This window comes from Bufo gargarizans, chromosome 2 (assembly GCF_014858855.1).
Source record: "Bufo gargarizans isolate SCDJY-AF-19 chromosome 2, ASM1485885v1, whole genome shotgun sequence".
Taxonomy (NCBI): domain Eukaryota; kingdom Metazoa; phylum Chordata; class Amphibia; order Anura; family Bufonidae; genus Bufo; species Bufo gargarizans.
Window position 1 is genome coordinate 460,546,178 of NC_058081.1, and position 72,089 is coordinate 460,618,266.

Genomic DNA, 72,089 nt, shown 5'->3' on the forward strand with positions numbered 1-72,089 from the left:
AAATGACGAAGCTGAGGTTAAAGGTTAAGGAATTGGAAACCACAGTTAACTCTGTTACTGTAGAGAATGGGGTATTAAAGAACAGACTAGAAGAGGTAGATGAAGACCGTGCTTGGTTAAGAAGGAAAGTGGTAGAGCTAGAGGATAGGTCTCGTAGATATAATCTGAGATTAGTAGGATTCCCAGAAGGGGTAGAACAGGATAACCCGCCGAATTTTGTTCAGAAGTGGTTGGTAGAAAGTTTGGGTTCAGACTATGACGTATCCTCCTTTTGTGTAGAAAGGGCCCATAGAATTCCTTTTAAACCCCCCCCCCCCAGGTGCCCCCGCTAGAGCAATTTTAGCAAAATTTGTATGTTCTAAGGATCGTGATTGGGTTCTTAGACGCAAAAGAGAAATTTCAGAAATATATTTTGACAGTAATCTGATATCAATATTTCCGGATTTCTCCCGAGAGACCCAAAACAAAAGAAGAACCTTTTTTGAAGTTAAAAAAAGATTGATTTCAGCTAAGATTAAGTACTCAATGCTATATCCTGCTAAATTAAGAGTGGTACACAATGATTCTGTTCACTTTTTTATTACACAGGCGGAGGCGGCGCAATGGTTGGATTCTAGGGGTCTATGAAATAGTATGAAGAGGGGGGGAGGAGGGGGGGTAGTGAGGGGAGGTGGCGGGGGGGGAGGTTTGGTGGTAGGTGAGAGGTTGATGGGTATTGTAAAATGCCTTGTCAACCATGCAGGGGGCTGTTTGGGGGTGGGTTTTAGGGAGGGATTGGCTGCTGTTCTCGGTCATGTGGTTTTGCGTGCCTCTCCGCTGAGATTAGCGATACCTCTACTCATATGATATGCCGTGTAATATCTTATGTTGGAATGTGAGAGGGCTGGGAGACAGAGTGAAGAGGACGGTGGTCTTTGACCGTGTGGTCCGCCATCTGCCCTGCAATTGTGGCACTAATAGAGACCCATGCAACAGTTGATAGGATTTATACATTGAAAAGGAAATGGGCCTCTTTGGAGTACCACGCTTGTTATTCCTCTTATGCAAGAGGTGTTAGTGTGTATATTCATCGAGGGATGGAGTTCCAGCCGCTAGATAGTTCCATTGATAAAGAAGGGCGATATGTATTTTTACATGGGTATTGGAAAGGACAGGTGGTGATATTGGCGTTTATTTACATCCCCCCTCCATTTAAAGCAACGGTCCTTTCCCATTTAGGTCAATATATATCTACCAAAAATCAATGTTCTTTATTGGTGGTGGGGGATTTTAATGCAGTCCCGGACCCTGAGTTGGATCGGTTTTCTACACTCTCTGGGCACGGTCGCAGTGGGTCCCCGTTAACTGCTGTGTGCCAGGAGCTGGCGCTGGTAGATATCTGGCGCTACCTATATGGCAATAAGAAAATTTTCTCATGTTTTAGCCAGTCATACGGGTCTATGTCCCGTATTGATTTGGCTTTTGCAAGTTGGGACCTGTGCGGTCGGATCCAGAGGATGAGGTATGAACCCCATGGAATCTCGGATCATTCCCCAGTTCTGATTGTGTTTGTGGAGGCTCCATCCGTAGGAAGAACTTTTAAATTGAATTCGCATTGGCTTGAGGTGATTGGGGAGCAATCCCGAATAGACCAGGATATTCAGGAATTTTGGGGCTTCAACGTAGGCTCAACTCATATTCATCATGTATGGGACGCGTTGAAGGCCCATATTAGAGGTTTGTATTTCAACAAAATTCATAGGTTTAGAAAGGAAACACGACAGAGGGAAAATCAATTGACAGATTCAATAAGGAGTTTACGGGGCGCACTGATTGACAGTCATAATGAACATTTCATCACTCAATTAAAGGAGGCTAACTCTCAGCTTAAGACACTTTTATATAAAAAAGCACACCACAAGCTGTTATTTCAGGGCCAGAATCGTTTTTGCGAGTCTGGTAAAACGGGTAGGTTTTTGGCTCGTTTGGTGGCCAACCAGAGAGAGGATACTAGTATAAAAGAAATTAGGAACCTACAGGGAGTTGGAGTGAGATCCGCAGAAGAGATTAGAGAAGAATTTGTGAAATATTACTCTACCCTCTATGAATCTGAGTCTATGTTTAGTCGTACCGATATGGATCAATATCTTCAACAACTGGCGCTTCCCCAATTAACTATTCAGGATAGAGAAATACTGGACTCCCCCATCCTTCTGGAGGAACTCCAAGCGGTTCTTCCGACTTTAAAGTATAGTTCTTCTCCTGGACTAGATGGATTACCTTTCGAAATCTATAGGTACCATGCCAGGTCTCTCCTTCCAATCCTTCTTCGGGTCTTCAATGAATCCTGCGTACTTGGCTCTCTACCGCCATCATTCAGAGAGGCAGTGATGGTTTTGGTCCTAAAGAAGGATAAGGATCCATGCGATGTGGGGTCATATAGACCTATATCGCTTTTAAATACGGACTACAAGATTTTTGCCAAAATTCTTGCTTGTCGATTGAAGAGGGTTATAGCTGATCTGGTCCATCCTGACCAGACGGGCTTTATCCCGGGCCGCCATATCCAGTCCAGTATATATAGGGTGTTTTTGAATTTGTCTGTGGGGGGTAGTGTGGACCACTCCATCCTGTCATTAGACGCCGCAAAGGCGTTTGACAGGATGGAGTGGTCTTTTCTGTGGGCTACAATGTCTCATTTTGGTCTTGGGAACTCATTCTTGGGAATGACTCAAATGTTATATGAACAGCCGGCTGCATATATTAATATCAATGGTATTACTACTTCTCCTGTCATGATGCGGAGAGGGATGAGACAGGGTTGTCCCCTGTCTCCCCTCCTCTTCGCCCTCTTTATAGAACCGTTGGCTTGTCAGATCCGCTTAGAGAGGGGTATAGACGGCTTTGGGGTGGCGGGAGTCAGCGATAAAATAAGCCTATATGCAGATGACGTGATCCTGTTTTTAGATCAGGGTTGGAAAATCCTTCCGTATGTCATAGAGGTAATAGAATACTATGGTAAATTATCAGGTTATATGATTAACTGGGCAAAGTCATCGCTCCTCCCGCTGAATCGGAAAGCTGTAGATGTAGGGAGCCGAGTTTCGTGTTTTGGCTCCTAATGATACCTTAGATTATTTGGGGATTAAGATAGGGGTTCCTATAAGTAGATATTGTGAGCTCAATCTGGCCCCAGCGCTGGATAAGGTGAGGACTAAGGTTGGTGCCTGGCGGAAATTGATACTGGCACAGATAGATCGAATCGCACTGATCAGGATGGTTATTTTGCCTATGGTTTTGTTTCCGATGTGTGCTTCTCCCATTTGGATAGAGGATATTTTCTTTTATAGATTGGAGACTTTGATTAATGATCTAATTTGGGGCAGGAAGAGGGTGCGTATAAAGCAGAGATATCTATGGTTGTCGGAGGCAGATGGTGGGCTGTCACTTCCTTTTTTTCAAGGTTATTATTTTTGTACACAGATTCAGCGGTGTTGTAACTGGAAAGAGAGTTTACTTTTACGGTATTTGAATAAAGTCATGGACAAACCAATAGAAAATATTTTTTCATGTTTAGAAACTGGGTCTATGGGAATGAGAAAAACCTTGTTGATCCCTTTCTCAATACAGAGGGTGTGGAATAGGCTGAAGGAGCTTCTCAAAGTTTCCGGCCCATTTGTTTTCACCCCTCTGTGGGGGAATGGGGAGCTGGAGGAATTTTTTAAAATTACAGAGTTTGGTTATTGGACACGTAATGGCATCAATAGGGTGTCTCACCTATTTTATTTAGGTCGATTTAAATCACCTTTCGGAATTTGGGTTAATTGATACTTCACCATTAGATTTATTCATGTATGCACGTTTGAAACATGTATTTGAAGCCTCTAGGAATAGGGGCCGTATATTTCCACAAGAGAATATTTTTTTCGATTATTGTGACGCTCAGAAGGACCAGAAGGTGAAACTATCCCGATTATATGCTAAACTCCGAATGGCACTGGCTACTGTAACACCTTTTAAGGCCCCAGGTAAATGGGAGCAAGAGTTGAATTGCCCCCCTTTACAGTGGCCTACTATTTACAGGAATGTGAGAAAGGCGTCAGTTTCCAGTGCTCATAGATTGATCCAATTTAAGATCCTTCATAGACTGTATTATACGCCCAAAACCCAAGGAAAGTTCCCCCAAAATAGGGATCGGGACTGTTGTTGCCCTAAATGTGGATACGTGAACGCTGATTTTGTACATATGCTTTGGAGTTGTAGTAAAATAAGAAAATATTGGGAAGAGGTTTTCTTTGCTTTACAAAAGGAATCCTCTATGAACTATAATCCGGGGATCCCGATAGTGATCTTTGGAGACTATACTTCGGAAACGGAAGTTCCCCCTCAGGTTAGGCGGATTTGGATGAGGGGATTGATGGTAGCGAAAGCTATAGTGGTCAGGTATTGGGGCTCTGCTTCCCAGCCCTCGTCAAGGGAGTGGGGTTCATACCTTCAACAAATTAAAATTTACGAGGATAGTGAAAGGAATCGGAGAGTTGCACGCAGAGCCACATAGAAATATCTAATGTATGTGTTGTATGCTGTATTTTACTGAATTGAGGGGAACAGCAGCCAATGGGGGGGGGGGGGGGAGGATATTTATGATTCGTATATTATATACATAGATGCGATGGATATGATGTTTATTGTTACAACTTATATACTAGTGTGATTGATATTGGTCTATGTATTAACTCTGTTTTTGTAAAACAAAATAAAGATTAATTAAAAAAAAAAAAGAACGGCAAATAATATATATTTTTTTGCCACTAATACATGCCAAAAAGGGCTTTAGAACATATACCTGCACCGCTGAACGGCAAATAGGCCCTTATTTTTTTCCACTTATACACGCCACAAAAGGCTTTAGAATAGAGATGAGCGAACTTCTGTTTTAAGTTCGGCGTCTAAAGTTCGGGGGCGGGTTAGCGGAGAATCCCGATCTGGAACCGGATATGGATTCCGACTTCCGTTGTGGTCCGTGGTAGCGGAATCAATAATCGGCCATTATTGATTCCGCTACCACGGACCACAACGGAAGTCGGAATCCATATCCGGTTCCAGATCGGGATTCTCCGCTAACCCGCCCCCGAACTTTAGACGCCGAACTTAAAACAGAAGTTCGCTCATCTCTACTTTAGAACATATAACTGCACCGCTCAACGCCAAATAATATATTTTTTTTTGCCACTAACACACGCTAAAAAGGGGTGTAATTTTCTCACTTCACCACACAACGGCTAATAAGCCCTTCTTTTCCCCCACTAATACAAGCCAAAAAATGCTTTAGAACCTATAACTGCACCACACAAGGGCAAATAAGATGTATAAATATTTCCTTGTAATAAACCCTGTTAATGCCTGTATCAAACAGCACTTGCACCCTAATAACAAGAACAGTTCGCTGGAATTACAGAGCTTTATAATGGCAATTTGGATCCGCAGTCAGTGCAGCAAGGTGTAATAGGATTGTTCCTTTTACCCAGGCTGTAAACTCCCCTACTGAGCCCTGTTCTGCTTCAATACTGTGGAATGATTCCTCCTCTATCCTTTTCCTGAACTTCTAAATAGTTTTTTCAGCACAATAAAGTATTTTATAGCACTGTCCCTAGCGCCTGCTGACGTCTCTCCCTGCACTGAAAAATGGCTGAATCCAAGATGGCCGAGGCTATTTATAGGGCTGTGACATCACAGGGCTGACTGGCTGCTGATTGGCTGCATGCATGGCATTATGGGTGATCCCTCGTTCCAAGAGTTCCTTGCACCATGTCCTAACACCTGCAGCATCCATTTTAGGGAAAAATGAAATTCGTTACCACGAAGCGCGAGGAAATTCGGATTCGGTGTGAACCGAATAATTCATGAAATTCGGTTCGAATTCCACTTCGTCAACTTCGATTCGCTCATCTCTAGTCATGACATAAGGGGAGCCAGACTGTGTTGTGGCTAGTGATTGGCTGTGGTGATGTTAAACTGGATGTTTACAGGAAGGGAGCCTAGCGGACAATCCCAGGCCTGGAGGAGAAGGAGCAGGTAGTTCTGGTAACCAAAAATAAACCCAAACCATTCTTGCACAGCCCCTTTAAGTCTCTCTTTAACCAACTCAGTAGAAAGATTTTGGGATTTCCAGCTGGCTGCAGTTTTATCCCCTTAAAGTAAAACAGAAGGTGACTTTGGGCAATCTTTCCCAATGATAGAGCTAACCAAATTACAAACATTTGACCAGAATGTGGCAACAACCTGGTATGTCCACCAGATATGAACATGAGTCCCCTGGCAGCCCTGGAACGGTAAGGGAGCCTTCACAAGCCCCATTCAGTTGAATGGAACTGATAGTTAGTCACAAAAATTTCTGCAATAAAATCCAGAGCGTATGAAGGCACCCTAAGGGTGTACTCACATGCCATGGATTTTGTTGCAGAAATTTCTGCAACTGTAAGTCAGTTGTATTCATTTGAATGAGATGGCAAACACATAGCTTTCTGCAACAAAATCCACAGTGTGTGAGTGCACCATAGTGAAGAAGAGTCTAGATAAATCTTAGGAGTTCTCAGTGGCACTAAATAAGACTAGCTTCAGACTAGAGCTAGAAATACGGCAGGGAACAGCCTGCCGGATCTCTCCGTATTCCTCTATTGTCAGAAGCATGAAAGTCTCCTTCAGGCCCCATTAACTATAATGGAGACTATCAAAGATTCAGCCGCAACCTGGCAAATATACCACGAATCGGCTGGAAGAAAACCTCAGCAAGAGAAACTCAGTGACTACCCTTAGAAGCAGAGGAACAACAATGATATAGATATAGAACCTGGCTGAAATGGATATTTCTGGCAAATCACCTCATAGAAGTAAGATGAAGGATCTCAGACCCCCTGGGGGACTAACGAGCAAAGAAGATGGAAGATCTGGGTCAAACGATAATTTTCCATGGGAGTGGGATTGCATTTTTGTGAAACAGTTCCTATGTAATATTTTTATAGAAAATGTAAATGAAAGAATGTGTAGATATTTCTATGTATGTATTTTTATAAGTATAAATAAAGAAAAGTAAAATAAAAAGCATAAAAGAATGTATACTAGCTCTTACTAATGCCCCCCACTGTTGTTCTGATGCTGCTTCTGTCCCTGCTGCTCTCCACTTCCTGTCTCAACACACAGGAAATCCCAGGAAAGGCCACCCCTCTAAACCCACTGCTAGTCATTTATATTATACTGGAAAACCCCTTTAAACTGAAAATTAGGTTTTCACTCCTGCTCTGGTCGCCTATTGCGATAAAAAGCAATCTTATTTTTGATGAAAGCCATTATCATTTTTATAAGTAATGTGCAGTAATTACATTAAGCGGCCTTTCTGCACTCCATTAAGCGGAACATTAATTTATCCAGTAAGCTGCCAGATTAAATGATGCAAGGGTTTTTCCAGCATAGGCTGAATAAAGTGTCTTCACCTAATGGTTTTCAATAAGCTGACATCTAAGTACGGCTGATCCACTCTGCTATATAAGCGTCACATGGAAAACAGCAGCTTCAGCAAAGGACGCAAAAAGGTAAGCATTAACTATTTCATTTCACGAAAGAAGTGTAGTTAGTTATTGGGTTAGGGCAGGAAAGTTTAACCCCTTAAGGACGAATTCCTTACATGTACGGCGGAAGTCCAGTGTTTAAACATGGCACCCACTTAGAAGCAAACCAGACCCAATAGATTACGGTTTTCTGCTGTTTTAAACACACCCTAAGGCAATGTCCATAATCCACAGTTTTGCCGATCACTGATGTTTAACCTTTCAAATGCTGTGGTCAATTGTGACCATGGTATCTGAGAGGTAAAATCAGGGGAACGGTTGCTGTGACAGTCTCGGGCCCTCTGAAGAATGCTCCTATGGCAGGGCTCCATTGGAGCACATCGAATCTCCCATACAGCGCAGTGGTAATACATTGCAATCTATGGGACAAGAGATAACATGTTCAAGTCCCCTTTTTGTATAAAAAATCAAATCACCCCTATCCCCATTTTAAAAATAAATAAAAAACTAAAAATCTTTTGCACTGTCACGTCCTAAAATATAGAGGTAGAGTCACTGCTGAGGCCAGTATTTGGCTAAGCGGGGATCTTCTGCCATTTCATGTGTCAAGATGCAAACAAGTAAAGACCAGTGGGGACCTGTTAAGAGTTGTAATTGGAGCTCTGAGGTGAGTATCGCTTCCTTTATGTTTTTAACCCACCTCAATCCATTTTCCCATTTTTTTCCCCCCTACCAGACAATCCCTTTAATTATTAAGTACCACTTTGAAGTGTGAAATAAAATAGTTAACATTAACACTTTTTTAATGCCTCAAAATTTATTAAGAACCAGTCCACCAAGAAACTAGTGGTGCATGTATTTACAGGTAAAGCATATTTTACAGTGCAGTTCTGTAACCTTCAGGAGGTTCCCAGGATTAGAAAACGTCTGCAAAATCCAAATACGGCACCGCACCAGTCCACAGTTCGCTTCCATAAAACTAAGAGCAGTACCACACACAGGCTTTGGGCAGATGTGGCACTTTTTTTTTGAAGGAGAGCAGACTTGCTTTTCTAATCCTGGACAACCTCTTTAAACATTGATCAGGATGAGCAATTATAGTATACTTCACTACATAATTCCATTATTTCAACATTACCTTACATTTGTTTTGTTTTTTACACCAGGTGGGGTCAACTTGCAGCTCAGGAGATGTTTAGAGGCCACCATCCCCTGGCACAGCCATGTTTGGACTTTCAACTGGAGGCTGCCATTTTGCACTCATTACATATTTATCAGATAACATCCATCTTTTTACTACTAGAATTGAGGCACTTTATGGTAACTAGTTCCTTCACTAGATATCATCGATCTAAAACTTGTCTCTCTATGTAAAACTCACAGGCAGAACTATCATGGTACCAATTGTGTACTGCAGGTGATCGAGAAAAACACCACATGAACCTGACTAGGAGGCATTATTACTATGTGGAAGGACTTAAGGGGTACCTTTACTGTGTTGGTGCTTACTATAAAAGGGTACTATAGAAAGAACGTTAACTGTTTTGGACCTTTTCAAGGGGCTCTATTACTGTATGTAGGGCAATAAAGGGGAATTTTTATTTTTTAGAGGCACTAATGGACACTTTTACTAAGTAGGGTGAGGGCATAGGAGCAGTAAGGGAACATTATTACTGTGAAGTGGCACTAACTGGGCACTACTACTGTGTTGCGGGCACTATCACTGTGTAGAGGCACTATTCCCATCTGGTACCGCTCTTTAGAACTAATATTTTTTCTATTTTCATCAGTTTCTTCCTTCCTTCCTTCCTGATTCTTCCCTCAAATCTCCTTTCTCTAAGGGCCCATGTACACATCCATATCCATTTTGTGGTCCACAAATTGCGGATACCGGACGTGTCCATGTCATGATTTTTTTCCCAAACACCTCTAGAAAAGTCCTATCCCAAGTCCTACCAGATGCAGACCGAACATACGGTCGCATGCATGCAATCCTTCTTCCTCTTCTAAACTACTATCCTGTTCTCTTTTTATCAATGTTAATTTATTGTCTACAAGTTATGATCGTCCAGTGATTATCTGCTTTCCACTTTGGGTACATGCACACGACAGTGAAAAAAAAGTCAGTAAAAAACGCATAAACTGTCCATTTTTAAGGGACATCTTTTTTCACTGATGCCCTTCTGAGAAACAGAAGTTAAAAACCGACCCATATAATTGTATGGGGGCAGTCGGTTAGCGAAAAAAGATAAAATATGTTCTTTTTTTTATGCCTGTTTTTTAACTGAACATCAAAAAAACTGCTGTGTGAATAACGCCATAGACTACCATTGGTCTTAAACGTGTGATGACTGTTAAAAAAACATTCATCACATGTCCATTTTTTCACTGTTGTGTAGCCTTAGACCCCTGTAATAACACCATGTCAAGCGCTTGAGTGAGCCATGCTTTTTCCCCTAATAAAGTAGATGTCCAAATGCCAGAAAAAAAAACACCAAAAGTTTGAACATACTGAGTCTTCTTTTAAAAGGCAGTGACACATAAAACACCATCTAATTAGCAAAAATGTCAGTAACAACAAAAAATGCTTGTGTCCTGCATTTTTTCATAAGCTTTCAGCGAACATTTGAAGCTGGTGTTTTTACTTCAAAAACACACCAAAAACCACAGGTGCAAAAAAACACAACTACCATTAAACCTATGTTTGAATCCACCCTAAACCAGTTTGAAACCAGTACCTAAATTTCAATGACTTTTGGGTGTTTTTTAGGCTGGTCTCAAGTATCAAAATTAGTGGAAAATTGGTTGCACTCAAGGGCAAAAGAGAGTTGCTTGATGAGGGGGGTGGAACCCACTTAACAGAACAAAAGAAAGCATAGCACTCACCAGTATAGGTGCGTGGCTGACGGTCTCAGAACACATTAGCCTATACTCTACATGATAAAGACCTTTTTTTGCAAAGCGCAGTATGGAGAAGTAGCCCGTCAATTAGTACCCCTAGGGTGCTACTACACATTCAGTTTTTTTTAATGCAGTTTTGAAGCCAAAATCAAGAGTGGATCATAAAAGAAGAGAAAGCATTATAGACAGATACTACTTCTCTCATTATTTAGTCCAATCCTGGTTTTGGCTTGAAAAACTGCATAAACAACCTGAACATGTGGCCATACCCTAAGACTGTCTAACATGAATGTGTCCAATATATCCTTGCACTTTTAAATTAATGTTCACTTGTTAATCCCATGTTTTTTCTAGGTCTAACATTTTTATTGCCACTTGGAAACATGTCACAGCTGAAGCCAGCGGTTGGTTGCAGTAGTCATGAGACCAAGGATGAGATGTCATCACTCCTGGTACACCAGATACCAGAAACAGAGGGGACAAGAGTCTGGACACTGATATAGAGTGTTTTATATATTTTTTTATGGTGGTCAGAATTTTGGGAGAGGTCAGACAACTCCACCTGCTACAGAGATGTATTATATAGTTAAACCAATAATCAATGGGATCATAGTAAAGCTATTTGGGTGTCAACGTTAAGGAGAACACATTTTGAGAGAACCTCAAGGATCTTATTGCTTCATTGAAGGATGCTTGGTACTTTATTTTTTATATTGCTCAAAAATTTATTTTCACTTTTTGCCCTTGGTTACTCTACCTAAGACCCACAGTCTGCAGTCTATGCTCATTGATCATTTCTTGTGTACTATAACATTAGTAACATAGCATATAGAATTACAGCACCTGAATTTGCCTGTAGTCAAGTAGATATAATAAACATATGTATTAAATCTGACAGAAAACAACATTCTAAAATATCTAGAAAACAGGCAAGTAGCTAAAAGAGGTGACCTTTCCTACATCACTACCTACTCTAAGGAGTATGCCTGACATGCCTCTGCTTAAATGCTTCAAAGAAAGCCATGACTCCTCTTCTTTTACTTGTTCCCCCGTTCTTCTGAAGAGTGTGACCTGCCGAATTGAATGTAGAGATTGGGGAGTCAACAGATGCAGTCCTCTTAATTCTCAAGAAAGATTTTCCAGGTCCACCTCTTGACTTAATCCTTGATGATGAGGCTACCACACATTTTTGATACTGAACCTATTTAACACAAACGCATGATTAGGAAACATGACCCACCTAGATTTCGCTCCACAACACTGGATACAGCATTAGGCAAATAAATCACATTACTTTTAGCATCATGCACTTACTATGTGTTATAGACCACATAAAAGTTGCATCCTACTATTGGAAACAGTCAGCAATTTTGTTGACACTTTCCTACATTGCAGGAGGACAGTTAATTTTTCAAATTACTGTACAACAGTAACGCCAGTTGTAAAAATGAATAACTGAGAAAACATAACGCAAGGATGACCCCAACAGAGAATACTGGGAGATTTCAGCTCTGAGACCCAACTTCACATGTAGTTGCAGTGGCTGATCAGAAAAGGTAGTGGCACAAAAAAATTAATAAATTACATATTAGATTTCTCACCCATTGAGCATGGCTGCCATTACTAATATGACCTGTATCAACAATGTAGCTTTAGCAGGATAAATATCCTTGAGCAGGATCCTCAGGATAAGTCATTATCCTGGCAGGTTGAAAAGACCACAGTGCTCAGATTAGTATTGCAATCCAGTCCTATTAAATGGAATGGGACTGAGCTGCACAAAGGCCATGTTATCTATGGATGTGACATCACAGGTATTGTATTGGCTCCACTTACCCTTCTTCTTCTGATCCAGTGGCCCAGACCCACCAGCCTTCCTCTGCTTCATCACCTGCCTGTTCTTTCTTGCAGGCTACAGCCTGCTTCCTGGCAGAGCCTCCCCACTTTTCTTGTAGGGCCTGTGTGCATGCCCCCCTCTGGCTCTTAAAGGCTAGGACATGCACCCTAATTCACACCAGCCAATGGCTGGTCATCTTTGGGTACATAAGGCACCTTCCTCAAAGGTGCCTGACCAGTAGGCTAGCTTGCTAGTTCCCTGCAAAGGTGTACTGTATCTTTTTGTCTGCCTCTGTACCAACTTCTGCCCATTTACTGGATATTGTCCTTTCACTGCCTAACCTCTGTATTGACCCTTTACTGACTGCTCTGACCTCGATCTGTTTATCGGATTGCTTGTACTCTTATTCCCTGCTCTTCGGCCTGTTCCTGAATACTGTTATTCCTGATCCCTCAGTGCTCTGCACTGGTGTCACTGATCTCCATGGGTCAGCTTTCAATCATACAGAGACTACTCCAGGAGGCAGCGGCCCATTGGTTCCCCTGCAGCGAAGTCCAGATGCCTGTATAAGCGTTAAAGGTTGAATACCAGGGGGCTGCCAGAATAACTCCATTAGGAATAGCCCAAAGTCAAATCTGTGGTTGACACAGTGTTTCCACACCCACTGCCATAGCAAAAGGCAGAGAAAGAGGTTGAAATGCTTGCCTGATTGCCTCAGCTCCCTCCAACAGGTTATCGACAGGTATGTCTGGAGGCAGACACCCACAAATAAGATATTGATGACCTATCCAAATTTAACACCCCGAAATGTCTTTAAAGACGTTCCGCCATCTAGTAACATAATATCAAATTATGTGACGAGAATAAGCTAGGAAACCGTTACCTTCTATAAGATTTAGCATGGGGCATAGATATGTAGCTGTCCTTGCTTTGTATTAAAGGGAACCTGTCACCAGGATTTTGGGTATAGAGCTGAGGACATGGGTTGCTAGATGGCCGCTAGCACATCCGCAATACCCAGTCCCCATAGCTCTGTGTGCTTTTATTGTGTAAAAAAACGATTTGATACATATGCAAATTAACATAAAGGAGTCATATCTTACTTGTGTGACCAGAGAAGAGTCATATTTTCAAGCTCTGACTCATCTCAGGTTAATTTGCATATGTATCAATCAGCTTTTTTTTACACAATAAAAGCACACAGAGCTATGAGGACTGGGGATTGCGGATGTGCTAGCGGCCATCTAGCAACCCATGTCCTCAGCTCTATACCCAAAATCCCGGTGACAGGTTCCCTTTAAGTCACACTTTTCAAGGTGATTAGTAGTGACAAACTCATGGATGCCACATTGCTTTAGAAACAGATACAACACTCACCATACATGCAGCCTGCACAGCCTCAGATACATGTCCAGCATCTGGTTCACACCAAAACACTGTGCACTGGAAGGACTGTTTGCCTGTATCCACAATTAACGCAAATGTGTGCGGGTCTTTTCCAATCCCCATAAATGTAACATAGCGAACTTGACACTGCCAGAGAAGTTCCTCTTCTGCAGCCTATAAAACAGAGGATAAAAAATAATTATTTTGTGTGTAAGAATGTAACACAGAAGAAGTTTATAAATCATCGCACAGAAGAGATGGAAAGATATGAATTCCATAGTGGATGAAATGAAGCTGCCATGTTAAAAAGGAATCCTAAGAAAAATGCTACTCAGGAGCTGAGCATGTGTTATAGCCGGTGAGTGGCTGCTATGTTATACAGCAGACACCTGCTGGCAGTGTCCATGAACAGAGACAACTCAGATCATGGACAGTGAATAGCATCTTTAGTGCCAGAGTGCTGAATTTAGGATTACCACCAGGATCCTCGCCTGTAAAGTATCAGCGTTAGAAGAATCCCTCTATTGACAACTGTCACTACCTGATAGTAGGATTACCAGGGAACTTATTATTATTATTTGTGCCAATACAAAAAAGGCTTTCCATTGATGAACTGTACCAACTGAAGACTATTAATTTTCAGTAAATATTCAACTGGTTTACAACAACCGACTCCTCATTCTTACTACTACTCTCAACATTTGCACCTTACGGTGCTGGCATCACAAACCAGGGGCCCAGCTGCAAAAGCACCTTACACCCATTACCATCAAGGGCACCTCAACTTCTATATGGCTGGTGTCCCCTGTAACAGAGAGTGCCCCAGAGGATTTCGTGCTGTCTTCCCATCCACTGTACACCAGCCCAGGGAGGCATCTGCTAACCGTGAGTACATGAACTATTGCACCCAGTGTTTTCCCCTGTGGTTTGGTAGCGTTGCATGAATTGGATATAAAATCCTTTGCACCTTATGTTAACTATATAAAGAACAGGATTCATAATCCTTTGTGCCATTGCCTTATGAGAATAAGCCACCACTGTTTGTTGTCAGTGAATGAACTTTTGCACTGAACCTAAAATGGCTGCCGGAGGCCTTCTTTATTAATTTACTGCACCATCTTTGTGTAAATGCCCTGCTAGCAGCAGGAAAAGTTTAAGTACACCCCCTCAAGAACGGGAAAATCTACTGTGCCATCCCTTATGCAAAGTAATTAAAAATGTGCCTCCCACCTTTGTTATATTGTGCCAACGATGCCGGCGCCACCCCTATGCAAAGACAACCCAGTGGGAGGGTCGCTCACCAGAGGATTGTGACGTACGTGTGCACGCTGAACACGCCTAGAGACGCTGAACGGAGAGAGAAAGACAGCATGGCAGAGTGGAGCCCGGATACAGCACCAGAAGAGAGCGTGAACCTCATGCCTGAGGCAGCGCTACGGAGAGCAGAAGGAATGCACCCCTCGTAGTTGTCAGGCCGGTCTCCACTGCGTCCCATGATAAAAAGGAGCTTTAGGCCTGCATCCAGGAGGTGTGGGAGTGCTACTGGAGGGAACGCAGAGTGGATCTTCCACCTAGGCCGCCCACCTATTGCACATGTCAGTCGCCTGCAACGGCGCCTGCTACTAGCAACCAAGCCGAAAGGTCCGGCCTGGACAAAGCTACAGTGAAGTGGCTAGCGACTTCCCATGCCGAGTTGTGGACTAAGCTGTCGACTGAAATAAAAAACGGCGTCTACCACGGACTCACGCCTGTAGAAAGTACAACGAGGGCATCACTCGTAAACTACTGGAGGAGCCAGTGGACAATTTCCCCGTGCCAGTAAGAAGGCTGGGCCGGGTTCTTTAATTTTGCAAGATACGTGGTTTCGGCTTTACTCATGATATAGAGACCGATAGAGATTACTACGTAAATCGCAGTTCAGTTAAAGGCAAATACTTGCCTAGCAATCTGCACAGTCTTTATGCAAATGAAATTGTCGAGTTCACCCCAGCAGAGGGCACCTGCGGTCCGTATGCGACTGCCATAAAACGGCCAAAGCCACCAGCAGAGTCTTGGGAATCTGCGGAGGACTCTGAGTCGGAAGAAGAAGGTTTAGAATCCTTTGTTGCCCCCAAGCGGCCTGACGCTAAATACGTCCCCTTCTACTACCAAGCCAGGACCAATATGCTACTGGTTTTGCTGGCACCAATATTTTGTGGCAACCTGCCATAGTCACCAGAGATCCAGTTACACCTCCTAAGCCTAAACGGGAGCGTCCAAGGGTCAAGCTGGAATCTGCATCTACAAGAGAAGATTGCACACAGCTCATGCAACAACTTACCTTGCAACACTGCCAGGAGATTCCTGTTCAACCCTGTGTACTGAGGCCTTTTACACACCCATACACTAAAGTTGTTCCTGTTGGCAACTAACGACCCACAGTTACAGTCACACCAGCTGCTGCAGAGAAAGCATTTTTGCCTGTTAGGAAACCCGTGGTTGGGCCGGAGCCCAGACTACAGAAATCAGAGGAAAATCCTTCCATCTTTGACGAGGTGAGGTAGCATTTACACCTCCCCATTGCACCCACCAAACGCCTGACTGAAGGTGTTGGGGATAGGTCATCCCCTGACTCTTCGGAATCTGGGAGCCCATTACCCACAGATGTACACAGCTCTCCAGACCCCTATGATTAAATAGGCCTGTTGGCCATTATTAAAAATGGAGCGAGAGACATTGTTGTCAAAGGGAATCTAATGTTTGCAGTTGTGGTGGCAGTTTCTCCAAACCACTATGGAGCCCTTTGCCCTTCTAAACACTCTATCAAGGACTCCATCATTCTGCAATTTCCTAGTTGCTCCAAGTTTGCGCCATTTTATTCCCTTTTTACCCCTTCTGAGGTTATCTGGGACTTTAAACTAAAAAGTTTGCTACAACGTTCAAGAAATGTACCCAGAAAGACATTTTTCTGTGCCCTATCCTATGCAACGCACAGACTCTTAAATAAAAAACTTTGCACTTTAACAATGTCCAATGCATTACAAATTATTTATACCCCAAATCAGGGATGGACTTTGTCTCAGGACTATGTCATGGACTGTATTGCCCCAAATGTGAGATCACAGCCCATTTTGTCCCTGTCAAGTAAAGAAAAACAACACCCATTATCCCTTTTTGCTATCTAATGTGAAATATGCAAAATGTGTATGTGATACATTGCCTAGAATGTATTGTTGGGCATAACCCTTTATTTTAGGAGGTTATCGAAGTGTCATGATAGTACATTGCAATATTTATATCCGTATTTGTATTTTGTGGCAGGTACTTTGTGTATTTCAGGTGACGGCATAGAAATCCACAGCTTCAATCACTGCAAACGTCGAGGGCGACTTACCTTTGAGCAGGAGGGTATGCAGTGTCCCACATATGTGTGTAAATGAGACACGTCAAACATCTTAATGTATATACATGTATGTATTTGCATTTTATGGTATTCTCTGGCTGGCAATTTCATTTACATCCATTCGCACCTAGGTGGTGCTGGTACTACAATATATATATATATATATATATATATATAGTGGGGTGTGTCTAGCTTAGAGCAGAGTAGAGGAGAATGTTAGTTAGTAGTTGGTAAGAGGAGGAGAATTAAGTTCATGGAGGAGAAAAACTGGCTAAATTCATCATGTAGCTGTTTTCCCTTCCTCTGAGCCCTGAGCCTGGAAAAGATAACTACAGAAACAAAGCACCAGACAGTAAGTCTATATACCAAGATGCAGACTAGTGAGGATAACAGCTATAGCTTATCGACCTCATTATATACATTATATAGCACAAGTGACCAGGAGTAGCTTTCCGAGTAGCTGAACACAAATGGACAGTTAATGCGCAGAATTGTCTTTATCACTAACTAAACCTTCCGGGTTGTAGTGAAAACCAAAAACCTTTCTAGAAGAGTTATCTACCAAAGAATGAAGCAGATGTGTTTGCCTGCCGTGAGGGGAACACCCTTAAAGGATAACTCCTAAATAAGTAGTTAATAGCATCTTTAGTGCCAGAGTGCTGTAAAGAGTATACTTAGGATTACCACCAGGATCCAGCATTAGAAGAATCCCTCCATTGACAACTGCCACTACCTGATACTAGGATTACAAGTGAACTTATTATTATTTGTGCAATACAAAAAAGGCTTTCCATTGATGAACTGTACCAACTGTCCAGAGACTATTGATTTTCAGTAAATGTTTACAACAACAGACTCCTCATTCTTACTACTACTTTCAACATTTACACCTTACGGTGCTGGCATCACAAACCAGGGGCCCAGCCGCAAATGCACCTTACACCCATTACTATCAAGGGCACCTCAACTTCAATCTGGCTGGTGTTCCCTGTAACAGAGAGTGCCCCAGAGGATTTTGTGTTGTCTTCCCATCCACTGTACGCCAGCCCAGGGAGGCATCTGCTAACCGTGAGTACATGAACTACTGCACCTATCGGCCCACTGTGAGCCTCACGTGTTTTCCCCTGTGGTTTGGTAGCGTTGCATATGTCCTTAATATAAGGATATACTGGCTGAAGTCAAATTTTTAACATCTAACATCAGTGTGAGGATTTAGTCAGATGTTACTGTTTGCATCCACCACAGTAGTGCACCTCTTCTTGTAACTATTTATTCCATATATCATTCCACATCCACACATTTTACCATCTGGTGTAGGATGTCTCTGTGGCACTTGTGGTAGGATGTCTCTGTGACACTTGTGGTCTGCTGCGGGCATCCTCCACTGTATGCATTTGTATGCTGGGGATCGCTCTTAGCAACAGACCACAAGCGCAGTATCTGCTCCCCCGAGCATAAATGCGCAACTGCATTGGGGTTGAGCATTTCCTGCCTTTTGAGACCACGTATTTTTGTCATTTAAATAGTAAAATGATAAAGTACAACTTGTATAGCAAAAATAAGCCCTCATACGGTAAACAGAAAAGTAAAAAAGGTACTATTGTACTGCAGGGTGTAAAAATGTAAAATTGTTAACGACACAAAGGGGTTAAGAATGTTGCACGTGTATACCACACCTGAAGGCTTTGTTTGGGGCCTTTGTCGCAGATTCTGCCAAAACAGTGGATAAAAAAGTCCTGCATGCATCCGAACAGAGACTGAACAGGCCGGATTATAGTCAGTGGTGGTCTGTTCAGCTCTGTTGGTTTCCGTTAGGCACAGAATCCGGCACTTCCATTATTTTCGTTGTCCTGCTCCTCTAACAGAGCTGAACAGATAATGTGAACGTTGGCCTTATTATAACATGGCCTTATTATAACTATGCTACAACTTCAACTTTCACAAAGTGAAAAAATTACTAGCAACCTTGTATCTAGGGATGAGCTAATCGACTTCAGATGAGACATTAGAATGTATTGGCTCCGATCAGCCGATGTTATTACTTCGTGAAGTCTCACGAGACTTCGGGTAATAACTTCATAAATTAATTTCTACTGTAAAAAAACTTTTAACAAACTTGGGTTCAGTTCCAAGTGGACTTCGCGAAGTAATAACTTCGGCTCATCTGAGCCAATACATTCTGATACTGTACGGAACTCCTGCTCCGTACAGTATTTGAACTAAGTTTTAGGGTCCATTCACACGTCTATAATTTGGGTCCGCATTCGGACCCATTCACTTTAAATGGGGCTGGAACAGATGCAAATCTGCATTTTCGGGATCCGCATCCGCATTTTCGGGATCCACATCCGTTTTTTCAGGATCTGCTTTTTCGGGATCTGCAATTCCGTTCCTGAAAAAAATAGAACATGTCCTATTCTTGTTTGCAATTGTGGATCAGAAAATGCATTTTCTATCATAGTGTCTGTGATGTGCGGTCCACAAATTGCGGATCGCACATTGCAGGTGTCTGTGTTTTGCGGATCCGCAAAACACTTACGGACGTGTGAATGGACCCTTATGCGAATCGACTTCGGATGTTTCATCCGTACTTGTAACCATTGCAAAAATTCCAAAATAGGTGAACTTATTATGGTGGTCGCAAGGCCGCTTGCAGCTTTTATTCATGGGGCACTATTGCAGTAATTTTTACAGTGATTTGTGAGTGGCATTGTGGAGCCCTAACCTGTGCAGACATAGAAATATAGGCACATAATGATAGCAGGAAGCAATCACTTTATATTGTGCATGTACATTTGCCTGCATTCGTAAATGACCTACACTGGACCTAATGTTCATGAATCATTTTATTATTCAGCAGTGCTCTTGCTGCATCACCACCAAGCCTCCGCTGCAATCTTCTAATTTTTCTAATGGCGCTGACTTTGGAAGCAAGATAAGTATATTTGCAATTATATTAGACACTTGTACAGACTGCTGACTCATTTCCATGAACCTAATACTGCACCACTCAAGACGCTTCCCATTCCAGGAACTGCGGCCCAAAAAATAAGGATCTGTCCAGTGCAGCATTATGCAGCTGGTCAATTCCCTCCAAAGCAAAGTCCTTGAGTTGTGCTTTTCTACAGAGTTTTTAATCATTTTAATCATATTTTTCAGCAGTCATGAAAGTTTAGGACGCTACAAGGTTTTTATTATATTAACGCAAGTGGACATATAAATATATGATACTCATTCTAATAGTTCAGGCTACTTTCACACTAGCGTTCGATCGGATCCGTTCTGAACGGATCCGATCATATTAATGCAGACGGAGGCTCCGTTCAGTACAGATCCGTCTGCATTAATAACTTAGAAAAAATTCTAAGTGTGAAAGTAGCCTGAGCGGATCCGTTCAGACTTTCAATGTAAAGTCAATGGGGGACGGATCCGCTTGAAGATTGAGCCATATGGTGACATCTTCAAGCGGATCCGTTCCCATTGACTTACATTGTAAGTCTGAACGGATCCGCTCGCCTCCGCGCGGCCAGGCGGACAGCTGAACGCTGCAAGCAGCGTTCAGCTGTCCGCCTGTCCGTGCGGAGGCGAGCGGAGCGGAGGCTGAACGCCGCCAGACTGATGCAGTCTGAGCGGATCCGCTCCATTCAGACTGCATCAGGGCTGGACGGAGGCGTTCGGGTCCGCTCGTGAGCTCCTTCAAACGGAGCTCACGAACGGACCTATGAACGCTAGTGTGAAAGTAGCCTTAGCGTTTTCAATTCCGCTATTGAGATCCATCATAGGATCTCAATAGCGGAAGAAAACGCTTCAGTTTTGTCCCCATTCATTGCCAATGGGGAAAAAACTGAACTGAACGAAACGGAGTGCACCAAAATGCATCTCGTTCGGTTTGGTTGCGTCCCCATCAAGCAGTGTTTTTCTGTCCGTGTGTGGTGCAGAACAAGACAGATCTGTCCTGACACACAATGCATGTCAATGGGGACGGATCCGCAAAAACCGCTAATGTGAAAGTAGCCTTATAAAGGTAAAAGCAACGTAATTGACAAAAAACAACAGCAGATTGGCTTTGCAGCCATGTATTAAACAATAAAAAAATCACAGATGCAATTTTCTTTCTATACAAAACTTAGACAAACACTAGACCCCTGTAACCGAGATTGGTTCCTGGGAGTTTACCAAGGTAAAAAGATAATCTTGAGCATAATAATCTGAAGTGGAAGGAAAATATACCGTATTTGCTTAATTTTTTTTTCAGGTATAAGCTAGTTCACACTTTGCCCCTTTTAGTGCGGCCAAAATATATGGAAAGGCTCCATGTTCTACTAGAAAGTTGTCATGAGCATGTGGCGCACATTATATTGGGACGGGTTCACATTCGTGTATGGAATTCCGTTACAGGTTCTGTTATAACAGAGTTATAATGTAATATAATGGAATTTTAGGAGGGAATGCATAGCGGACGCCTTAAAGAGGCATTACATTTTGCTCCGCCCTAATACATGTCTGTGGGGACAAATAATGGTTCAGTTTTTTCCGTTCTACGTGACGGAAAACTGTAAACAGGAATATTTTTTCTGTCATCTATAACGAAACCAAACAGAGACGTTATTTGTCCCCACAGACATCTATTAGTACAGAGCAAAACAGACCTATAACGGAATTCCATAACGCAAATGAGAACCTGCCCTTTGATATATATTTATACTGGTCCTGCATTGGGTATTTGGAATTCGGACAAGAATGGGAGTGATTTACCTCTCTGTGGTTTACAGTCAGCACCGTGTCTGTCACATCAATGACAGCTTCCGTCCACTCTTCCCTGAGGGTAGTACTGATCATGTTCTCGATTGTATCATTTAACACTTCCATCCCTGAAGGAATAAGAGGAAAAGAAACACTTGAGTTGTACTATATGCCTACATATTATATAATATCTAAATTATTCATCAGAATTGTATATTGTAAGGGTCAGCACAGTGGCTCTGGAACTTAGATTGTGTTCCCAGTTGGGGACAGCGTGAGGCTGTAAAAATGTCTATAAAGCGAAGAGGAATATGTCGGCGCTATAGAAGTACAATAAATAAGGCTCTTTTACATCATGTTAGAGCACTACGTTTGCTGTGTACACTGGGAAAGCTCCTAGCATACACATCAAACATATATAGAGGACATTTTAGAATTAACTCTCATAACTAGAGAAAGACTACTACCCCAGCCGCTCTAGCCGGGTTCCAGCTAATGAAATGAGGAGCCATTATGGAAAAATAAATGCAAGGGTTTTAGTATTGAAATGCATTACCAGAAAAATGAGAAGGTTTAGCGATATGTTACATGTTGGGTGGGTATAAACGGTCTGTATAAAAACACCAAAAAAAATATATATACTCCATAGCGTTCCATTCACCTGACAGATGCCAACTGGATGCTACGTTGTAGTGTTGTTTTTTTGGGAGCCTACGGGCAAAGTATGTCATGGTATGCCTGGAGGCATACTTTGGGAAATATTACCTAGTGTGGGGATTCGCTCTGGTAATTGGGATAAGCGGGTGCAGTACAGAGGCAAAGTACAAGTTCGTAATTCAAATGTCCGTGTTTATTCACACATAAGGTCAAACAAAAAACACTCCTTGCAAGGTTGGTGTTTGTTCACACCAAGTAGAAAGTTCATGCATAACAAAAAAAGGCACCTTGTCAGCGGTTCTGCCTTCAGCAGTCAAGATGCAGGCTTTAGATGGCCTGCTCTCCCAATACACAGGTCTCAGCTTTTCAGCCCAGCACAGGGCTCAGTTCCCACACCAGCGATTGCCAGAGTTCCTCTGTCAGAGAGAGGTAATCACTCACAGCTGACACTGCTGGCTGGGTTTTTTATAGGCCAGTCAAGACCCGGCCTAGAACGTGGGGAGTAGTCACCCACCCATCACTTTGACTACTCCCAGTAAGAGCCATCCCGGATCAGCTATACAGCCATACTAAAATAGCAAAGTGTCAATCAGCATTAGCTGCTGTTGACACCTGAAAATACCGGCTCTTACTTCACCGAGGCCAGGAACCTCAGTGACACATACCTTCCATCAACGACGGACTCTTGCGCCTTCTTACACTAGGTAAACCGTCGACAGAAGGTTTAAGCAGTGGCCCTTCTTCATTATTTTTATATAGTAGCATACTTTATTACTATACTGTAATGCAATTCGAATCTGCAAGATGTCAGAAAAGATGTCCAGCACCACTGATTTTGCTGTTTCAGTGGATGCTGAGGGAACCCACTGGCTTAACCCTATATGAGCATTTTATAGATACATTGGCAACCCTATTGGCAAGCCCAAAATATGTACTGTATATTGTAAAATAATGTACAGTTTGACAAGACCAAAGCAGCAAATTAGGAAAATATGCCAGGTTGTAGTAGCAGATGTCAAAGGGTTATTTCCATCTCAGCCTTTCATGGATATGATGAGAATAACCTGAGTAATTACTGGCCAGGGGTAGGCAGAGTTATGGAAATGGACGAGCAGGGTCAGTTTATTGGAGCTAGGCAGGTTGTGTAGCATGGTGAGCTCCACTGAGTTATTGGAAATAACATATAGGTGCTTAGTGTGCTATGCTGTTTACTTAGCTCCCATTCACTCGTAACAGAGTTATGGAAGCAGCAAAGCAAAACCAGCTCAGATGTTTCCGTAACTTCAGCCACCCCCAGCCGGCACTTACTAAGGTCATTCTCTTCTTGGCCATAAAAGTCTGAGATGGGAATAACTGTATAGAGGGCTTCCCCTGGTGGGGCTGACCACCATAAAGGAAGGGATACTCACCCTGAACGATCCCCCACCACTTCTGAGCCAGCGCTTACAGGTTCCCTGCTGGTTTTTACTTAATTGTCTGCTCTTGACATGCAATAAATTCCAGGAGATGCTTGCTTAGCTAAGCACTGGCACAGGCAGATCACTGCTGCGACCAGTTATTGGCCAAGCAGGCATCTCCAAACATTTACTGTTTGAGACAGGATCAGCAGGTACAGACTAGCAGAAAGCAAGTAACCCTATTCTTCTCACTCCCATCTGTAGAAATTAGAGATGAGTGAATCTCATATTTTGAAATTCGTTTGCGGTTCGTCTTGTGGTAAAGGTGAATTGAAAAGTGCTGTCAGGGATTACAGAAAATGGATAGCAAACTGAAGAAAACTACAGCCTTGTGCTTGAGCCCTGCTCTTGTGTATGACCATATTTCAGGCAGAAAACAAATGTGGAGTGTTCAGTTGGACTCTATGGGGGATATTTATCATTCCCCTCATGCAAGTTTCCTGGCATAAAAAAGTTACAAACCCCATGTTAGCAATTTTTCAATGCCATTTTCTGGCGTAAAAGAAGACTGAACTCGGGAAGCACCTAATTTATGCTGAGGCCATCATCTAGTCATAAATTAGGCGCATCCCCCTGCAGCGCTGGGGATATCATAGACTGGCGTGAAATGCCGGTCTGTGATAAATTCCCCCCCTAAATCCACGCTGGCTTTCTCCCCTAGAAGCATTGCTCTGGCAGAGCCCTGTGCATGAGCTCCTGCCATTGGTTTCCTAGATTTTGCTATAGCTGTCCAATAATCTAGAATATTTAATAATCTAGCCCCTACCAGGTCCTTGCTAAACACAGTGGTGGGTAAGAAGAAATGTGAAAGAGATATAGCTGTCTCTAGTACATTTGTTGGTTCCTGGGGTATAGAACGCCCTGCAGTAGCTGTGTCAGCACAATCTGTAGAATAACTCACCCATTGGCTTTGAGACGGGCAAGCTGCCAAGGTAAAGCACATCATATTTCTGAATGGACTCTCGCACAGTATCCAGAATATCAACTAGAACAACAGAGCTTGGAAATTGTTATCCATTACATGAACCGCAATACAGAATAAAAAACAGAGCACGACTACAATGGCGCATTACACTGCTATAGTCATTCAACAATTGATTTGTTATTTCACATTTGTGATGTAGATATGCTTCATAGATACTTTATTTTGTCCAGTAAAAGTGTAAAATACAGTATATAGTACAATTATTAAATTATTAATTACTAAATGTAGTACCCACTATGCATTTTTAAAGCAGCCTATCCCATTTTTTTTATTTTTGGCTTCCAATACAGTAAAATGTGCCAACATTGTGTTACAAAATGTGCAGCTAAACCAATGCTCCCTGATTCATTTTGGGCTATTTTCAAGTTCCAGTGAAACATCTCCTGGATAGTGGAACACATCATGGGGAGATCGCACCTCCTGCCAAAATTACATTTTATCCTATATATTCTCCAGAGTTTTATCTTTGAGTCACCTCCTGACTACGCTAGAGGGTAAACCCATGTGTGGAGGTGCCACGCCATAGCCATCCAACACTCCACCATGTCTAAGGGTATGAGGCTGCATATTTTGGGTATATAATATACTTATTATAGGTAGTGTTGATCGCAAATATTCTAATAGTGAATATTTATTGCAAATATCGGCACTTCAAGAATTCGTGCAGATGTAGAATATAGTGCTATATATTTGTAATCGCGAATATTCTAGATTTTTTTTTTTCATCAGTAACCTCCCTTCTTGCTTGTGGGCCAATGAGAAGGCTGCAATGTCTTTGTCAGAGCTTAGCAACATCCCTAGCAACCAATAGTAAAGTTGACTACCCCTTACTATATAAGAATCTCCCCAGTAGCCATTTTCTGTAGTTTTTTGTTTGCAGTTCTGAGAGACTGCAAAACATTAGTTAGTTAGTTAGCTCATATACAGTGGGATGGGAAAGTTTGGGCAACCTTGTTAATCGTCATGATTTTCCTGTATAAAACGTTGGTTGTTACGATAAAAAATGTCAGTTAAATATATCATATAGGAGACACACACAGTGATATTTGAGAAGTGAAATGAAGTTTATTGGATTTACAGAAAGTGTGCTATAATTGTTTAAACTAAATTAGGCAGGTGCATAAATTTGGGCACCACAAAAAAGAAATGAAATCAATATTTAGTAGATCCTCCTTTTGCAGAAATTACAGCCTCTAAACGCTTCCTGTAGGTTCCAATGAGAGTCTGGATTCTGGTTCAAGGTATTTTGGACCATTCCTCTTTACAAAACATCTTTTAGTTCATTCAGGTTTGATGGCTTCCGAGCATGGACAGCTCTCTTTAAGTCACACCACAGATTTTCAATTATATTCAGGTCTGGGGACTGAGATGGCCATTCCAGAACGTTGTACTTGTTCCTCTGCATAAATGCCTTAGTGGATTTTGAGCAGTGTTTAGGGTCGTTGTCTTGATGAAAGATCCAGCCCCGGCGCAGCTTCTGCTTTGTCACTGATTCCTGGACACTGGTCTCCAGAATCTTCTGATACTGAGTGGAATCCATGCGTCCCTCAACTTTGACAAGATTCCCAGTCCCTGCACAGCATGATGGAACCACTACCATATTTTACTGTAGGTAGCAGGTGTTTTTCTTGGAATGCTGTGTTCTTTTTCCTCCATGCATAACGCCCCTTGTTATGGCCAAATAACTCAATTTTAGCTTCATCAGTCCACAGCACCTTATTCCAAAATGAAGCTGGCTTGTCCGAATGTGCTTTAGCCCACCTCAAGCTGCACTTTTTGTGCTGTGGGCGGAGAAAAGGCTTCCTCTGCATCACTCTCACATACAGCATCTCCCTGTGTAAAGTGCGCCGAATGGTTGAACAATGCACAGTGACTCCATCTTCAGCAAGATGATGTTGTAGGTCTTTGGTGCTGGTCTGTGGGTTGACTCTGACTGTTCTCACCATTTGTCGCTTCTGTCTAGCCAAGATTTTTCTTGGTCTGCCACTTCGAGCCTTAACTTGAACTGAGCCTGTGGTCTTCCATTTCCTCAATATGTTCCTAACTGTGGAAACAGACGGCTGAAATCTCTGAGACAGCTTTCTGTATCCTTCCCCTAAACCATGATGGTGAACAATCTTTGTCTTCAGGTCATTTGAGAGTTGTTTTGAGACCCCCATGTTGCTACTCTTCAGAGAAAATTAAAAGAGGAGGGAAACTTACAATTGACCCCCTTAAATACTCTTTCCCATAATTGGATTCACCTGTGTACGTAGGTCAGGGGTCACTGAGCTTATCAAGCCAATTTGAGTTCCAATAATTAGTTCTAAATGTTTTGGAATCAATAAAATGACAACAGTGCCCAAATTTATGCACCTGCCTAATTTTGTTTTAACAATTATAGCACACTTTCTGTAAATCCAATAAACTTAATTTCACTTCTGAAATATCACTGTGTGTGTCTCCTATATGATATATTTAACTGACATTTTTTATCGTAACAACCAACAATTTATATAGGAAAATCATGAAGATTAACAAGGTTGCCCAAACTTTCGCATCCCACTGTATCTACTCAAACCTGATAAAATGCGAAGTTGCATGTATTGCACCAAAAATATGCGCATCATTAGTGCTGATTTACGCATTCGAGAAAATAATGACTGAGGATCACGAATTTTAGAATTCACTAATTTATTGCGTATATTATGCAAAAAATTCACGAAATATTGCAAAAACGAATATTGCCTATGCCGCTAATCACTAATTATATGCTATGACATCTTTTCCACTGTTTATATAGGATTTATGATTATGATTTTGTCTCATTCCCTTTGACAGTTACATCATATATATGTATAATATGGGACCAGATATTTTATAAGTGATATTATCTGGCTTCTTACACTTATCTTTTTATAAGCTGTGTCTGATTATGCTATATAGGTATATAGGGGTGTCTGTGACTGGTCATGTGTCTTTCTGTTTGTGGAGGCTAATTCCACCTTGCCATCATGCTGCTATCTCCTGAAGATTTTATTCTGATCTTGAGTGTATTTTGTGAATATTTAATAAAGCTATGAATTTTATATGATTCTTGGACTTTTTGCCTTCCTTGTTTTTTTGGGGGGGGATGTTATTCATATTTTGAAAGGGTCGTTATGATTCCATACAGTGCCTTGCAAAAGTATTCACCCCCCTTGACTTTTTTTTCGTATTTTGGTGCCTCACAACCTGGAATTAACATGGATTGTTTGAGGATTTGCATCATTTAGTTTACAGAACATGTCCACAACTTTGAAGATGTTGTTTTTTTGTTTGTTTTTTATTGTGAAGCAAACAACAAATAGGACAAAATAACAGAAAAAGTCAATGTGCATAACTGTTCACCCCCCTACAGTCTATAGAGCCACCTTTTGCGGCAATCACAGCTCCAAATCGCTTTGGATAAGTCTCTAAGAGCTTGCCACATCTTACCACTGGGATTTTTGCCCATTCCTCCTTGCAAAACTCCTCCAGCTCCTTCAAGTTGGATGGTTTGCGCTTGTGAACAGCAATCTTCAAGTCTGGCCACAGATTTTCTATTTGATTGAGATCTGGGCTTTGACTAGGCCATTCCAACACATTTACATGTTTCCCCTTAAACCACTCAAGTGTTGCTTTAGCAGTGTGTTCGGGGTCATTGTCCTGCTGGAAGATAAACCTCCATCCTAGCCTCAAATCACGCACAGAGTGGTACAGGTTCTGCTCAAGAATATCCCTGTATTTAGCACCATCCATCTTTCCCTCAACTCTGACCAGTTTCCCAGTCCCAGCTTCTGAAATACATCCCCACAGCATGATGCTGCCACCACCATGTTTCACTATGGGGATGGTGTTCTTTGGGTGATGTGATGTGTTGGGTTTGCTCCAGACATAGCGTTTTCTTTGGCCGAAAAGTTCAATTTTAGTCTCATCAGACCAGAGCACCTTCCTCCATACAGTATGGGAGTCTCCCACATGCCTTTTTCGCAAACTCGCAACATGCCTTTTTGTTTTTTGCGGAAAGTAATGGCTTTCTTCTGACCGCTCTGCCATAAAGTCCAACTCTATGGAGCGTACAGCTTATTGTCGTCCTATGTACAGATACTCCAGTCTCTGCTGTGGAACTCTGCAGCTCATCTAGGGTTACCTTAGGTCTCTGTGCTGCCTCTCTGATTAATGCCCTCCTTGCCCGGTCCGTGAGTTTTGGTCGGCGTCCGTCTCTTAGCAGGTTTGCTGTTGTGCCATGTTCTTTCCATTTGGTTATGATAGATTTGATGGTACTCCTGGGGATCATCAAAGATTTGGATATTTTTTTATAACCTAATCCTGACTTGTACTTCTCAACAACATTGTCCCTTACTTGTTTGGAGAGTTCCTTGGTCTTCATGGCAGTGTTTGGTTAGTGATGCCTCTTGCTTAGGTGTTGCAGCCTCTGGGGCCTTTCAAAAAAGGTGTGTATATGTAATAACAGCTCATGTGACACTTAGATTGCACATAGGTGGATATCATTTCACAAATTATGTGACTTCTGAAGGTAATTGGTTGCACCAGAGCTTTTTATGGGTTTCCTAACAAAGGGGGGTAAATAAATACGCACATGCCAATTTTTTGTTTTCTATTTCTGAACAATAGTTTTATTTAAATATTTTTCTCATTTCTCTTCACCAACTTAGACTATTGTGTTCTGATCCATCACATAAAATTCAGATTAACGAAACATTAAACTTAAGGCTGTAATGTAACAAAATAAGAAAAGTCAGGGGGGGTTAATACTTTTGCAAGGCACTGTAGGGGTCGTTGTCAGAAATATTTATTGTGAGCCTGAAATTACCTGAAAACACTGCAGAATGCCTGTTTGAAAAATGTGGAATGGAGTCCAAAAAAAGAAACCCTTGAAAAAGCCAAAAGACTAAACCAGTTTTATGTAGAAGTTTTAAAAATTATATGATGTTTCAACACATTTTATCTCGTAAGTATACCACTAAAGTAAGATATAGTAAGATCTTTTTTTTCCCCTCTTATCTGACATTTCTCATACAGAAAAATGCTAATTTTCGCTGTATCAGTATTTTAGTTGGAAATAATGACTGTATTCCACCTTAAGAGGATCTGTCACTATGAAAAGTCTGCTGGTGTCATTTGTGTGCTGCACGAAGTTCCATGCATACTGGAACTATAGTGAGTGTATATACTGTATGCTCCCTGCACACCCAATAAGCCTCTTGTTATCTGATTCTGCAATCACGTCCTTCTTTACTTGCTAACCTACAGATAAAAGAATTACGAAGTAGAAGAAGGACCACACACATTGGAACTGTATACACAAAAAGGATATTTTAATCAGGACTGTTTTCTTTGTGATGATACATACCTTGTACAGGTAAGTCTTCTGGGGAGATTGTCTCTAAGGTAACAGAGCGGGTCATGGTATTGTTAGCCACTGCTTTTTCTGCCATAATCTGAAAGGACATAAATTAGAAATGATAGTCCATGTTTTAGATTAAAGGGGTTCTCTGGGCATTAAGAAAATGAAAAAACTTAAATATTACTTTAGTATAAATATATTCCTAAATACATTTCATTATTTATAACGGCTCATTTTGTCTAGGGAGCAATCATTAGGAGAAATAAAATGACTGCCATCCTATTAGTACACACAAAACCTGTCCTAATCACACAGCAGGACAAGTTACTTTACAACACTGAGGTGAAGAGCTGCCTCATCCTCCTCTCTGCTCTGCTTGTCAGGGATTATGATCCTGAATACAGATGATAAGATCTTCAGCTGAATCTCTATGGGAATAGAGTTCATGAGGAGACATGAAGTACAGAGAGGACGGACAGGACAGACTGTGGTGTGGAGCTGTGGTAATGGAGGCTGCATACAAGAGCTGTACTTCATGTCTCCTAATGAACTCCACTCCTACAGAGATTCATCTGAAGATCATATTAAACTGTATTCAAATGAATGTCCCAATTTTGAAGAAAATATTACTTATGTACTTTGGACATAAAATGTCACCAATATCACAACGTATTAAGGCTTCTAAAAAAAAGGGAACAGGGCGACTAATAAGAGTTACTGTATACCTGGGAGCACATGTCATGGAGGGCACTGGCAATGGCCTTGGCTGGCATATCACAACGGAACACGTGACACTTCAGCATGCAGGTGTCTTTGTCATTAGCCACAAATGCAAAGTCCCTAAAACAAGACACATTTTATCATATAATAATACAAATTCTAATATTATTAGATAATATAAGATATACCAGGAGTACATAAAGTTAATGTAGGAGCTTCAGCTCTGAAACAGGTTGATAAAGTTTGTAAAATATCACGGTCTCAGCAACACATACAGCATGACCGTGAAGTCTATGAGGGGAATTTATCATAAGGGGAATATTTGAAGTTAGCTTTGTTTGAGTCTGTGTGGAGTACTTTGTACCACATTTCACATGTTTTTAGAAACATTTGTCTCAACCTTAAACCCAACAGTTTTGTGCTGGGTGTTGGACCCCCCCCCCAATCAGATATTAGTGACCTATCCTAAGCATAGGTCAGAAGTATAAACAGGCTGCACAACCCCTTTAATTCTTCAGGGAGAAGCCTATTAATCACAAGGAGGAGGCAGAGGATACCGGCTGATGCTACATCTCATAGGATACACTGGAGATTCTGTATTGCGAGCTAGAGAAGTTTTATAACTGAAGTACAATAGTTCTATGCCACTGATCTACCACTTGCTGCCCTTAGATATGGCTCAGAGGAGAGTAAGCGCATTGTGAGGAGACTCCTAACCCTCTGTCTCTGAAGAACCAGAAGCATAATGGTAAATGAAGGTTACATTAGGGGAACCACATCAGAGGAGAAAAAGACGCTCGGGAAGGTGGACAAGCTCGAGCCATCAACTAAAACAGGTATATGTACAAGGTATAACGGCACACACAAGCACCTCTACCTCATTCTTAATAATCTTTATTGTCTATGCTGCACCATATAGTCAAATTAAAAAAGTACTATAGTGCTTCTTTCAAGTTCATGGAGTAAAGGCATGCAAATGATTTCTTAACAAGCTTTGCCTCTAATGCCACCAGATGTAAGGCAGCTATCCTATAAGTCAATGTTCAGCTCTTTAACTAAGCCTTGAGACATGACTTGGATATTAAATAAGCCAGCACCTCATCTGCAGACAGCTGTTTCAGGGTGATTGCCCCTCATCAGCGCAGAGCAGAGAGTACTGACTTGACTGGGTGAGAGGCCTGTCAGGGTTAGGGGGGTACTATCTCTCCTTAGGGAGAGAGAGCGCCTAAATCAGCGTGTGGAGACCTATAGGCCATACATGCTCCTCTGAAATCTAAATTTCATGGTATATGAACATCAATACTTCATGAGTACATGACATCCGCTATGTCATATATTTGCACAAAACATACATTTTGACAATTTGCTTTATAAAACTATATAAAGCTTAGTTCATGAATACAGTAAGAGGCTATGATGCAAATAATGTAGAAAGTTGAAAGAGACTTGTAGGGGGAGGGCTCCTAGCATGGCTTCAGTATCTGTGTCACAGCTCATAGCAGCTGCCCTTGGGTATAACTTGTTTGTTGCTTATGTGGCTCCCACTGATGAGTCATAAGATGAAATAGAATGAACTTTCCATATTCACAGAAACCTTGGCATGAGGGCATTCAGTGTATCTGTAAACACTGGCATCAGTGATAAATGCCTTGCTGTGTCACATATAGAGCTAAATGATGTTGTCATGGGTAGCAGGCATAACAGCTGCTGCGGCGCCCCAGTAACTATGGACAATGCATTATTTCTGTGCTGTGACATCACTATACATCACCATGCATACTATCATACTATTGTCATATCACTCTCAGCCTTTACTGTTATGTTGGGACATTATTGTGAATATTATGCTTGTGCTATGACGTCACTGTGTATGTCACCCCACCATTGTGACATCACTGTGTTCATTATCTCTGTGATTTAGGAAAACAACCATAATCATAATGGTGCCCCATCTTTAGTTTTGCTAATAGGCCCCTTAGGTCCTTGTTACGGCATTGTATGTTGTTATTAGAAAATAATAGATGAGAAAATAAATCTTGCAATTACCTGTGTAATGGGAAACACAGAGTAAACTGATAATAAAAAGAGACTTTTGTAATATTAGGCTACTTTCACACTAGCGTTAATATTTTTCGGTATTGAGATCCGTCATAGGAGCTTAATACCGGAAAAAAACGCTTCCATTTTGTCCACATTCATTGTCAATGGGGACAAAACATAACTGAACAGAACGGAATGCTCCAAAATGGATTTTGTTACGTTCTTGTACCGGAGAGCAAACCGCAGCGTGCTGCGGTTTGTTTTCCGTCCTGAGATGCGGAGCAAGGCGGATCCATCATGACCCACAATCCAATGGAGTTCATGACGGATCCATCTTGGGTATGTTAAAGATAATACAACCGGGATCCGTTTAGACGGATGCAGACGGTTGTATTATCAGTAACGGAAACGTTTTTGCTGAACCCTGCCGGATCAAAAATGCTAGTGTGAAAGTAGCCTTAGACAGTAAGCCTGAGTTTATCAACCAGTGCCAGTAGCTGCTGCTAAAGCAAAGATAGGAGCATATGTAACTCTGCTAATATAAATTACTACTTAGATAGTTTTGGGCCCCAGGGTATAAGAATAAATCCCTGCTCATTCTGGATTTAGGGGCCCACTGGGTGATGTCACTAAATTGTAAACAGTCTTCCCTGTATAAGCATGCATACAGAGATAGCTGTCAATCAATGAATAGGACCACCCACCGGACCCCTAGTCCCAGAATAAGCATGGATTCAAATTAATAAATTCCAAGTTATACTGAATCTTTTCTTATAGAACTTTAAAATTATCTACTCAGTAAATTCTCCTTTATAACATGATGCTGATAGATCAACCAACATGTCCAATGTGACAGGTCCCTTTAAGAAATAGGTGAATTGCAATAAGAATATAATAATTGGGGTTATTTAGTTTGAAAACGGAAATGGTTTATATACAAATATATGAACGTACAGTACAGAGATCTTTCTAATGATATTTACATACTAGGCCTGTGGCCATGACAAGAAGTCAGCTTAGAAGGGGTTCTTTACTGTAAGAGCAGTAGACTATGGAACTCTCATTTGAAATGAATAATAATACAAACTATGTCTACCATATTATTGGGCCATCAATCCAGGGATTTAGTCTAATGATATTTGTAAGGTTATAAATTTACTTTTGGCAACCACTGTTTCCTGATCTGGATCAAGGCAGGGGTTTAACTTGATGGACTTGTATTAATTTGAACCTTATTGTTACTTTTGCTCAGCTGTACTGTCTTTTTCGAATAATCCATCTACTGATCTTATACACTGATCTCAAATTTGTGCATGGTCCCCTAAATCTGACATTTGCTATTATAAGCTTATATGGGGAAAAGCACACAATATATTTACTGCACAATGTGAATAATGTTTGGAAAATGGTTGCTTACCTGTCTCTTCATGATGCAAGGGTCAAGACATGGCAAGATAAAAAGAGATAAATGCAGTTTGTAAACTTACAATAAACATTCAGATCAACTTGCTTCAAGTCTGGTTGTTGGTCAAAATGATAATTTGCTGAAGGCTATCACTGGTGTTATATACAAATGTGCTCTTCCTTACTGTTCCTGTTTTAAGATGCAGTATCCCGAGATGTATAGGTTGTTAGACTTTTTATATACAGTAGGACCCGTCAGCTCTTCTGGCATGTCTTTTTTAGTAAATAATTGTAGGGTAATGCGTGATAACCAGGGGACTGCCAGGAAAATGCCCTTAGGAGAAAGCCCAAACCAAGTCTGTTCGGTTGACACAATGGTTCTACACCCACTGTCTTATACTCAGTAAATAACAGAGAAATGCAAGAAATATAAAAATGAGCAGAGCAGCAAATGGTCAGCGCTGGCAAGAAGTCAGATAGGCAGGACCAGGTCATAAATATGGTATGACACATGTAGGGAGGCAGGCTCTGTGAATGGAGAAAGGAGGCAGGCTGAGAAGCCTGCCTCTGCATGTAACACGTAGCTGTCTACAGCACAGCCCAGACAGCTAATGTGATTCCTGTGTGAGAGGAGAGAGCTCAGCTGCTGCATGCACACTACAGCACAGCCCAGACAGCTAATGTGATTCCTGTGTGAGAGGAGAGAGCATAGAGTCTGGAAGCTCCGACGCTGCCTGTGACTGCTAACCGTGGGGTCAGTGAAAAATCAGCGCTGAAGTGGCGGCCTATGCCTGGAGGCACCTTTCCAGCATACTGACAGAGGCCCTTGGAACTGAGGCAGGAGGACGTCTGGCAGCGGCTCTGCCCAGAGGTCTGTATTTGGAGAGTGTATTGGGCTGAGAGCTGCGACTGGAGACGCTGAGAAAGGATTGTACACCCTAAGGTACTTGTGCTCTGGGTTCCGAACTTTTACTGTCCCTGAATTGTATTCAGTAAATCCCCACGGAGTACCTGTACTGTCTGGGATTGTGTTGGGGGAATTCTTCAGACCTGAAAGCCCTTGGTCTGCTGATATGGCTCATTAACCCACCTGTGAGGCCCCATTGATCATACAAAGTTATTCCTATTCCTAGACTCGGGACCCTCACGCTGCTTACACACTCTGAAAAGGCTTACCCGCACTTACTAAAGTGGCGACCCATCTTGGGGGCCACCACACCAAGAACTTGCACTTTTGGCACAATTTGCAATTTTCTCTGAACGCACCTGCACTTTGCGGAATCTGCCTAAGAACACCCCCAAGCCCGGCTCCAGCGCTGTGGAGCCGACAGAAAGACGGCGTTCGGCGTCTTCACGCCGCCTCACACATAAAAAATGTACACGTACCACGGACGGGTCCAGCGGACACCAGAGGACACGCCCGTCTGAGCCCGTATGGGCCAGGAGGGACCAGAGAAAGCAGAGCGGTCAACCTGGGTCTCATACCTCAGATCTGCGAATCAAGTACAATTCACAACAACTGTTGGCACTACAAAACAGGGGTACAGATATCCCTGGTACTATTTTAACCAAAGCTTTTAAACTTAAGATTTTAAAAACACCTATTTTTAACCATTCGCCACAAACCATAGATAGCACAGACCCAAAATATCCAGAACAAAATAAACGGCCCCCGAAAAGAAAATCCCTCCACACTGACTTAAGATGTGCCTTAATAAACGCCAGATCGGCAGTTAAGAATAAATATGAAATTCGCGATTTATGCATAGATAGAAATTATGAATGTCTGTTCATTACGGAATCATGGTTTACAGAAAAGTCCAGGGTAGACATCGGGGAAATGCTCCCACCAGACTACAAGATCATCATAAAGAACAGACCTAACAAACAGGGGGGAGGGATAGCGATTGTACATAAAAACACAATAAAAATAACAGAAATTAACCTTCCTACGGAAAACCCATCATGGGAAACACTCACAGCACGTTTGACGATCGAAAATAAATACACAATAATAATAGCGTTATGTTACAGACCCCCAGGACCCCGCACTCATTTCACAGACAGCTTCATAGAATGGGCCACGGATCTCACAATAAAACATCATAGACTCCTTATTCTAGGGGACCTTAACCTTTGGTTCAACGATAAGCAAGATACCCCAGCCCAAAAAGTTACCACACAGCTCGACTTAGCCCAACTCAGCTTAAGGGTCGACAAACCCACACATAAAGCGGGTCACCTGCTCGATCCGATTTTTGAAAAAAATCTAAACTTAACGGTAGAAGATCCAGAAGAATTGCTCTGGACCGACCATAGACTCATAGCCTTCGAACTCCACATCCCAATTAACACGAAGCAGCTAACCACAGGAGAAAAAAAAAATTGGCGAAGAAATAACAACAACCTGACATATGACAAAATCCTACCTACCCTAGAAGAACACATCAGTAAAATCGACTTCAAACTGCCCTGTGAGAAACTCACATTACAATTTGACGACATCGTCAAAAAAACGGCGGACCAACTTTCCCCCTTGAGACTGGTAAAGAAATCAGGGAAAAAAGCACCGTGGTATACGAGAGAACTAAAAATAGTGAAAATAGAATGCAACAGACTAGAGAGGGCATGGAGGAAAAATCCGATAGAAGAATCACAGCTAAAATATAAGACCCAACTGACGATTTACCACAAAGCAATCTTTAAGGCCAAACAAGATCATTTTGCTAGCGAGATCGAAAACGCTGCTCAAAAGCCTAAAAAGATCTTTCAGATCATTTTCGATCTGGCTAACCCCGATGGCCTCAAAACCACCATCCCCGAATCCCAAGACCTCTGCAACGACATCTCGAAAAAATTTTAAACAAAAAGTCGACGATATCCAAAACGACATCCTGCTAGCTCAACAGGCAACTGTCCCCCCCATAGAGAACAACGTGACAAACCCTACTCACACCTTCACCCTATGCCCATTAAAACTTGAAGACCTAACAAAAAGCATGAAAAACATGTCCAAAGCAACTTATCCCCTCTCCAATATCCAAACTAAATCTCTTATTGAATGCACGACCACCATTGCCCCGTTAATTCTAACAATTATAAATGACTCCTTTCTCAGTGGCAACGTCCCTGAGACTCTCAAGTTAGGAATCATAACTCCCATCCTCAAGAAACCAGGAGCAGACATAAATATAATGGCCAACTTCAGACCGATTACCAACATCCACCTAATAGCTAAAATCATGGAGACAGCAGTGGCAAGCCAACTCCAGCTGCACGTAGAAAAGCATCGACTTCTAGATGAACACCAGTCGGGCTTTAGGCCAACACACAGCACGGAATCAGCCCTGGTCAGCCTATGGGATGAAGCCCTAGGGGTCGCAGACGAGGGAGGGGGGACCTGGTTGATCTTCATAGACATGTCGGCAGCTTTTGACACTATCAGTCATCCCATCCTCCTAAATAGATTAAAAGCTGACATCGGAGTAGATAGCCATGGACTTGCCTGGTTTGACTCCTTTCTGAAAAACAGAACTCAGAGAGTCAAACTGGGCTCATTCTTTTCCCCAGTCGAGAAGGTGGAGTGGGGAGTCCCTCAGGGATCTCCCCTCTCGCCATTACTCTTTAACATATATGTCCGACCTCTGCTCGCTATTCTGAAGGAGTATAACATCAGCTATGAGTCTTATGCGGACGATACACAGATCCTTTTGAGAGTATCGAAATCCGCTGATGACTACAAGCTCACGCAAGAAGGACTAAATAAGGCCAGGAACTGGCTAGCACTTAACCACCTCAAACTCAACCCGACCAAGACTGAGCTTATTGCACTACATAAAACACCTGAGGCTGCCGCCCCGTCTATCTTTGGGGAAAACGTTGCCATCGCCACACAAGGAAAGAGTCTGGGGATAATCTTGGATCAAGAAATGAGCCTCCATCCCCAGATTAAAGAAGTAATACGGAAAGCAAACTTTGCCCTATTCCTTCTAAAAAAAGCCCTACCGTTTCTCCCCAACACATGCAGACAGGTCGTGGTGGGAGCTCTAGTCAACTCCCACCTGGACTATGGTAATGCAATGTATGCGGGGCTGCCAGAGAAAGATCTGGGAGCTCTGCAACACTGTCAAAACAGAGCCATCCGGCTCATCAAGAAACTAGACTGGACAGATTCTGTCACAAAAGCACGCAGGGAACTCCACTGGCTCCCAGTGAAAGAGAGAGTGCAGTTTAAGCTGTGCTGCTTAACACACAAAGCTCTCTACAAAACAGGTCCCATCTACCTGCAAAAAAAGATAACACGTCACCATCCTCCTAGAGAACTGAGATCCACCTCAGCCTCCCTTCTGTCGGTGCCAAGAACCCGCCTTAAGACAAGGGGGGACAGACGTTTCTCAGTATTGGCCCCCAAGATCTGGAACTCCCTCCCAGAACACATTAGAACAACATCAAATTACCTGGAATTTAGGAAGTTGGTTAAGACCTGGCTTTTTGTGTAGGATGACGTAGGGGCCCACCAATATATCGGTCGACAAGCGCTTCGATCGGATTGAGTTCCTCTAGAGCGCTATACAAGGACTTAGTAACATAACATAACATATACTGCACACTGAAGATGGGCTCTCCTTAGCAACACTCAGAGTGTTACTAAAGAGACACTCTATAAAAATACACACATTTCCCTAAACCTTATAACGAAAATGGGTTTGATATTGATGGCCAATCCTCAGGATAGGTAATCAATATCTTATTGATGAAGATCCAACTCCTGGCACCCCCACCAATGATGTTACATTCATTGGTCACTTGGCCTACTCTATTTTCATCTCAGTCCCATTTGATTGCTGGGGGTGCCAGTTGTCGCCTCCCACTCCCTACAAACACACACAGCAATCAGGTATTGATGTCCTATCTCAGTGATGGCAAACCTATGGCACGGGTGCCAGAGGCGGCACTCAGAGCCCTCTCTGTGGGCACCCGCACTCTGGAAAAAGTCTATGGTCTACCAATATACCTTAGACTTTTCCTGCCATTCATCATTCATCATAAAGTACATAGAGGATATACTATACAGGACTGTAGTATTCAGGGTAAATTGCCGTGCTGGCACTTTGCTATAAATAAGTGGGTTTTGGGTTGCAGTTTGGGCACTCGGCCTCTAAAAGGTTCACCATCACTGTCCTATCTTAAGGATAGGCCATCAATATTAAACTCCTGGAAAACCACTTTAATATCCATGTCCCTACACTTTATTTAAAAAAATGATAGGACAGTTACACTTTAAAAGTTTGCCAGGCATAGGGGGAAGAGTTCATCATGCCCTTCTTGGCTTGATAGATAGTTCTCGATTCTCTCCCTATACGTAAACAGAGAGAGCCGGGCAGGAAAAAGCAGCACAGTGAAGTTTTCTCCCCATGCTTGGCTTGTTTCTTCTGAAAAGCTGTAGTAGTCTGTCATAAGGGACCCTGTCTAGATTTCATGCTTCCTGTGTTGGCGGCCCATGTTACAGATTCTGCGTTGCGACACAGGTGTAACTTGGGCACCAATGCAGAATCTTTAACATAGCCATTTATAACACTGGTGTCTTTTAAAGGTATTCCTACCTTACACCTTTATGGCATAGCCACATATGCCATAAAAGTTTGATTGATTAAGGTCACATTTAGAAGAAAGAACAGAAACAGAAGCAGCTCCTCATGTACCGATTCAACAGGGTGTATAGTTATCACTGTGCTCACCTTTATGTGTTGTGAAAGTCACAACACTTTTATAACCTTCTGTGATTTATATCACCCACAGTGAATGGTCAGATGGGGCAACAGCCATGGTCTCTCTGCCAGCAACACAATGTACATGCCGGCTGCAAGCTCAAAGGTGAAGAAATGCAGAAGAAGCAGGACCAAATTCACAGTCCTTCTTCTGCTATTCTTTTACTTTGTGATTGATTAAGGTACCACCACTGGGACTAGCACCCTATTCCAGAGGTGACCCTGACCCCCATTCCACCTGAAGAGGCGTTTGCTGCATTCAGGCAGGGAATGAAAGAGAGTTGCCCACACGTGTGTGGCTCTCCATGAGCTATTACCTCTACCTCTCCATTCATATAGTGGAGTCTGGAGCATCTAGCAGACATTCATGGCATATCCTCAGTGATATTTTTTAGTATTTTGAATGTAGCTTCAGTTACAATGTTCCAAGAAGCACCACTGTAGTCGGAAAATATTTTAACCTGTAGCGATTGTAACTTGAGGAACCACTGCAACTCTAAAATATATAAAAATATAATAATAAGGAATTTCACTGTATTTTCATTGTTTCCCATTATATATAGATGAAATATTAATAACAATGAAAAAAATGTGTAAAATAGGACATCAAACTGCAGTGTTTCTGATAATGGACTGATAATAACTTTTATACCTTCCATTATTACAGCCAACTCCCCATACTCGAATGTTGATGATGGGTTGAGAGTGTATTAAACTGTGATCTAATGGATCCACCAAGCTCATTGTATCTTTCTTCAAAATCATAACCATATTTTGTCCCTAAAATATAAATTAAAATAATGAAGATCAAACCAAAAAAACAGACATGGAAATATGGTTTAGTTGTAACATTCAGGAGCATTTTGTTATCACTTTTGCCTACATTGACCCAGCCCTGGCAGTCTATACATATTTGTCAGCATTTAGAGCCTTCAAAATATGTCAGATCTCTACTGCAAATACAGGGAGTGCAGAATTATTAGGCAAGTTGTATTTTTGAGGATTAATTTTATTATTGAACAACAACCATGTTCTCAATGAACCCAAAAAACTCATTAATATCAAAGCTGAATATTTTTTAAAGTAGTTTTTAGTTTTAGCTATTTTAGGGGGATATCTGTGTGTGCAGGTGACTATTACTGTACATAATTATTAAGCAACTTAACAAAAAACAAATATATACCCATTTCAATTATTTATTTTTACCAGTGAAACCAATATAACATCTCAACATTCACAAATATACATTTCTGACATTCAAAAACAAAACAAATCAGTGACCAATATAGCCACCTTTCTTTGCAAGGACACTCAAAAGCCTGCCATCCATGGATTCTGTCAGTGTTTTGATCTGTTCACCATCAACATTGCGTGCAGCAGCAACCACAGCCTCCCAGACACTGTTCAGAGAGGTGTACTGTTTTCCCTCCTTGTAAATCTCACATTTGATGATGGACCACAGGTTCTCAATGGGGTTCAGATCAGGTGAACAAGGAGGCCATGTCATTAGATTTTCTTCTTTTATACCCTTTCTTGCCAGCCACGTTGTGGAGTACTTGGACGCGTGTGATGGAGCATTGTCCTGCATGAAAATCATGTTTTTCTTACCTTGCAGACTTCTTCCTGTACCACTGCTTGAAGAAGGTGTCTTCCAGAAACTGGCAGTAGGACTGGGAGTTGAGCTTGACTCCATCCTCAACCCAAAAGGCCCCACAAGCTCATCTTTGATGATACCAGCCCAAACCAGTACTCCACCTCCACCTTGCTGGTGTCTGAGTCGGACTGGAGCTCTCTGCCCTTTACCAATCCAGCCATCTGGCCCATCAAGATTCACTCTCATTTCATCAGTCCATAAAACCTTAGAAAAATCAGTCTTGAGATATTTCTTGGCCCAGTCTTGACGTTTCAGCTTGTGTGTCTTGTTCAGTGGTGGTCGTCTTTCAGCCTTTCTTACCTTGGCCATGTCTCTGAGTATTGCACACCTTGTGCTTTTGGGCACTCCAGTGATGTTGCAGCTCTGAAATATGGCCAAACTGGTGGCAAGTGGCATCTTGGCAGCTGCACGCTTGACTTTTCTCAGTTCATGGGCAGTTATTTTGCGCCTTGGTTTTTGCACACGCTTCTTGCGACCCTGTTGACTATTTTGAATGAAACGCTTGATTGTTCGATGATCACGCTTCAGAAGCTTTGCAATTTTAAGAGTGCTGCATCCCTCTGCAAGATATCTCACTATTTTTGACTTTTCTGAGCCTGTCAAGTCCTTCTTTTGACCCATTTTGCCAAAGGAAAGGAAGTTGCCTAATAATTATGCACACCTGATATAGGGTGTTGATGTCATTAGACCACACCCCTTCTCATTACAGAGATGCACATCACCTAATATGCTTAATTGGTAGTAGGCTTTCGAGCCTATACAGCTTGGAGTAAGACAACATGCATAAAGAGGATGATGTGGTCAAAATACACATTTGCCTAATAATTCTGCACGTAGTGTATGTATAAACACACCAGCCAATATATACAGTAATTTGCATTGCATGCAGAATATATAATCCATAATGACTATACTTTAAGCCTTCAGTAAATCCATAGGGTTTATACAATATCACATAATTATTCCCATGGATGACCTTTATTATGGTTTAAAACAAACATGCACAAATTAGGCCAGATTTACAGTATCATTTACTAGCAAATGTCCAAACAGTGAGAAAAAAAATTCTTCCAGCACTTAAAGGGGTTCTGCACTTTCATTTCACTGATGATCTATCCTCTGGATAGATCATCAGCTTCTGATCGGCGGGGGTCCGACACACGGGACCCCCGCCGATCAGCTGTTTGAGAAGGCAGCTGCGCTCCAGGAGCGCCGCTGCCTTCTCACTGTTTACCGCCGGGCCGCCCGCCCACTGACGTCACGACTTGTATCAACGAGAGTGGGCGCGGCTAAACTCCATTCAAGTGAACAGAGCTTAGCCGCGCCCACTCTAGTTGATACAAGTCGTGACGTCAGAGGGCGGGCGGCCCGGCGGTAAACAGTGAGAAGGCAGCGGCGCTCCTGGAGCGCCGCTGCCTTCTCAAACAGCTGATCGGCGGGGGTCCCGGGTGTCGGACCCCTGCCGATCAGAAGCTGATGATCTATCCAAAGGATAGATCATCAGTGAAATGAAAGTGCAGAACCCCTTTAAATAAAAATCAAGCCTTTATTGTCACACATTAAAAATATATCAAATAAGGTCAATACAGACTCTTACGCGGTTCATAGCTATGAATAAGAACATGGATTTTATTGTTCGAAACATGTAAGTATCTGTATTGCATCTTATTTGATATACTGTATGTTTAAAGGCTTTATTTTTATTTAAGTGTTGGAAGAAAACTTTTTTCTTTCTCACTGTTTAAACATTTGCTATCTCCTGTGAAGAGCTGGGATCCTCTTACGTGCACTGTTTGGTCTGATTTGGTGAGCTGACTTTTTTTCTTGCTTCAAGACAACTTGGATTTGGATAAAATGTCAAATTTATAAAGACCCTGTGCTACATATTTTTCAAACATAGAAATAGGTGTTGTAAAAAGTGGTGGAGAAACTTCATAGTATTTTTCTATCATGTTATCCTTAGGCCTCATGCACACGAGAGACCTCTCGGCCTCCATTCCGTTTTTGTTTTTTTTGCGGATAGGATGGGGACCCATTCATTTCAATAGGTCAGCCAGAAAATATGCTCATAGTTCATTCGTTTGTGTTCCGCGTCCGTTGTCCGTGTTTTCCTTCAGCAAAAAAAATAGTGCATGTCCTACTTTTTTCACATTTGCGGACAAGGATAGGCATGTATTACAAGGGATCTGTGAAAATAAATGGATCCTCCAAAAAAAACGGATGCCACATCCGTTTTTTGTAGCGGACGCACAATTTGCGGACATAAGGCCGGACATAAGGCATAAGGCCTTAGAAGAATGTTTGGAAACAATACCAGGCCCAATAGGGTAGGTTGATGAAGCTGTCACTCTCTGTACTGGGAGGGAGACGGGTGCACCACTCCATAGTGTGCCAGTCCTTACACTGTAAATCTGCTCCAGTACGCCCTGCATTTTTGTACATAGGAAGGAGAACCCTGGACCATTCAAACAGCTGACTGGCTGTCTATAATAGTCACTCACCTCATTTGACATGTCGCTGCCATCACATTTAGTGTGGGCAAGCTGCTGAATGCAGTTATTAACAGTAATACTGCTCTTCCCAGGAGCCAGATCTTCTTCTGGAATTTCAACCCACCCGAGACAATGAACAGCAAAGCTCTGAAAGCAAAGAAGAAATATATATTTTATATATTTTTGTTATTGACCGAAAATTTTTAAACAAAAATGGCACAGGCACATGGAACATAGAATCGGGCATTCACACTTTGTGTGTTTTCTACAGTATTTTTTTTTTATTCTTTTATGTGTTTTTTATGTGAACCTACAGGTGAAACTTGAAAAATTTGAATATTGTGCAAAGTTCATTTATTTCAGTAATGCAACTTAAAAGGTGAAACTAATATATGAGATAGACTCATTACATGCAAAGCGAGACATTTCAAGCCTTTATTTGTTATAATTTGGATGATTATGGCTTACAGTTTATGAAACCCCAAAGTCACAATCTCAGGTACCCTTTGCTCAGGGGATATGGATTAATCACAGTAGTGTATGGGAGAAGTGATTTAAAAATTGCTTGTTTTAGCCCCCTAGGGGAGGCTTAAAAAAGTTTAAAAAAATATAACAAAAATATAAAAATTCAAATAACCCCCCTTTCCCTATAATGGAAATAAACATTAAAAAAATAAAAGATCATGTATTGATTCCATGCGAAAATAGTACCACTAGGCTTAAAAAAGTTTAAAAAATATAACAAAAATATAAAAATTCAAATAACCCCCCTTTCCCTATAATGGAAATAAACATTAAAAAAATAAAAGATCATGTATTTATTCCATGCGAAAATAGTACCACTAAAATTTAAAGATTTCCCCGCAAAAAATAAGCCTTATTTAGACCATAAATATAAAAAAGTTATGGGGGTCAAAATATGCAGATGAAAAAAAAAAGAAAACATTTTCCCCAATTTTTTTTTTTTAAGAATTAAAACTCAAAAAAAATATGCAAATGTGGTATCACTCTAATCTTACTGACCAGGTCCCGAAGGGAACAGGTCAGTTTTACCACACAGGGAATGCCATTAAAACAAAATCCACAAAACAATGGCGTAATTCCACCCCATTTGGAATTATGTTCCAGCTGCCCGCTATATTATGTGCAATATTAAATGTTGCCATTAGAAAGTACAACTTGTCCTGCAAAAAACAAGCCATAATCCATAAACTAAAAAAGTTACTTTGCTGCTTCATGAGGGGATACATTTTCGGTGGTATAGTACTGCCCAAAAAAAAATAAAAACTGTCAAAAATTATTTAAACATGTTTTCTATGAATAAGTTAAAAAATACTTTTCTGATGGAAGCATCCCTTTAAAAGTAGATCTCTTAGTAGATTTAGATATACATTCACTTGTACATTACAGTTTTTGTAACTACTGAGCAATTACTTATAGTAAAACCCTTGACCAATCTGAAATGTCTACATTACATATTTAGGACAAAGACCAGAACTCTTAAGCATATAGTAGGTGCTTATATTCAGGAAATACATGTGTGTGAGGAGCAGGAATGGAGGAATACATATTAGGTTGAAAATGGAAGGATATTGGACACTGAATATTACATAAAACACAGTTCTATGTCAGACGTTTGTTAGTCAAATATTTATCACAACTCTTACCTTACTTCCTGGTTCATTGATATTGCGAAATAAATCTTCATCATGCCATTGAAGAGAAGGCCTAGAAAGATGAATAAAAAATCAGGTATGTATGAATTCAGAGTTCACAATCCTAACACAAAAGTTGCTTGTTAGGATTTCCAGAAATATTGCATTTTTCTTTTTTTGTTGCAGTGGCCATTTTTTTTTGTGGCCATATTCTTTGTAAAAATAAAATTAATGAAACTGATAGTACAACATGTTTATAGAATATCAGTTTACATTGGTTTCTGTGAAGCTAATTCAAAGGTGATGACCAAAATGGCAGCACTTCTTGTCACTTTGGGAAAGATGGCCGCCACAAGAAAACATAAAATAAAATGTAACTACCAACCTTTGGGCCTTATTCTAACTTCTGATGTACTAATACATGCAACATTTAAAATTTTGTACAGATAAAAGATATACTAAATGTTGAAAGTTATATACAGCCTGATGTTGGGCACCTGAAAAGTTTAATACTAGCACAATGGAAACGTAATGATTAATAAGGGTGCCTTACCTCCTGTCTGAAGCAGATGCTGTGCCAGGAAAAGGCTGAGCAGGAGAACCATTAGTGATTGACAGCCTATGAACTCTCTGAAAATGAAAAAAATGTCAGTATGAGTCAAGGGTCTTTAAAATCGAACTTGATTTTGTTACACACAGAATGGTCACAATGACAGCCTTAGGTGTGTGCAGACCAAAATAACATGATAGAGTGCCTTCACCTAATAGCTTTGTGCCTGTCCCTTTGCCGCAACAAGTTTAAAGAGTACCTTCACTGAGAAAAATAAAAACTTCACAATACAGTAATAGTCCCTGTTTCTACAAGCCTGCTAGCTCAAGCTTGCACTACACTTGCACCTCTCTTCATCCTTTACTCACTAAAGAGACTCTTTAGTGCCAATGCTGCTGTGATCACAGGATTATATTAACTTGCAAGACACATGTATAGCTTGTAATTTCATTTCGGTAAGATGAAAGTTTAAGTAAAAAGAATAATTAAAAATGTACAGCCTACAAGCGGATGAAGCAAATAAACTATATAGAGCACTCATACATGAAATTGGGATTTAAGTTGATCACTAGAGATATACTTTAATAAGAAACAAAAAAGTAATAAAAATAACAGATGACAAGATGAAATGATTAAATAAAATTATAGTAAGATTGCCTGCAAATCCCAGAGATAGAAAATTTATACTTGGTAGAAAGAGCTTACATATTAGAGATTTAAAAATGTCATGTAGCATTAACCAAAGAACTACATAAAAAGTTTTCAGGTGCTATGTCATGTAGCGCTAACCAAAGAACTACATAAAAAAGTTGTCGGGTGTTATGCGGAAAAGTATAATACAGATTTGGTTCCAAGAATCATCTCCGTTTCTACACCTTATTGCTAGTAAGGTGAACTATCTCTCTAGGATGGACTGGATTGAGACACTGCTGGACAAGGAGAACCGTAGAAAAAGTTTTTTGGGCACTTGGTTAAAGCTGATGGACTCTACCGCGACCCATTGGGACAGCTCTTTTCCAATGTTTCCAATACATGGAGTGGTATTTACAGGAACTGCAATGAGGGAAAAATTTCTTAGTCTCTCTTAGAGTGGTGGTCATACTTTAGCTTTTCTATGTTTCAGACTTAGGAGACGCATTTGGCACTAAACTGGGGCAAAAGCTGAGTCGGAGTGTTGAGTAGAGGTTATACTTGTTTCACTTTAATATAACCTTGATGATTATGTTTTTACATCGAAACCCTTTTTGTATTGATCACAATGTAGCTTTTTTTTATTTTGGTTTTGTCATCTAATAACTCAATAAAAATAAAAAAATTTAAAGTTGACCTTCAACTTTATTTTGATTTTTAAAAACATATTTTGGCTTTTCTTGTTTCCAGTTGTCTATAAACTGTCCAAAATGTGTTGGTGGATATGATTGTGTCTCTGCAAATCAACTAAATGATTACTTTTATACACTTAAATTTATACATTTGAATTTGTACACATACCTTTTCCGGAATAGCATCTAAACTATTAGGTATTTCTGGATTGTACATTGGATGCTGCCACTGAGTGGTCCCTGTTGGCACATGCCAGTAATAAGTCCCAGAAGTGTCACGGATAGTCCTCCATCCTGGAGGAAGTTTAGGATCAGCTTCAAGGGTTTGGTCACTCCAAAGGTTATCTTAAAAAACAAATACAAGAGAATGTCCATTAATAATGTCATAGAAGTATGGTTATGGCATATTGACATTCTTGTACTGATGCTGAGTTACTGTCTGTATGATGGCCCACACGTTCAGTAGATCTTGTGGGGGCAAACTCTGCTGTATGTGCCCCTGGTACCACTGCTTCCAGAAACAAGGGTTAATAATACCTTTTTATTAATAATGGGAAGATTGTTTTGGCAAAATACTTACTTTGCATGGTGGTAGAGAGCAGAACTACCACATAATAAGAGCACTGCCAAGACAGGGCATACTGGTTGTCAATATTTTTTATTGAGTTTCAAAAAATTAAAGCGTAAATACAAGAATCACAACATTGGTAACGATGATACATAGTCAAGACAAGGCAGGGCATACTAATCATTGTGCCTCTTCAGGGACTCAAAAATTTTTGGGGCCCGAGGCCCAATGCATATGTTCAAGTGCTATAGGCATATTTGGATTTATATTACATTCATTGCTCTCACACCTACAGTAGTACACAGCACTACATACCTATTATATCCAGTGATGTCTCCTTTGATGTAGCATTCTCTTTCCTCATATTCTCCATTCAACCCAGACAACACATGACAACTTCTTTCCGCCACACCTTGTCTCTGCAGAGTTTGCTACACAGACAACTTAGGTTCCTCACTTTTCTATCATCTTCCTCCTCCTGGTACCCCAACAGTGTTATCCTGCTGCTACCCCAAATACTGTGCCCACTATGTTCCCCAAGCCCCCAGATACTATACTGAAGTAATTAGAGTGCCATACAGATAGTCCCAAAGTGTTCCTAAAAATCCTACCAGCGGTAATAATTCTCTCACCCAAAGTGCCCTCATTAGTAATAGTGACCCCTGCGATGATAATGCTCCCTAAGAGTGCCCCTGTTAGTAGTAGTGTCTTCCATATTGTGCTCAATAATAATAATGCCCACACAGAAACCCCAGCATTAGTAATACCCCATATTGCCCCCAGTTGTGATAAAGCTCCGCAAGCTGAACTCAGTAGTTATAATGTCGCCTATAGTGCTCCTAGTAGTTATGTCCCCTCTAGTACCCCCAGTAAGTATAATGCCTTAGTAATTATAATGTCCCTCTGTAATGCCCCAGTAGTTATAATGCCCCCTATAGTTCCCCTAGTAGTTATAATGCTCCTTAGTGCCCCCAGAAGTTATACTCCCCCTTGTAATGCCCTCAGTAGTTATAATGTCCCCCTGTAGTGCCCCAGTATTATTGTCCATCTCTGTAGTGCGTATAGTACTTATAGTGTCCCCTGTAGTGCCCTCAGTGGTTATAAGAACTTCCCCATAGTGCCCCTGTACTATCTTCCCCAAAGTTTGGAAGAAAAATAATGCCCAACTCCCAGCTCCCTTCTGCAGTTGAGGGTTTCTCGGCAATCGTGGTGGGATCAATGCCTCGCCTGTGTCTAGGAGCAGGCACTTGCGATGACGTCATTGCACCGCCTGAGACCTGGCATGAAGTTATCATTGCGTGACCATCTGCACCATTCTCCTGTCTCATAGATCTCAGGCCTAGTGGACTGTGGCTAATGAAAGTGAATGGCGGCTCAAGGAGACAGTTTTCCTTTACACCAGTTTGATAAATCTCCCCCATTGTCTCTTTATGTGATTTTCATCTGTGTATGGACTGAGTATTGAGTATATACACGTATTTCACCATTGGATCAAATTGCTGCTATTTTTGATTACCGGATGGTCCACTTATTTTATCATTAAATATATTGCTGCTATTTTTTTTGATATTTTATTATTGAATGAAACTGCTGAGATGATATTTTATTATTTTATTAAATTGTTATTATATTCTCCAGAAGGTGGTTGTGCCTGCCTTTTGCCTTTCACTAAGTCCATTGTTGTCTGTGAAATGTACTATATACTGTGACCACAGTAAAGAGATGTATATTGCTGTGTGCTGATGTTGCAAGTAACATGTAACGTCATTTGGGCACTACTAGGAGTCATATAGCCAGAGCACGAAATTGATGACCACTGCATACCAGAAAGATGTGAACATCACTGTTTATTGTGAGGCATGCACTGTATTTATTGTAGAAAAAGCACTATGAACTGTAGAAGGAAGGGCTTAACTACCAGAAACGTGGCAAGAACTGATCTGAGTCAGACGTTTGTGAATGGTGGTTCATGCCTGGAGATTCCTTTTGAGTTCATTCTCAGACGTGATACATAAAAATGCTTTGCAGAGCCCTGTGGTCAGTGCAGTCAGTAGCACTCAGCAGAAAGAGGGTGTGAGCTGGGAAATGCTGCTGGAGACAGCTGAGAAATATTCCTGTGTGTTATTCAACTAACAAATGGAGGTGTCATCTTTAACCCCTTCAGGGCCCTGCCATTTTTCACCTTAAAGGGAACCTGTCACCGGGATTTAGGGTATAGAGCTGAGGACATTGGTTGCTAGATGGCCGCTAGCACATCCGCAATAACCAGTCCCCATAGCTCTGTGTGCCTTTATTGTGGAAAAAACCCGATTTGATACATATGCAAATTAACCTGAGAGGAGTCCTGTCCCTGACTCATCTCACATACAGGACTCATCTCAGGTTAATTTGCATATGTATCAAATCGTGTTTTTTCCACAATAAAAGCACACAGAGCTCTGGGGACTGGGTATTGCGGATGTGCCAGCGGCCATCTAGCAACCCATGTCCTCAGCTCTATACCCAAAATCCCGGTGACAGGTTCCCTTTAAGGACCAGGCCATTTTTTTGCAAATCTGACATGTATCACTTTATGTGGTGATAACATTAAAACGCTTTTACTTATCCAAGCCATTCTGAGATTGTTTTCTCATCACGTATTGTACTTCATGACAGTGGTAAATTTGAGTCAAAATATTTCACTTTTATTTATAAAAAATACCAAATTTACCAAAAATTTAGAAAAATTAGCAATTTTCACAATTTCAATTTCTCTGCTTTTAAAACAGATAGTGATACCTCCTAAAATAGTTATTACTACATTTCCCACATGTCTAGTTCATGTTTGGATCATTTTGTAAATTACATTTTCTTTTTTTGAAACATCCGAAGGTTTAGAAGTTTAGAAGCAAATCTTAAAATTTTTTAGAAAATTTCCAAAACCCAATTTCTAAGGACCAGTTCAGGTCTGAAGTCACTTTGTGAGCCTTACATAATAGAAACCACATATAAATGGCCCCATTTTAGAAACTACACCCCTAAAGGTATTCAAAACTGATTTTACAAACTTTGCTAACCCTTTAGGTGTTCCACAAGAACTAAAGGAGTATGTAGATGAAATTTCAGAATTTCACTTTTTTTTGGGCAGATTTTCCACTTTAATCAATTTTTTCCAGCTAACAAAGCAAGGGTTAACAGCCAAACAAAACTCAATATTTATTACCCTGATTCTGTAGTTTACAGAAACACCCGTTTGTGATCATAAACTCCATGTTCTGAAAGCCATAGTTTTTTTTATTTTTTGTATGAGATGACGGTTTGATTGGTATTATTTTAAGGTGCATATGACTTTTTGATCGCTTGGTATTACACTTTTTGTGATGTAAGGTAACAAAAAATTGCCTTTTTTTTACACATGTTTTATTTATTTTATTTTTTTACGATGTTCACCTGAGGGGGTTAAGTCATGCGATATTTTTATACATCAGGTCTTTACGGACGTGGCAATACCTAATATGTATACTTTTTAAAATTTATTTAAGTTTTACACAATAAGGGCTTGTTCACACGACCGTGCCTTGTTTTGCCATCCGCAAATTGCGGATCCGCAAAACACGGATGCCTTCTGCAATTTGCGGAACGAAACAGAACTTTTATAGAAAGGCCTATTATTGTCCGCAAAATTGACAAGAATAGGACATGATTCATAATTTTTCCGGGGCCACGGAATGGAGCACCGGATGCGGACAGCACACGGAGTGCTATCCACATCTTTTGCGGCCCCATTGAAGTGAACAGGTCCGCACCCGAGCCGCAAAAATTGGGGGGCATATGCATTTTTGATCACTTGGTGTAGCACTTTTTGTGATGTAAGGTGACAAAAAAATGATTCTTTTAGCACAGTTTGTATTTTATTTTTTCTACAGCGTTCATGGGAGGGTGTGGATCATGTGATAATTTTATAAAGCCGGTCATTACAAACACGGCAATGCCCAGTATGTCTGTTTTATTTATTTATTTATTTTTATTTTTTACTATTTTAGTAGTTTTATTTTGGGAAATTCGTTTTTTATTTTTATTTAAAAAGGTTTTTTTTATTATGAAAAACACTTTATTTTTTTACTTTCTATTTTTGTCCCACTCTGGGACTTAAATTTCTGGGGTCTGATTCCCTCTGCAATGTATTACAATACAACCTGTATTGTAGTACATTGCATTTCAGCTTTTATGCTGACAGCCTACCTGTGAGACCCAGGGCTGAATCTCATAGGCTTCCATAGAAGGCAAGCCCCGATGCCTATGGAAGGCATCAGGCTTGCCTTCTCTGCCTTCGGGTCCCCACCACTGCAGCGCTGGGACCTGATAGAGATGGAGAGGGCACCCGCACCCACCGCAAACCCTCTGCATGCCGCGATCAGCTTTGACCAAAGTATACAAGGGGCTACTATGCCGGCATCGGTGTCTTCACCAATGCCGGAGTATGTAGCAGGGGCCCGGCTGACAGTGACTGCCGGATCCGTGCCGCTGATCGGGCAGGCGCATCTCCTGCACCTGCTCGATCAGCCCGCCATACATGTATGGCGCTGGTCCTTTAGTCACTTCCGCCTGCACCGTACATGTACGGCGAGGGTTCTTAAGGGGTTAAAGTCACGACTTGCAGCGTAGAAGTCAAGAAGGGTACAAGTTGTGAAGGGGTTAAGACTTTTGCTACTACCCAGCTTGTTGCCTCAGGTGTGAGCATTAAAAGTCATCTGTGTCCACTTGTTTCCTTCCACCATCCTTGAGTGAGGAGGCCAAAAAGATCCTTATCTAAGGTGTGATCCCCTTACCTTTAACAAACTGACAACTATCTAAAGGTGGTTTGCCCATAAATCTTCATGAAGGTGGCACTTATAGCTTTACTTTATGAGATTTTGGTATATGGTTTAGGGTGTAGTTATACACTATAATACACTAATAATTTCATGTCCTATTGCTTCCAGTTACGAATATGAGTCGTTTTTCATATGGCTGTATATTTTTTCAGTGAAGATTTGAAATCAGACTTACTTCTTGACACAGAATCCATGTGAAATCCATGTAGAGTAGACACATGCAGAGTAGCCCAGATGAACCAGGTATGACAGTTAGCATTTATTGAGGCAGCGTTTTATCACAAAAATATTTTGAAAAATGGAGGCTGCACATGAATGAGTCTAGTCATTTGTCCCTCCATCAGCAGCCATGTTGAGGACCAGAGCCTCTGTAGAGACCTGGAGCTAAATGTACTAAACAAGGGAGCAGCCCTTATCATCAGAGGACGTTGGGCTTGATGTATGAATATATATTAGAATATATTGTCTTAATAAGGTAGATAAGTATGCTGCCTGGTTTATTAAAGTACAATACAGAAGATTCTGGATCCTGATAAAAATAAGGGCAGGTCACGCTAAGATACTGATAACTCAAGTACACCACCTTGTCTGCTCCTTAGAGAGTTGTCATTTTATCTGTTCATCTATTGAATGAGGCTAAAAATATACAAAGGTTAGCCTGCCTTCTCTTGTAAACTCAATCATGTTGACACACTGCAGCTTAAACCTTATTAGAAAAGTGGAGAACCGTCCCCTAGCTACAAGACCCGTCATGTCAGTATCACACTGTGTACAGGATTGCCATGCTAAACTACAGTACATATAAAAAACAATGATTACTGAACAAAAGTATGCCATTAGTATAACTCAGTTGTAATATATATATATATGTATAGAGAGAGAGAGAGAGAGAGAGAGAGACTGATTTTTACTATTGAATTTTGAGCTCCCATGTCTATCCTAAATACTATGGGGGAGATTTATCAAAACTGGTGTAAAGGAGAACTTGCTTAGTTGCCCAGGGTAACCAATCAGATTCCACCTTTCATTTTTCAGAGCCCCATTGTAAAATGAATGATGGAGTCTGATTGGTTGCTTTGGGCAGCTAAGCCAGTTCTCCTTTACACCCGTTTTGATAAATCTCCCTCTATGTGTCACATAAGATTTCTAGCACATCTTACACATTTCTGACAGAGCTATCCCTAGCTGTGAGTGACATATATCTTATATAATTTAAAGTATAACTGTTGATTCAGATTATTTTTAATATAGTTTAGGTAGAGAGATGTTAAACAGTTTTGTAATATACAGCACTTTTCACTCCATGACGCACTGGACCATAAGAAGTACCTAGAATGTTGACAACGAAAATAAGAAAAAAATAATAATTTTTTTAACCCCTTAAAGCCTGGAGGTTTTATTTTTGTATGTTTTCGTTTTGCTCTCCCTTCCTTCCCAGAGCCATAACATTTTTATTTGTCTGTTCACATAGCCATATGAGGGCTTGTTTTTTGAGGGACATGTTGTACTTTCCAACACCACCATTTAATATTGCATATCATGTAGTGGTAACCGGGGGGGGGGGGGGGGAGATTCCAAATGGGGGGAAATTGCAACAAAAAAAAGCAATTCCACCACGGTTTTACAGGTTTTTTAGACGTTTGATGTGCGATAAATCTGACCGGTTACTTTTATTCTACAGGTCAGTGAATCCGGCGATACCTTACATGTATAGTTTTTCTTGCGTTTTGACCTAAGTTCAGACCCCCATTCCTCATTAGACCTCAGATCAGACAGTAAAATAAATAAAAGAACTTACCTTTCCAGCTTCTTACCACGCCACCACTTTCCATTGGCCAGCACCCACCGCATTCTGGTCTACCCTGGACCCAATCTGCACTGTGACCTGACGTCGTACAGCATCAGCATGGCACCAGGAGAAAACCAGGGTGCGGTGAGTACAGCCAGCAGCATAGGCGCTGTACTCACTGCTCCTGGTCCTACTGTGTACTAATGAGCACTTTCATAATGAAAGCACTCACTAATATTCGCTCTGTAAGATGCACTGCTATTTTCCCGCCACTTTTGGGTGAAAAAAGTGCATCTTATGGAGCAAAAATATGGTACTTTATTAGGGAAAGATGTTTCTTTGTACTAGAACAGGGATGGCCAACCCGAAGCTCTCCAGCTGTTGCAAAACTACAACTCCCAGTATGCCCAGGCTGCCTACAGCTATCAGTCTATAGCAGGGCATGGTGGGAATTGTAGTTTTACAACAGCTGGAGAGCCGCAGGTTGGCCAGCCCTGTACTAGAAAATGGTGTAAAGAGTCTTTTTGGATAATCGCTGGCCCCCCTGTAGTTTGGTTCACTTAGGCCTCATGCACACGACCGTAGTTCTAGTCCGCATCCGAGCCGCAGTTTTTGCGGCTCAGGTGTGGACCCATTCACTTCAATGGGACCGCAAAAGATGCGGACAGCACTCCGTGTGCTGTCCGCATCCATTGCTCTGTTCCGTGGCCCTGCAAAAAAAAGAAAAAATTTTGCGGACAAGAATAGGCATTTCTACAATGGGCTGCCCGTTCTGTTCTGCAAATTACGGAAGGCATACGGGCGTCTTCCGTTTTTTGCGGATCTGCAATTTGCGGACCGCAAAAAACTGAACTGTCATGTGCATGTAGCCTTACTTGCTTTTCTCTCTTAGTAAGTGATGGGAATAGAGCAGATGTCAGGATTTCGAGCGGCTAGAGAAACACTGGGAAGATAAGGAGAAGAGTGGGGCTGCAGTGTTCCGCAGTGACAGTAAGTGTGCAATGTTACTGTACACTACTCTCTTCCCTGTGCTTAATAATCATGTACTGTACAGAACTATCAGTGGATAGCAAAGATGGCGGAATACCAAAGATCAGAAGGGATCTGGTTTGATTTATATTTCCTATATGCTTGTGAAAAAAGAAAAGCCTGTTTCAACAGCTTCTTTCCCAATGATTACACTTTCAGCTGTGGTTATACAGTCTCATCACCAGTACATTCTGCGGATCCCAAACTGGACAATCATTAGGGATTCACGGGAAGTATAGCTGACAAGACAGAATCACTTGGGCATACTGGAAACTATGAGACAAGTTTCTATATTCCTTCTATCACTGACTAGCCAAAACCAGGTTAATATTTTCAGTTAACTAGTTTGGCACAGCAAAAAAACTAATGTTTATAGTGGGATATATAGCAAAAAGTAAACCACGGCACTCGTATTTTTAGTTTTGAAAATGTATATTTTCATTTCATTTATCATTTCATTTTTATCAGCATCCAGGAATAATATATGCAAAACTGGCCAACGTTTCGGTCACGGCCTTAGTTCTATGTAGCATGTTGCCTCTGGCATCCCAGAGGCAACATGCTACATAGAACTAAGGCCGTGAACAAGGTCCCGTGTTAGGACCGAAACGTTGGCCAGTTTTGCATATATTATTCCTGGATGCTGATAAAAATGAAATGATAAATGAAATGAAAATATAAATTTTCAAAACTACAAATACGAGTGCCGTGGTTTACTTTTTGCTATATTACCTCCACTACCATTGAGCACCGTACCGAACGACACAAGAGGAGTGCCGTCCAACCCAAGCTAGATCATAGTGGGATATAGACACGTCCAGAATTTACCACCCTGATGAAAGGACCTGTCTGGTCCCATAATGCACTGGTTTTAACTGCATCTGAATAAAACATCTACTGAAAGTACCGAGCTTCCCAAGGATCTGATCAATCCTGCAGTGCCACAGAATCCCTACTTTTTCTTCCTATTCTGGCACATATGGTGCTGAAGTCTGTAGTAAGGACAGACAGTAGCAGTATGCTACAGTCTACGTAACAGGAGTTTCTCCTCTTTCTTCCTGTTACGTCTTGTGGGTCTGTGGTCTGCTATAGATCTGTAGTTATGTTGCTCAAATCTTATTGTATATTAAATCTTATCGTATATTAGACTGCCCCCTCCCTATTGATAAACAGCTGTGCACAGTATTTGGTCCTGAGGGTAGGGCCCTTTTGTTGCTGTGGTGAGTCGGTTTGCTTATAGCACTGCCGGTTACCATGGTGAGATAGTCATTTGCATATCAGGAGGTGGTGTAGGATCATGTGATCGCGATTTATCTTGAGATCTCGTTTTCTTAGCCGCGTTATATATATCTTACCTGGTTCTGGCGGGTCATGTGATGGCTTACGTCATCTCCCGGTTACCATGGCGAGATAGTCATCCGCATACTAGGAGGTGGGGTGGGATCATGTGATCGCAACTTTATTTGCGATCGCGTTCTCTTAGCCCCGCGGGATGTACTCCTTACTTGGCTCTGGTGAGTCATGTGATGGCCGGCGTCATCTCCCGAGATCTTGCGAGATGACGCGATTATTGTTGACTCGCACAATGTATCCTTCTATCTGGCTTTAGAGGGTCATGTGATGGCTGATGTCATCTTCGTGTTGCCTCGCGAGATGACGCGGACATCGCTGATTGGTCTAGTTTTTGCCAGGTCCTGCCCGGTATACAATTACTGGTCCGTGCACAGCTGAACTGTATCTTATTCCTATTAACTAGGGTATATATTAGATGGTTAGTGGGTGCAATTATACATGCCCCTTGAAGAAGCGGAGCAAAACGTACGTCGGGGTGCACTCCTTGTCGATCCAGGGTCTGATCCTCTTTTGATCCCATTTATTTTAGGTAATATGCTGCTGTCTTTTCACTCCTGTTATTACTACTAATGTTGGTTCTAATACTGCCTATGGGCTTTCTGTTGGAGGTGCTTCGTAGCTGGCCCTCATATTTGCTTATACTAGTGTAGTCTTACATACTCAACAGGGATTCTTTATAGCTAAATGGGGATTGTTCTAATTTGCCAGTTTTTTGTGGCATTCATGTTCCCCTTGTACTAGGATCAGGCATACCCTCTATCTGGCAAATGAGCTGCTTGTCGTAGCACTTGTCTGCATTGCTGCTGCTAATATTATTATTCTTTCATGTCTTTTGTAATGTTAATTACTTAATAAAATATTATTATTATTAACTATTTTATATGTGTGTCCCTTTGTCTATTTGGTGTAGTTATATTTTTTGTCACACATTGGCTTAATCGTTTTTGATGATTTAGTAGGTTGTACTTTCTTCCTGTTCAGCTGCATGTGGGGATTCTCTTCACAGGTTAGCTGAAAGACCGGTTTTATGTACCTGCCTAGAAAACCCCATTAAGTGAGATTCAGGCTTTCTCAGCTTCTGACCCTTATACTACCTTCCTCCCAGATAGAATCCTTCTCAGATATTTGCCAACCTACTCTCCAAAGGTTCCTTCTTTTCAAAATAATAACCAAGATATCTCTTCCGCAGATTTTTCCTGAGCCTTCCTTAAAGGGGTTGTCTCAGTTCAGCATTTGTAGATAAAGTTAATACAAGACACTTACTAAAGTATTGTGATTGTCCATATTGCTTCCTTTGCTGGCTTGATTTATCTTTCCAGCACATTATACAGTGCCAGTTTCCATAGTTACGACTAGGTAAGCCTGAAACATCCAAAGTCAATTTGCATACAACTTTGTTAGAATACTGTACGGAGCGAGCACTCCGTACAGTATTAGAATGTATTGGCTCAGATGAAGTCGCGAGACTTCAGGTAATAACTTAAGAATTACTACTGTTAAAAACCTTGTAACGAACTCTGTTTTGGTTCCAAGTGGTACCTTGGAACCATCCCTAGTTACGACCACCCTGTAATCCAGCAGCAGTGGCCGTGCTTGTGCACTGTAGAGAAAAGCGCCAGCCTCCCTGGTGGCTAAAAATGTGGGCACACACATAGGCTTGTGCAAGTATGACCACTGCTGCTGGATTGCAAGGTGGCCATAACCATGGAAACGAGCAGTGTATAATGTGATGATAAAATGAATCAAGCCAGCAAAGGAGGCAATGTAGATAATAATAGTACATTAGTAAGTGCCTTATATTAACTTTCTCTACATAATATATGCTATTTGCTGAAGTGAGAAAACCCATTTAAATTAGGAATCCAGGTTACACTCTCAAGACATTTCCAGAGGTCTAAAGAACTACCATCAGAAAAGTAGTCAATTCAGAAAAATTGAGAATTGTTTATCCCATTTTCAAGCTCCAACAAAGGATCAAAAGCCTCTAAACCAATACTTGGTAGATGAATAAAAGAAGCTATTAAATTATCTTTTCATTGCCAATAACTGGATCTTCCACTCATGCGTTGTAACTTCTTGGGCAGAGATGTTTTATTCTCCTGAATCAAAGTTGTAGTGCAGCCTCTTGGAGCTCACACTTCTCCTTTGTCAATTATAGGTTACATTTTTTAAATTAGGAAAGGACTGCCTTTGTTTGTCAGTTCTATATTCCGTAATACAAATGGACTATCTCTATGGGGTTACTTCTTGTTAATTCCGCATTGATGTGCTGTTGATAGGATGTAAGAGAATTTTGGATTTCTAATGTTAATCTGTTTTCCCTTAAAGGGGTTCTCCAGGAATTAAAAACATGAAAATACCTAAATATTGCTTTATTATAAATATATTCCCAATTACCTTTCATTAGTTATAATGGATCATTTTGTCTAGGGAGCCATCCTATTAGTTCACACAAAACCTGTCCTAATCATACAGGACAAGTTACTTCAGAACTCTGAGCCAAAGATCTTCCTTTTCCTGCTCTCCTACTTGTGAGGGTTTAGAATCCTGAATACAGATGATAAAATCTTTAAATTAATCTCTGTGGGAATGGAGTTCATGAGGGGACATGAAGTACAGACTGTGGTAATGGAGACTGCATACAAGAGCTGCTGCTCATTATCCACATCCCTACCCTCCTCTCTGTACATCATGTCATCTATTAAACTGTATTCTTGTGCTGCTGTATGATTAGGACAGGTTTTCTGTGTACTAATAGGACAGCAACCATTTTACTTCTCCCAATGATTTCTCCCCAGACAAAATGAGCCAATAAAAACTAATGAAAGGTATATGGAAATATATTTATAATAAAGTAAAATGTAACAATTTTAATTTTCTTAATTCCTGGAGAGCCCCTTTAATCCTAATGGCTTTCTCTATCTTATTTTTTACTTTAAAATTAGACACAAAGGGTGTGGTGATGTCCGTTATAGCAACAAGGGAGTGTAAATAATTAATTAGTTATTTAATTATTACATTTCCATCTGTCTTACCAGTACACAGGGGCAGAATTACCTCATTGCTGTGTTTCTGTTATGACTAAAGGGTGTATTACACTGGCAAATTGTCTGCTAGATCATCACTAACAAGCGTTTAGATGAATGCGATGATCTGGCAGTGTAATAGTGCTGCCGATTTACCCGATGAACGAGCAAACACTCATTCATCAGTCAATGCCAATCTTTCAAAAGGTTTAAAAATCATCGCTTGCTGGCGGCAGATCGTATCTAATCACGATCTGCTGCTAGCAAACAATGATTCAGTATGGGACAAGCAATTGCTTTAGCGATAGCTCCTTCCCCATACTCTGACGGAGATCGCTGCATGTAATAGCAGTGGTCTCCTCCATTAACGAGCAGGTGATTTACGGGAAGGAATGCTTCCTTCCCGATAATCGCCTGCATAATCTGACTGTCTAATACAGGCTAAAGGGAAAACAGATCAATGTTGAAAATCAAAACTTCTTGAACTCAAACCTGCAACATATACAGCTGAATACAGTTACGTTCTTTGCTCATAGGCTTCAGAAACATATACCTTGCAGCATACATTTCTTTGCATATGTTATGAGCAGCAGGGATTTCCTGTTGCCTCATTTTCTCCTATTTACTAACATTGTTTGGAGTGCAGAATCCCCAGTAGTAATATAGCCACCATACTGCCACCATAATGCCCCCTGCAGTTATAACCCCTTTATTATAATACACCCTATAATGCTCCCTCGCCCTAGACCTGATAAAACGAGCAGACCCGCTCCTATGGCCGTAACTGCCAGGGCTAGCAGAAGCAGCAGCAGAGACCCCGGAATCAGCACCAGGGTGTGTAACCCATAGGACGAGCACGGAGCACCGACATTACACTTAGTTTACTAGGAGCAGTCCTTATTAGCAAGATGTCCTTTATTGGATTGCTCATCTTAGAGGGAACATTGCTGACAGCTAGAACATAACCATAAGTTACTGTACATCTCAATATCCGTGTGTTCCACGCGATGTAGCTCTCTATCAGGCAATATGATCCCTATGGGTTCGTGAATCAGCAATAGTTCTAGGGCTATGAAGGTTTTAATGCATCTTTTTGTAATTACATACTGTATTGATGTGTCAACAGTCTTTTCTGTATGTTTAGCTTAGATTAGTCCCTGAATTTCCAAGTAAAAGTCTTAAGTAAGTCTCACAGTTGTCGCATCTTCTTTCCAGTCTACATCATATAAGGCCAGTATGATGCCAGCTCATACATTTGCTAACAATAAAGCACAAATAAAGATATAATTTGAGCATAAGACTTAGCGAAGTAGAAATCTGTTCCCTGTTGCTGACAGCAAGGAGGATTTAATCGAGAAAATGAAGGCTCTTATCTGGAGGATTACTGTGTAGAACGTATTGTTTCCTGGATTGGCAGCATGCTTGTGTTTGCCCACACATTCGCTGGGCTAAGCTGATTGGTGAGTCAAAGAGCTTTTTAGCTATGTAGGGAAAACCATATCTTACTGTAAAAATACGTTAACCGCTGCATGCCCTGGTTGCTATCTATGGAAAAGCATGTAGAAATAAAACATAACTTTTAATAAAGCCTACGGATGATTTCAAAATCCAGCAGGGTTCTGTATATACTGTGCAATATGACCCTCATTGCTCAATTGTGCCCCTCTACACCAGAGGATGCTCATATTATTGTAAAACATGTCAGAGGGCCATGAAAAAGATTTTTAATATGGCCTTGCTACACCATTCTATACTGGGATTTCTCAACCTCTGCACCTGCAACGCACGATTTGCGGTTAGGGTCCTTTTAAGATGTGATAAATGTAGTTTTTCGGGACACAAGTTGCATTTCAGCAACGAGGGACGAGGTCCCCCTATGTAAAAGGTGATGGTGGAACCCAGGTGTAGGAATGCCAGAGTGGTATGAGGGTGGCCTAAGATGTCCCTCTAGGTGCGGCTTTGCACTTGTCACAGTGCTCCTACATGGAACCCCAGGCGTTGCCGGACGAAGCAGAGCAAATAGGGTGAATAGGTGGTGGAGAGGATGATGAAAGAAATTGAGTATAGACATTGTATGAAGTTCAACTGCAGCTTTACTTTGCATAAACCTTTCTTCAAATGGTTTACATACTTGGTCTTGGTTTCCAGCAAGCTTTGGCATGAAAATGGCAGGCAAACCCTCTCGGCTCTGCTATGCTGACAGGATCAAATAGGAACTTTTCCTTTTGCTTTCTGGGGACTCGTCCACTCCTCCACAGGGGGGGCTAGAATGGACTGGAAGGTTCTATTCTATTCTACATACTGCTCTGCCATATTTGCTACCAGCTGCTGGTGAACCAGGCACATTAGATTTGAACATAAACAGATGCATAACAGGAAATACACAAAATATGGGACCTGGAATAGATGAATATAATGACATTGAGATTGCATATCCAGAAAGAAACAGGGTGTAGGTGTGGTAATGCCACTCACGGCGTTACACACCCACCGCGCAGCCTTCGCTCAGGAATAACATCCCTAAGTTCCGCTTCTAGTCCACTGATCTGCTCTCCATTGCTCCACAACACTCATACCTACATTAAAGGAAACCTGTCATCACTTTCTAAGCCTATTTATCCACTCACTTTTCTAGAAATACGTTTTAATACATTAATAATGATATTAAAATCAATTCTGAATGAACTATCAGTTCAGAGAAAAACCTAAAATAAATGTCCTCGCCATATCAGATGAGTCCTGTCTCCTCCATTCTTCAGAGATGAGTCCAGCGTTCTCTGACTCTCGGAGTGCAGCCATGCCCACAAACAAATAAGACACACCCTCTACGATTGCTTATCCAAGTCTCGCAGCTGCGCAGTATACATTATATGATCAGTAGTAGTGTTGAACGCAAATATTCTAATTGTGAATTGTTATCGCGAATATCGGCACTTCGTAATGGCGAATATTCTAGATTTTTTATTCATCAGTGAGTTGAGGTGACTGGTTCTGCACATGCGCAGGATTTTTTGACGTGAGTTCGGGAGGAGGGTAGGATCTTTAGTGTCACGGCTGTTTAAGGGTAACAAGAGCATACACAGTAAAAGGAGCTACTGACCGGACCCAAACTAGGGAAGAGAAAGGGTGACCCCTGTCAGACCCTCAACACTCTCCCTATGCTGCTAAAGCACATGCCCGGATCCATGTGGTGGAACGAGGCATGCCCGCGTGCCTAAGACTGATGAGCCCTGTAACCCCTACACTAGTGGAAGGGGCACGGCCACCGATGCCCTGCTCAGAATATGGAGGGAACCGTGGCCACCTCAGATCCAGTCAGAAAATCACCAGGAACACAACAATGTCTGCACACTTAGCTGATGGAGCTGCAGCCGCAGAGAAGACGGATCCAAGGGCCGCTGGCAATATCCGGAGTGCTTGCAGCAACAGAACACAGGTCCAGAGAAGTAATAGCTTAACAAGTGAAGATACTCAAGGCAGAGCTACAACTGAAAAGAGAAATATAATCCACGCCCTGCAATAGGAGGAGGGGTGATTTAAAGGCAGGGAAATCAAACGCAGGAGGAACAGCTGGGAGTAAAGACCTCATCACAGGGGCGGAGAAACAGAACAGTGAGAACACCTCCAAACTCTAAGTGACATCATCACAGGGGTGGAGACACAGAGCTGTGAGAACGTCTCAAAGCTCTGGTAGTGACATTTAGATTCTGTCACTCATGTAACTGGAGGTGGAGTTAGGAATGGGAAATGATGAGGTAAGCATTTAATTTACATAACTTGAAAAAAGCAAAAGTGGACTGTAAAAGAAGTACTTGGAGCTGTTTAAAAAAAAAAAAAAGGTGTTTAAAAAAAAACAAACCCTAGGATGATTAGGGTGGGAGAGAACTATCTCAGGATGCTCATGATTCTTACGATTAAAAACCAGTGCCAGGTTCCCTTTAACATCAGGCTCTTCTTGGTCCTAGGCTGATTCTGCCACCTCCTGTAAGCCAGCAGCCAAAAAACTATCATTCCTGCTATCCATCTACTCTGACAGGGCATGTAGTGCTTCCAAATATCGGAGCCCACCAGCCTAAAACAGCTCAGAAAACCATACACACTATTTATATGACATAGAAAAAACTCATATGTGACACTTTTAGTGTCTGTGCAGTGTAATTAATGTTCGTCCTATTCACTTGAATGGGACAAACAACTGTAATTACACTGCACCTAAACTACAAAGTAGACGGCATGCAGGTGAAGGTCGAGGAGGCTGCAGCCCTCACACGAGTGATATGACCCGTGTGAACATCTGATCAGCGGGGACCCCACTGTTCTGATATTGGTGGCCTATTCTGAGGATAATCTCTTTAATAAAACAATTCTCTGACTTTTTAGAATGAACTTAAACCGAAACTCCACAATAAACTTGAGCAAACTCATAAATGTAGCATTTTTACAAACATAGTAACATAGTACATAAGGCCGAAAAAAGACATTTGTCCATCCAGTTCGGCCTGTTATCCTGCAAGTTGATCCAGAGGAAAGCAAAAAAAAAAAAAAACTGTGAGGTAGAAGCCAATTTTTCCCACTTTAGGGGAAAAAAGATTCCTTCCCGACTCCAATCAGGCAATCAGAATAACTCCCTGGATCAACGATCCCTCTCTAGTAGCTATAGCCTGTAATATTATTACGCTCCAGAAATACATCCAGGCCCCTCTTGAATTCCTATATTGTACTCACCATCGCCATCTCCTCAGGCAGAGAGTTCCATAGTCTCACTGCTCTTACCGTAAAGAATCCTCTTCTATCTTTGTGTACAAACCTTCTTTCCTCCAGACGCAGAGGATGTCCCCTCGTCACAGTCACAGTCCTGGGGATAAATAGATGATGGGAGAGATCTCTGTACTGACCCCTGATATATTTATACATATTAATTAGATCTCCCCTCAGTCGTCTTTTTTCTAAAGTGAATAACCCTAATTTTAATAATCTTTCAGGGTACTGTAGTTGCCCCATTCCAGTTATTACTTTACTTGGCCTCCTGTGGACCTTCTCAAGCTCTGCTATGTCTGTCTTGTTTACAGGAGCCCAGAACTGTACACAGTACTCCATGTGTGGTCTGACTAGCGATTTGTAAAGTGGTAGGATTATGTTCTTATCACGGGCATCTATGCCCCTTCTGATGCAACCCATTATCTTATTGGCCTTGGCAGCAGCTGCCTGACACTGGTTTTTGCAGCTTAGTTTGCTGTTTATTAAAATTCCTAGATCCTTTTCCATGTCAGTGTTACCGAGTGTTTTACCATTTAGTATGTACGGGTGACTTGCATTATTCCTTCACATGTGCATAACCTTACATTTGTCAGTGTTAAACCTCATCTGCCACTTATCTGCCCAAGCCTCCAATCTATCCAGATCCCTCTGTAGTAGTATACTGTCCTCATCAGTGTAAATTACTTTACACAGTTTAGTGTCATCTGCGAAAATTGATACTTTACTATGCAAGCCTTCTACAAGATCATTAATAAATATATTTAAGAGAATAGGGCCCAATACTGACCCCTGAGGTACCCCACTAGTGCAGTGACCCAATCTGAGTGTGTACCGTTAATAACCACCCTCAGTTTTCTATCATTGAGCCAGTTACTTACCCACATACAGACGTTTTCTCCCAGTCCGAGCATTCTCATTTTATATACTAACCTTTTATGTGGAACAGTGTCAAATGCTTTGGAGAAGTCCAGATATACGACATCCATTGATTCGCCGCTGTCAAGTCTAGAACTTACCTCCTCATAGAAACTGATTAAATTAGTTTGACATGACCGATCCCTCACGAAGCCATGCTGATATGGCGTTATTTGCTTATTTCCGTTGAGATGCTCCAAGATAGCATCTCTCAGAAAACCTTCAGTTTACCCACAACAGATGTTAAATTTACTGGCCTATAGTTTCCAGGCTCTGTTTTTGGACCCTTTTTGAATATTGGCACCACATTTGCCATGCGCCAATCCTGTGGGACATTCCCTGTCAGTATAGAGTCCGCAAATATCAGAAATAAGGGTCTGGCTATGACATTACTTAATTCCCTTAGGATACGGGGGTGTATGCCATCCGGTCCTGGCGATTTGTCTATTTTAATCTTTTTAAGTCGCTGATGTAATTCTTCCTGGGTCAGACAGGACACTTTTAATGGGGAATTTAATTTTACATTCTGCATGTCATCTGACAGTTTATTTTCCTCAGTGAATACATTGGAGAAAAAAAACACTTGCTATATGAGGAGACTACTATTGATAGAGCCTTATTACATTAATACTTTATAATTCATTGTAAACCTAGTTACCCTGCTGTAAGCCAGCTAGTCATTACTACACTATGCATGCACAAAAAGAGTTACTATTTTGCATGCAGTCTAGATATCATTCGGCCATATTGAATCTGTTGTCTCCAACAGTAACTATTGTGCTACCATAATTGTTGATATTGTTGGTGGACAGTAGTAAGGGCTCTTTCACACGAGCGGATGCTGTGCGTGGAATACGCTGTGTGAAAGAGAGCCAACATATATCCTTCAACTACATATCTTCATCTATTGATGTAACAGATTTTTACTTTGATAATATATTTTCCATAACTCTTAACTTTATTTGCCAAGGATACCCATTCACCCTTTAGGGGCACTTCTGGTGACAATAATTCTGGAAATAAGTAGAAAACGCAATATCAGGGTGCCATTTTAAATAGAGGGTGGTCAGGTTACTGAGCCAGGGGAGGCATTAGCTTTAGTTCTTATTATTCAATGATAACTGATGCTAAGGAATAACTTTCTAGACTAATACAAAGTAGCCCACTGACCAAAAATGTTTAGCAAAATCTCAATCAGCTTCACTCCTGTACAGGGATCTAGACTTCACTGTGAGAAATGAAACCAAGCTGCTACCTCCTGGAATAGTCCTGGTGTGGTTGGCAGCTAAGACACTGGGGTCAGGAACTCCGGTGCAAGCACCAGGCACTCAGGATGCAGAAAATGCACTAAAACCGCAGGTATGTGTAAACAGGCATTTAGATAACTTGGACTCCTGGCTATACAGAAATAAAAAGACACAGGTTGAGGCTTGCAGGCAGGGTGGGGAACAGACTCAAGCTGTCACGATCAGTGTGGGGGGAAAACACCACACAGAACACAGGAGGGATCGAGAACAGTAACTGGGCCTCGAAACTAGGGAAGGAACAGTACACCTCCTAAACAACCCTGATCCGGGCCCTAACTACCTATCAATATGAATAGACCTGAAGGTAGGAATATTCATATGCAGTATACCTAGGCCCTAATTTCCCTTTAAGGCCCTGGAATAAGGTTAGGACAAGACAACCCATTCCTCCCCAGATGGACGAATGGAAGTCTCAGTCTCAGGCCCAGATACAAACAACAGGGAATAATACGAAACACAAACAAACGCGACACGACTTCTGAAGAGATGACCTCACACCAGCTCAGCCAAACCCAAATGAAGCTATCTACCGCATAGTCAGAAGGGTGGGGTCAGACTATAAAGGGTAGAATTGATAACCACTGAGCAACAGCTGAGAAAAGGGAAGTGGTTATTAACCCTATCAATACTGAATCAAGAGAAATCAAGGAGGCTGTTAGATTCCTCCACACTTAGCCAGTCTCCCTGATCTCTTGACATCAGTCACCTGAGGGACCGTCACACAAGCATGGCAAACAGGCTGGATACTGAGCAGCAGCATGTACAATACAGATGAACTTGACACTGAAAATAGAGGTACTGGAACATACAGGTGGAGCAGGTAAACACTGGAGAAATCACAGGAACATAAGTGGGGGGGGGGGGGATAATGCTAAAATAATGCAGGTAAGATGCAAGAGTATATCTGAAGCACCAAGGGATCAAACAAGGCATAGTATGAACACAGTCCAAGGTCAAGGCAGGTATGTGTATTCCAGATGACAATTTTAAGGTCGGAATAGGCAGCAAGGAGCACAATTGGTAGACAGGCAAGGTACAGAACACAGTTAGTCAGACAAGAGATGACATCTTAGCTGGTTACTAGACACTAGAAAACCCAAAGCTCAGACACGCTCCCCTTAGGGAGGCTGCCTTATATATCAAGGGAACCTCAGTCATTGGCTTGGGAAGGATTTGTAGATGTGCACACTGGCCCTTTAAGAGGCCACAGAAACTGGAGCAATAGAGACAGCAACTTGAGGTTTTCAGGTGTCATGGTAAATAGCAGAGCAGCGGCGGTAACAGACCGCTGAGCTAACACTGAATTGTCTTATGGCTTACTCCTCTTTTTATTCTGTTTGTTTAGCAATTTTCTAATTTCTAATTTTTTGTTTCTATCTTTCCTTTGTAACTACAATGTGCTTTTAGCCTCACTACGTGGAACTTTTTTGTTTTCTATAAGATATACCATCCACACAATTTCCTCCATTGCATCAAATGGTAAACTTCTCAGATTCATGTATGGTCAATAGTTACGTGTTGCCTGAACTCTTCGAAATATCCTCTCAATCAATCACTGGCTGCAACAGTAACCTACCTGAACCAATAAATGCCTGAGAGGGCATTTTGAGGCATTCCCTACATGTTGAGATGGTAGCTAGAAATAGAGCAGTGGAGATCGGGGATCGGTGGTGGTATCTCTTCTTTTATGTTCTTAAGCCCCTCTGACCACTGCAAAGTATTGTTTTACTGGGACACCACTTTTGTTTTGGCATTTTAGCATACTGCTATATTGTAGTGGGATATACTGTATTTCTTTTCTTACAGATTTACCTCTGTATCTGAGAAGAACAATCAAAGGAATTTTACTAACTTACAAAAATATAGACATGTCATTAACGCAACATCACTATCAGGTTTCTGTTCCTAGTGGGATAGCACAATGGTGTTAGTGATGGTTACTATGAATACTATGGGTACAATTAATTTCATTCTTCCACCACCACAGCTCACTGGTGCTACTCCAGATAGTTTTAGTGGTTATCCAATTAAAATAATGGCGGGGGTCAGACTGCTGAGAATTCCCTCATTCTGTCGGACACCATTCTGGACCTGAGATTGTAATTGAACCCTGACTACATTTTGCCCTGCCATCAACTATTCATGATCATTGAATGTCAAATCTTTTTTTTCAACCATACTGTATATGCCAGTCTTGTCATTGGGATATGCCTGGTATTGTAGTTCAGCCTTATTCACTAGAATCAAAATGAACTGCATCACCAGACACACCCATGAGTAAAAGGCGCACTGTTTTTGAGAAAAAAGCAGACCTTGTTCTAGTCTTGGACAAGAACCTCTTTAAGAAAAACAGTTTCTTAGATAACATGACTCATGTTAAATACGTCAAGGGAAGTGTTAATTTTCCAAAGGTGGTGAGAAAACACTAACAGCACTCTGAAAGATGATTGCCTGCTGAGTTATGATAAAGATAAACTATGTCCTTTATTACTGAAATTATTATATTTTTGCTAGAACACACCCACGTGAAATGACACATTTGTAATTATGAAGTTGGAAGATCCAAAAAACATTATTGACTTGCTAGCGGGATCATACTTAAAGGGGTTGTACAGCCAGTTTGTATTGATGACCTACCCGCAGGATAGGTCATCAACATCTGATTGTCAGGGGTCTGACACCTGGCACCCCAGCCGATCAACTGTTTGAACAGCAGGCGGCTCTCCATACGGTGGCTGCTTCCTCTTCATTACACTACACCTCCCTTGCAGCAGTAGCACTGTGTAATTACAAGTATGGAGCGCAGCTTCCTCTTCAAACAGCTGATCGGTGGGGATCCCAGGTACGACCCCCGCAGATCAAATACTGATGACTTATCCTGAGGATAGCTCATCAATACAAACTGGCTACACGACCCCTTTAACCCCTTAGTGCAGAACACCGTACATGTACAGCGAGGGATGCATTGCCAGAATGCATTCCACCATACATGCATGGCGGGATGATCGGGCGGGCACCGGAGCGGTGCACTCCCAATCACTGCAGGGGTCCGGCAGTCCCTGGTTTACAGCGATGCCGGCCGATCAACCCCTTCTATGTCCGCGCTGACCGCGACATAGAAGTGGTTTGCGGCAGGTGAGTGATTGCATCGAGTCCCCGTGCTGCTGCGGCGGGGACCCGATGCGTGACAAGGCAGCCAGATGCCGTGCAGAGGCTGCCCAATGCCCTGCACGACATAAGGAACTGTCTTCTACGGGAGCCAAGGAGATCCAGCCTCAGGCAATTTTTGGGAGTCACTTTTTTGCAATTCCTATTCTAGGGGTGCAAGGGGGGGGGGGGGGGGGGCTTGAAATGGGACATGGTATAAACAAAACCAGTCCTGCAAAATCTGCCTTGCAAAACCCATATGGTGTTCCCCTCCTTCTATGTCCTCCCGTTTGGCCAAACAGTAGTTTACGACCACATATGGGGTGTTTCTACAAACTACAGAATCAGGGCAACCCATTTAGAGTTTTGTTTGGCAGTTAATCCTTGTTTTTTTTCCAGGAAAAAATTGATTATATTGGAAAATTTTCCCAAAAATCTAAATTCTTAAAATTTATGTCCATTTGCCATGAAGTATTGTGGAAGACCTAAAGGGTTAACAAAGTTTGTAAAAATAGTTTTGAATACCTTGAGGGGTGTTGTTTCTAGAATGGGGCATTTTTGGGAGGTTTCTATTATCTAAGCCTCACAAAGTGACTTCAAACCTGAACTGGTCCATAAAAAGTGGGATTTTGAAGATTTCTGAAAAATTTCTAAATTTGCTTCTAAACTTCTAAGCCTTGTAACATCCCCCCCCCCAAAAAAAGTATAATTCCCAAAATGATACAAACAAGAAGTAGACATATGGGGAATGTAAAGTCATCAACATTTTTGGGGGTATTACTATGTATTACAGAAGTAGAGAAACTGAAACTTTGAAATTTGCTAATTTTTCCCAATTTTTGGTAAATATGGTATTTTTTTATGCAAACAAATTAACTTTTTTGACCCAATTTTAGCAGTGTCATGAAGTACAATATGTGACGAAAAAACAATCTCAGAATGGCCTGGGTAAGTCAAAGCATTCTAAAGTTATCAGCACTTAAAGTGACACTGGTCAGATCTGGCCTGGTCCTTAAAGGGAACCTGTCATGTGGATATTTGATTATAATCTAACTAATTATATACAATCATTAACTACTAAAAAGTACCTTAGATGTATTCACTTACTGGTGTGACAGAAGGTTACCTCATAATATACCCACAAAGATGTCACATGCCGCATGCTAATGAGCTGTTTCGAGTCCGGCGTGAGGTCATAGAGTCCAGCGTATATTTAATTCAGAGCTATAGCCACTCCCCTGCCCACCTGCTGCTGATTCCTATGGCAACAAACTGTCACTCAGCAGCAGGTGGGCGGGGAGAGTCAGGAGCTCATGAATATTCAGGACTCATCATTATCAGCTGGAGCTTTTCAATACAAGATGTTGGCAGATTGACTGGGTCAATTAAAGAAAGTGACCCAGCATTTTGATAAGCGAATCAGTCACTTATTTATGTTGCCCTTAGATAGGACACCATAAAACTGGTGACAGGTTCCCT

The 72,089-nt window shown here is 41.5% G+C and overlaps 1 protein-coding gene across 2 annotated transcripts; it reads right to left on the reverse strand.

The window, feature by feature from the left end:
• Positions 1-8,339: 8,339 nt before the first annotated feature.
• APBB3 (amyloid beta precursor protein binding family B member 3) lies at positions 8,340-57,657 on the reverse strand. Of its 2 annotated transcripts, XM_044281035.1 has the most exons (13): positions 57,460-57,656; positions 48,035-48,210; positions 46,547-46,623; positions 46,006-46,066; positions 44,348-44,485; positions 40,845-40,972; positions 34,438-34,443; positions 30,986-31,100; positions 30,267-30,354; positions 24,809-24,892; positions 21,806-21,921; positions 13,660-13,842; positions 8,340-11,646 (listed from the first exon to the last, which is right to left on the reverse strand). In XM_044281035.1, exons 2-13 carry the CDS (start codon positions 48,080-48,082, stop codon positions 11,419-11,421), a joined length of 1,272 nt encoding a protein of 423 aa, XP_044136970.1. In that variant the 5' UTR covers positions 48,083-48,210; positions 57,460-57,656; the 3' UTR covers positions 8,340-11,418. The 2 variants fall into 2 exon arrangements, with proteins under 2 accessions (XP_044136970.1, XP_044136971.1); XM_044281036.1 differs by lacking the exon at positions 34,438-34,443 and having other exon boundaries at positions 57,460-57,657.
• Between the last annotated feature and the right edge of the window lie 14,432 nt (positions 57,658-72,089).

Coding starts and splice junctions, on each gene's coding strand:
- APBB3 (XM_044281035.1), bottom strand. CDS start 48,082: ATGTACAATCCAGAAATACCTAATAGTTTAGATGCTATTCCGGAAAAG. Junction 24,893..30,266: donor AGAAGACTTACCTGTACAAG/GTATGTATCATC, acceptor CTGTTGTTCTAG/TTGATATTCTGGATACTGTG. Junction 11,647..13,659: donor CTGTGCAGGCTGCATGTATG/GTGAGTGTTGTA, acceptor TGTGTTAAATAG/GTTCAGTATCAAAAATGTGT.